Source organism: Lathyrus oleraceus, chromosome 4 (assembly GCF_024323335.1).
Source record: "Lathyrus oleraceus cultivar Zhongwan6 chromosome 4, CAAS_Psat_ZW6_1.0, whole genome shotgun sequence".
Lineage (NCBI taxonomy): Eukaryota > Viridiplantae > Streptophyta > Magnoliopsida > Fabales > Fabaceae > Lathyrus > Lathyrus oleraceus.
This window is the reverse complement of record NC_066582.1, coordinates 375,899,913-375,972,001: the sequence shown is the minus strand read 5'-3', so window position 1 is coordinate 375,972,001 and position 72,089 is coordinate 375,899,913. Positions and strand designations below refer to the sequence as shown.

At 36.7% G+C, this 72,089-nt stretch overlaps 1 protein-coding gene, 2 long non-coding RNA genes and 1 pseudogene across 38 annotated transcripts; 2 read left to right on the top strand and 2 right to left on the bottom strand.

Annotated features, from left to right (window-relative positions):
* The first annotated feature begins 13,657 nt into the window (after positions 1–13,657).
* LOC127075524 (uncharacterized) lies at positions 13,658–15,749 on the top strand. Of its 2 annotated transcripts, none has more exons than XR_007786558.1 (2): positions 13,658–14,068; positions 14,546–15,749. It is a non-coding gene; the product is annotated as an uncharacterized LOC127075524 (long non-coding RNA). The 2 variants fall into 2 exon arrangements; XR_007786559.1 differs by having other exon boundaries at positions 13,658–14,265.
* Positions 15,750–18,281: 2,532 nt separating this feature from the next.
* LOC127075523 (uncharacterized) lies at positions 18,282–25,065 on the bottom strand. Of its 35 annotated transcripts, none has more exons than XR_007786555.1 (8): positions 23,637–25,065; positions 22,690–23,555; positions 22,440–22,520; positions 19,855–22,292; positions 19,370–19,776; positions 19,168–19,282; positions 18,936–19,086; positions 18,282–18,769 (listed from the first exon to the last, which is right to left on the bottom strand). It is a non-coding gene; the product is annotated as an uncharacterized LOC127075523 (long non-coding RNA). The 35 variants fall into 35 exon arrangements; XR_007786553.1 differs by having other exon boundaries at positions 19,855–22,606; positions 22,690–22,796; positions 23,450–23,555; positions 23,637–25,064; XR_007786551.1 differs by having other exon boundaries at positions 19,855–22,606; positions 22,690–22,739; positions 23,450–23,555; positions 23,637–25,064.
* Positions 25,066–49,021: 23,956 nt separating this feature from the next.
* LOC127137596 (uncharacterized) lies at positions 49,022–53,473 on the bottom strand (annotated as a pseudogene).
* A 1,978-nt stretch (positions 53,474–55,451) lies between these two features.
* On the top strand, positions 55,452–56,485 carry LOC127075522 (transcription termination factor MTEF1, chloroplastic). Its single transcript, XM_051016982.1, has one exon. It carries the CDS (start codon positions 55,500–55,502, stop codon positions 56,424–56,426), a length of 927 nt encoding a protein of 308 aa, XP_050872939.1. The 5' UTR covers positions 55,452–55,499; the 3' UTR covers positions 56,427–56,485.
* The last annotated feature ends 15,604 nt before the right edge of the window (positions 56,486–72,089 follow it).

Genomic DNA, 72,089 nt, shown 5'->3' with positions numbered 1-72,089 from the left:
AGGCGGAGGAAGAGATTGCTTTGAAGGAGCAATGTTGTCTTGACCAGCTTCAGTGTGGACGTTAATGGTAGCCATGGGAGAGAGAGAGGGTAGCGATTCGAGGTGGTCGAGCTCGGGATCCTGAGAAATTTGCAAAGATTCTGAAGACTTCAGACAGGTTTCCTAAGAAACACTTCAATTCAGTTTAATTACTAAATAGAAGATTACAACTTATCACCACTCTGGAGAGTTTCTTAAAGATTTAATTTGTTCTTCTGTTTATTGTTTTTGGTTTTTCTGAGTTGGGTATGGATGCAACCGAAGTCACGAGAATTTGGTTTGATTCTTTGCAGGTTACTCAAACGGCAGCAGCAGAGACACAACAAAGTACAAAATAATGCCCAGCATGTCCAGCAACACTCAACATTTGGTATGACTTCACTTTGTTCGCATTGCAATGTACTAATCTCTTGGCAAGAAAAGCCGACTCTGAATTCTTTGATTGATCAATTAATTACCGTTTAGAGTACCATTGTTATCGTAAAACAGTTTGGATTTTCATGTATGTTGATGAAGCGTGTATGACATGAGAGTAGCTCTTCTCTTCCAATACCATCCATTACCAAAATATGTTTAAAGAATCACACCAAAACTTGTTTGATGAATCACATTAAAACTTGCCTGAGCTGTTCCGGATGATGTGAACGTGTTTGTGGTTTGCAGGTTATGGTTGGTGTGGAGGAAAGTTGCTGCGGATTGTTAGGAAACCGGTTTGGCCCTGAGATCCGTGGCTGGATTGGCAAAGAAAACATTCCAGGATTGCTGTCATGGATACAAGTACATGGTCGATGAAGATTGCGTGTCATAGGGCTTTTACAAACTCCAGTCGGTCTGGTGCGAATGGTCAAATAGAGTTCGGATAAAAGCTTGGAGTTTTATTGAAATCTGTCATTTTAAGTTCAAATATGCTCTAGCCATATGTAGCCTTCCAAACTTAGCGTACATAGTAATAAGATAATCAATCACAGGGAGCTTATTTGCAATCTCCATATGTGCATATGCTTCAACGCATAACCATGTATAGACCTGATTACTATAATGTCTCTCTTTGCAAATGTTATAATATGCTTGTCACCGTTAACACTAATGACTCTTGAGTAGCAAACTGGCTCACATGAATGATTAATTAAATGAGCGAGGACTAGGAACATGACAATAGAATGTGAATGATAACATAAGTGACGAACATCGAACAAAGGGGTGAATGGTGCAAATGTACTTGAAATGTTATTTGTAATTTGATTTTGAAATGTATATAAAATGGATTTTTTAGAAATAATCCAAGACTAATTTAAATATCAATTTAAATAATAATAAAAAATCAGTATAAAACCCAATTAAAATCAAATTAATCCAATAATTTGTTAAGATTACTTTTGACATCAATTCTAACATCTATTTGAAAATTAAAATCAATTAGAGTTTTGAATCATTAGTAAAGATAACAATTGAAATTAAATTGAAATTTGGCTTTAAACTTGATTTGAAATTAAAATCAAATATTGAAAAATTACAAAAGTCCAGTGATTAAAAACCATTTTATACTGATGAATGTATGCAAATGCAAAAATAAAAGAAAAAATGAAAAAAAAATTCAGGATCAAAATCGGGGTATGACAATATTCTTGACAGCTACCCAATGAGCATCACCAGGATCAGATCGGTACCTACTCGTTGCACTTAAAGCATACGAGACATCTGGTCGAGTACATAACATGGCATACATGATAGATCCTATTGCAGATGCATATGGAATCTTATTCATGCGATCCCTTTCTTCCTTAGTTGAAGGGGATTGTGTTTTTGATAGACACATGCCATGTTGCATAGGTATGAATCCTTTCTTGGAATCATGCATATTAAAGCGTCTCAGCACTTTGTCTATGTACGTACTCTGACTTAGGCCAAGTAGTTTTTATGATCTATCTCTATAGATTCTGATTCCTAATATATAGGTTGCTTCACCTAGGTCCTTCATAGAAAAGCATTTCCCCAACCAAGACTTTACTTGTTGTAGGGTAGGGACATTGTTTTCAATGATTAATATGTCATCTACATGTAATACCAGGAAAACGATCATGCTCCCACTAACTTTCTTGTAGACACAAGGCTCATCTTCGTTCTTGATGAATCCATATTGCTTTATTGTTTCATCAAAACGAAGATTCCAGCTTCTGGAAGCTTGCTTCAATCCATAGATTGATCTTTGTAACTTACATATCTTTTGGGCTTCTTTTGGTATGTCAAATCCTTCAGGTTGTTTCATGTACACATCCTCAAGAAGATTCCCATTAAGGAAAGCAATTTTGACATCCATCTGCCATATTTCATAATCATGATATGCAGCGATAACAAGTAAAATCCGAACAGATTTAAGCATTGTGGCTGGTGAAAAGGTTTCATCATAGTCAACCCCATGAATTTGTTTATATCCTTTTGCAACCAGTCTTTCCTTATAGGTATGTACCTTACCATCCATGTCAGTCTACTTTTTGAAGATCCACTTGCATCCTATAGGGTTAACTCCTACAGGAGGCTCAACCAAGGTCCAAACTTGGTTTGTGTACATGGAATCCATTTTCAGATTTCATGGCTTCTAGCCACTTCTCAGACTCGCGATCAGTTATGGCCTCTTGGTAGGTCACAGGATCATCTTGATCCATGAGTAATACATCACCTTGATCAGTTATGAGATATCCATATCTCTCAGGTAGGTGACGTATCCAGCTTGACCTACGCTGGTGTTGTTCTACTTGAGCAGGTTGCTCTTCCACAACTACTTGTGTTTCCTGCTCTAATTCCTCCATAGGTGTATCAATTCTTTGTGATTCTTGAATTTCTTCAAGCTCTACTTTCCTCCCACTGATTCCTTTGGAAATAAAATCCTTTTCTAGGAAAACTCCAGTTCGAGCGACAAACACTTTGCCCTCAGAAGGATCGTAGAAGTAATACCCTCTTGTTTCTTTAGGATACCCCACAAATAAGCATTTGTCAGATTTGGGCTCAAGCTTAGTTGAAATTTGTCGGTTCACATAAACTTCGCAACCCTAAATCTTTATGTAAGACATATGTGGTTTCTTACCACTCCATATCTCATATGGTGTCTTCTCAACCTTTTTGGATGGAACACAGGTAAATGTGTAAGCTGCTGTCAATAGTGCATGTCCCCAAAAGGAGTTTGGAAGATCGGCGTGAGTCATCATGGATCGGACCATGTCTAATAGGGTTCGATTTCTTCTCTCAGATACACCATTCCATTGGAGTGTTCCAGGAGGAGTAAGTTGGGATAGGATCCCACACTCTTTCAGATGGTCATCAAACTCTAGGCTTAAATACTCACCACCTTGATTTGATCGAAGAGCTTTAATATTCTTACCTAGTTGGTTTTGTACTTCATTCTTGAATTCCTTAAACTTTTCAAAGGACTCTGATTTGTGTTTCATTAAATACACATAATCATATCTACTGAAATCATCAGTAAATGTGATGAAGTACTAAAAACCTCCTCTGGCTGGCATGTTCAGTGGTCCACATACATCAGTATGTATGAGGGCCAAAAGATCATTAGCTCTTTCACCTTTTCCTATGAATGGAGACTTTGTCATCTTTCCAATTAAACAAGATCTGCATGTCTCATATGATTCATAATCAAAAGAGTCCAAGAGTCCATGTTTATGGAGTTTGGAAATGTGTTTCTCATTTATGTGGCATAATCGACAATGTCAAAGGTAAGTTGGGTTTAACTCATTAGGTTTCATTCTTTTAGTATTAATGTTATAAATAGGCATTTCAAGATCAAGGACATATAGTCCATTTTTCATTTGTGCAGTAGAATAGAATCTATCATTCAAATAAATTGAGCAACAATTGTTCTTTATTATAAATGAAAAACCAAACTTGTCCAAACAAGAAACGGAAATAATATTCCTGCTAATTGTAGGTACATAATAACAATTCTCTAACTAAATTATTAAATCACTAGGTAAAGTCAATACATAAGTTCCTACGGCTAAAGCAGCAACCTTTGCTCCATTGCCAACTCGTAGGTCAACTTCACCTTTTGCCAAATCTCTACTCCTTTTTAGCCCCTGCACATTGGTACAAATGTGAGAACTGCATCCAGTATTTAATACCCATGATGCAGAAGTAGATAAATTAATTTCAATAACAAAAATACCTGAAGTTGAAGTCTCTACTCCATTCTTCTTATCTTCCAGGTACTTTGGGCAGTTTCTCTTCCAGTGTCCGGTCTTACCGCAATGGAAGCAGGTGCCTTCCTTTATTATGCCTCCACTAGGCTTCAAAGCAACAACAGTGGGTTTGGATTTGGCAACTTCCTTGCCTTTCCCTTTATCACCCTGCTTGGTGGGTCTTTTGTTCTGTCTCTTTCCATTTCCGATCATCAGAATGGACTTCCTTTTTGACTTCAGATTCTGCTCAGTAGTTCTTAACATGGCTAGCAGTTCAGGAAGAGATTTGTCCATATCATTAATATTGAAATTTAGGAAAAATTGACTGAATCTATCTGGCAATGATTGCAAGATCAAATCAGTCGCAAGTTCCTTTCCGAGGGGAAAACCCAACCTCTCAAGGTTTTCCACATACCCAATCATCTTGAGCACATGGGGACCTACAGGGGCTCCCTCAGCTAACTTGCCTTGAAAAAGGACTTTTGAAACTTCAAACCTTTCATGCCTTGCTTGCTCTTGATAGAGCATCTTCAGGTGTTCGATCATATCGAACGCTGCCATGTTCTCATGTTGCTTTTGCAACTCTGAGTTCATGTTAGCTAGCATTAGAGAAGCCGTTTCATTGGCATCATCAACATGCTTCTTATAAGCATCTCTTTCTGCCTTAGGTGCAGAACTAGGAGGTTCCTCTTCAGGAATAGGTTTCTCCAAGACATACAACTTTCTATCATGTTTGAGGACAATCCTCAAATTTCGGTGCCAATCCAGAAAATTTGTCCCAAACAATTTTTCCTTGTCAAGGATTGATCGCGAAATGTTGTTAGAGGTGTTTGTTGTCATGGTAATCTACATGAAAATAATGAAAATATAAGTATCAATAACATATTTAATTAGGCCTTTAATTAAATATGCTTCCACTATTTTACTCAAAACAAATGACCCTCACCATTTGATTCGGAAAATCTCGTTGGAAGATTTTCTAGTGGGTCGAGATCCAAATTTCACTTTGTTTTAAGTCCGCGTAGGTGGATTACACAAAACTAGGTTATTTAGGTAGGAACTCCTTTCAATTATATCTAATACAACTCTCGAATATTTTAGTTGGGTGAATAACTCCTTATTCCAATCCACCACATGGATCATTTTCAACTCTTGCTTCTAAACATATATAATCTTATTATAATTTGTTTAGTTAAGTTTGACTCATTATTTTAGCAATTGGATATTACAATTATCCCATCACACCTTACTAATATAGAACATGCACCTCGCGTAGGCGAAACCTACATTATCCGATACTAGTCTTTATGAGTGCTAAAACTTGGAAAGCATAAACTTAATATTTAATTTGAGGAAATTTGCAATTATTCTGATCTCACCGGCTTATTTATCATATAAATAGTCTCTCACATGCATCAACATACATAATGAAACAGTTATGGCCCCTAGCGCAATTGTTCTCCCAAGCCAATGAGAGAACCTAAGTTAACCTAATAACGATCTAAGCTTCTCCAAGCAAGATCTTCAAGGTTGTCCTCCTTTGATATTGAATTCTTCTCTTTCTTCATAACATTACATTACATAAAAGAAACTCGTTTTACATACAAGGGAGTGAGATGAGAAAAGAAGTTACATTAAGAGATTAAAAGAGAGGCACGACACGCAAGTCGTATTTTAAAAACCCAAAATAAAATAAAGGAAAACTAAAGCCATAACCGATCACCACAAGACAATAATAATAAACACATTATTATTATTAATTTTAATTCTTTTAATTAATTAAAACCAAATTAAATTTCGGCGACCGATCACACTACGCAGAGTTAGCCAGGGGTCCGCTGCTGAAATTTTTAATGAACAATTCATTTGAAATCAACATTGTTTTTCGCATCAACACTTGATACTTTAAGCACAACTCTTGCGAAGTCACAACCCTAATCGCATAACTCTTTGACAACACAACCCTTGTACCGTCATTAACCCTAATGCACCAGTTTTAGACCGTCAAACACATCTCGATTGTTGATTCAGTATGATTGATCAACACGTCATTGCTTCACCATACTAATGTCGGATCAAGAAGCAAACGACCATTGATCGCTCAAAGGAAAACAACCATTAAGTGTTTGAATGAACGAAATAGAAATAATATATCATATATACCGTATTTTGCACCAGGATTACTTATATCATATATATAACTTGATCTATCTCAATTGCATAACCTAAGAACGATCGATGTATCGCTGCTTCACCATACTAATGTCGGATTCTGAAGCATAGTCAACATCAATCATCCAAATCGTACACATATGATGCTAAATTTAATTACTCATTTATTCTTTGATTCATTCTGTCTTTTAATCATATTAATACAGAAAATACAAAAATAAACAGCTATCAGATGCATGGTTTCGTAAGTGGCTCTGATAGCACTGAAGGAGAAGAGCGATCCAGAACACAGCGGAATTTAAAAAATTTCTCCTTTAGTGATCCTTACGAATAGGCATGATCAGTGATAGAATCGTTACCTCTTATGGCGATTGTAACCTTTGATACATATCTATGGAGCGATCACGAACGTTGGACGATGACAACGCCTCTACTCAGTTCACACGAACGAATTCCTTCAATCTCAGTGCTAGTTACTACAAATGAAGGCTTTGAGTGAGAGAGAGAGTGAGAGAAACGAAATTGCAACTGCACTAATGCTTCTACACAAGGGTTCTATTTATAGAACCACTTGTGTGGGCTGCAAGCTAAAAAGCCCACTCAAGTGTATGTGGCCCATATCTTATAATATGCCAAAATCACTTAAGCGTGTGGTATCTTACCATATTTCGTATTCTACTTAAGTACACCGTACCTTACGATGTTCTACAATTCACTTAAGGGCACCGTACATTACGATATTCCTTAGTTACTCTATCTCTCATCAATCCGTCCTTTTGTGTGTGACCCTGTAGGTTTTCGCGGTATTGACAATTATATTAAATCACGTATTTAACATAATAAATAGTGAGCGGTATCTAGCAACACATCACGGCTACCCAAGACACGAAAATGTCATGTGATCTGACAAATCCTTTTGTGATAATACTTATGTGTACAATTACCCTTTTGCCCCTATGTCTATATTGAACACAAGGCATAGACCGTGTCATCCTTGTCCAGTTCAATATTGGGCCCTTAGACATTTATCCTGTTACGCAGGATGGACAAATTCCATCTATGTCACTCATGTCCCTTAGCATGCTTCGTGGAGTACCCATCAGTTGTCTTTATGGTCATCCAGTTACGGATAACGTTTCATCAGCAATAAGACACTCGACTTTACATCTAGGGTCCATAGTGGTTTCAGGTCGAAGGGTGGTATACACCATTATCACCATGAGAATAACTTATGACACTTTGCATAACATTCTATATAGTATTCTCATAGCGGGTCAATCCAATATAAATATTACTCTTAATATTCATACCTATGTTTAAAACTTGATAACTCCTTATCCATGATCCATGAGATGTGATCATCAGTCTATATACATAATAGTCTTAATGCTCTAATGTTATCCCATTTTACAACAAAGCTCGACTACAGATACTTTAAGAATAGTGCCCTTGTGTTTAATGTGATCTCATGATTAAGTCACACTTGATACATTAAACAGACTAGCTATTCTAGGGACTTTATTAAACAAACATAATAAAGAAAAATCCTTTTATTATTAATAAATAATTTGATGCAAGTACCAAAAGTATTGGCCTCTAGGGCTTACACCAACAGACATCGCCTCTGCTCAGTCCACACGAACGGATTCCTTCAATCTCAGTGCTAGCTGCTACGAATGAAGGCTTTGAGAGAGAGAGAGAGAGAGAGAGATAGAAACGAAATTTCAACTGTCCAAATGCTTCTGCACAAGGGTTCTATTTATACAACCACTTGTGTGGGCTGCAAGCTAAAAAGCCCACTTAAATGTATGTGGCTCATATCTTATGATATGCTAAAATCACTTAAGCACGTGGTACCTTATCATATTTCGTATTCTACTTAAGTACACCATACCTTACGATGTTCTACAGTTCACTTAAGTGCACCGTACCTTAAGGTGTTCCTTATTTACTCTATCTCTCATCAATCCGTCCTTTTGTGTATGACCCTGTAGGTTTTCGTGACATTAACAATTATATTAAATCATGTTTTTAACATAATAAACAGTGAATGGTATCTAGCAACACATCACTGCTACCTAAGACACGAAAATGTCATGTAATCTGACAAATCCTTTTGGGATAATACTTATGTATACAATTACCCTTTTGCCCCTATGTTTATATTGAACACAAGGCATAAACCGAGTCATCCTTGTCCAGTTCAATATTGGGCCCTTAGACATTTATCCTGTTACGCAGGATGGGAAAATTCCATTTAGATCACTCATATCCCTTAACATGCTTCGTGGAGTACCCATCAGCTGTCTTTATGGTCATCCAGTTACGGATAACGTTTCATCAGCAATAAGACACTCGACTTTACATCTAGGGTCCATAGTGGTTTCAGGTCGAAGGGTGGTATACACCATTATCACCATGAGAATAACTTATGACACTTTGCATAACATTCTATATAGTATTCTCATAGCGGGTCAATCCAATATAAATATTGCTCTTAATATTCATACCTATGTTTAAAACTTGATAACTCCTTATCCATGATCCATGAGATGTGATCATCAGTCTATATACATAATAGTCTTAATGCTCTAACGTTATCCCATTTTACAACAAAGCTCGACTACAGATACTTTAAGAATAGTGTCCTTGTGTTTAATGTGATCTCATGATTAAGTCACACTTGATACATTAAACAGACTAGCTATTCTAGGGACTTTATTAAACAAACATAATAAAGAAAAATCCTTTTATTATTAATAAATAATTCAATGCAAGTACCAAAAGTATTGGCCTCTAGGGCTTACACCAACAGACATCGCCTCTACTCAGTCCACACGAACGGATTCCTTCAATCTCAGTGCTAGCTGCTATGAATGAAGGCTTTGAGAGAGAGAGAGAGAGAGAGAGAGAGAGAGAGAGACAGAAACGAAATTTCAACTGTCCAAATGCTTCTGCACAAGGGTTCTATTTATACAACCACTTGTGTGGGCTGCAAGCTAAAAAGCCCACTTAAATGTATGTGGCTCATATCTTATGATATGCTAAAATCACTTAAGCACGTGGTACCTTATCATATTTTGTATTCTACTTAAGTACACCATACTTTACGATGTTCTACAGTTCACTTAAGTGCACCGTACCTTAAGGTGTTCCTTATTTACTCTATCTCTCATCAATCCGTCCTTTTGTGTATGACCCTGTAGGTTTTCGTGACATTGGCAATTATATTAAATCATGTTTTTTAACATAATAAACAGTGAATGGTATCTAGCAACACATCACTGCTACCTAAGACACGAAAATGTCATGTCATCTAACAAATCCTTTTGTGATAATACGTATGTGTACAATTACCCTTTTGCCCCTATGTTTATATTGAACACAAGGCATAAACCGAGTCATCCTTGTCCAGTTCAATATTGGGCCCTTAGACATTTATCCTGTTACGCAGGATGGGAAAATTCCATTTAGATCACTCATATCCCTTAACATGCTTCGTGGAGTACCCATCAGCTGTCTTTATGGTCATCCAGTTACGGATAACGTTTCATCAGCAATAAGACACTTGACTCTACATCTAGGGTTCATAGTGGTTTTAGGTCGAAGGGTGGTATACCCCATTATCACCATGAGAATCACTTATGACACTTTGCATAACATTCTATATAGTATTCTCATAGCGGGTCAATCTAATATAAATATTACTCCTAATATTCATACCTATGTTTAAAACTTGATAACTCATTATCCATGATCCATGAGATGTGATCATCAGTCTATATACATAATAGTCTTAATGCTCTAATGTTATCCCATTTTACAACAAAGCTCGACTACAAATACTTTAAGAATAGTGTCCTTGTGTTTAATGGGATCTCATGATTAAGTCACACTTGATACATTAAACGGACTAGCTATTCAAGGGACTTTATTAAACAAACATAATAAAGAAAAATCCTTTTATTATTAATAAATAATTCAATACAAGTACCAAAAGTATTGGCCTCTAGGACTTACACCAACACTAGTGACGGGAGATGAAAATAATTGTGATCAAAGTATGGTCTAAACCAAAGAATAATGTTGTTTGAACTCCAACAATGGATGAAATCTGAACCCAAGAGTAAAACTGGTATGAACCAACAAGTGAGGGGCCTAAGGCATGGTATCACTGTTTGAAATAACCGAAAAAGAGGGAATTAAGTGTTTGGTTTCATAACACAAACAACTCTTGGTTCACAAGGAAATACAAGATGGAGCTCAAAGGGATAGTGTATTTGTCTCAGAGAATAGGGTATATCACATGAAGTGAATGAAGGTAGAGTACGAATGTATCATGGAAATAAACGGAGGGATACCCTAAGACAGGAAGAATAAATAAGTATGCTCGCGAAGGATTTGAACCCTTGTGCCTACGTATTCTCATCGTGCAATGAGAAAATCAGAGCAATCATAGTCCAACCTACTACGGCTGAAAACAAATGGATATTTGACAGGGTTACCCAGAGGTAAGATAGATTGCTTAACAAGCAAGCGTGTGGTACTAACCAATGATGGTAATCAACCACAAGGACAAATGATATATAGCCCGAGTCTGAACTCCACAGGGCAAGATAGATGAATGCCATAGTCTGAACTAAATACAAGGCAAGGAACATATTTCCAGAGTCTGAACTTAATAAGGGAAAAAGGAATATAGTACCAAAGTTTGAACTTCAAGACAATGTCAAAGGTTACCAGAGTTTGAACTCCATGGGCAAGATATATAAGCATTCCATAGTCTGAACTATATAAGGAAAAGGAACTTATCTGAATTCCAGAGTCTGAACTTCATAAGGGAAAAAGAGTATAATGCCAAAGTCTGAACTATAAGGCAATGAAAGAGGTAGCCTGAGACTGAACTCAATGGGCTGGATGAATGAATGTCAAAGTCTGAACTCTTTAGGCATAATGCCAAGGTATGTACCTTATAGGAAAATCAATGTGGCCAGAGTCTGAAATCAATGGGTCGGGATGCCAAGATTTTATCTTATAGGCAAGGAATAAATCCAGATTATGTAATCCATAAGCTAAAAGAAATTGCCAAGGTTTGTACCTTGTGGGCAAGAAGAAAAGCCAGAGTTTGTACTCCTAGGGCTGAATGCCAAGGTCTGTACCTTATAGGCAAAGAATAAAATATGCCATAGTCTGAACTGCATGGGTGAGATGCCAAGGTCTGTACCTCATAGGCAAAGAATAAAGCCAGAGTCTGTATTCTATGGGCTGAAGGAAGTTGCCAAGGTCTGCACCATGTAGGTAGGGGACAACGCCAGAGTTTGTACTCCATAGGCTAAAAGAAGTTGCCAAGGTATGCACCTTGAAGGCAAGCAACAAAGTATGTCATAGTATGAACTGGTAGGCAATGCATGAAACAATTTATTGATAAACGGGTATGTGACCCCAAGATAATGATCCCAAGAAATGTATGAACATCTAGGAGGAGAGTCTGATATTGAAGGGGGGTCGATGTGTAATGATGCTTCATTGTTGAAGTGTTGAATGATTGACGCTTGCTTGAAGAAGACTTGCCAAATGCATGATTCAAATCCCATTAAAGTCTATGAACAAGGACGAGTGCTTTGAATAGCTAGGGTCGGCCCGTACGGAAAGTCACTCTAGACAAGGTAGGAGAAACTCCATCTCATCATTCCTCATTACTTAAGGCCCATAGTGTGTGTCATACCCTAATTTTTAACCCTAAGATCCCACATATCATTTGCATCTTTTGCATACAAGCAAGGTCATATCTTTGTCCTCCCCCTATTCATCTTTGGGTTTGCTTTTGCAGGGATCACCAAGCACCACTTTGTTTACCTTTAGATGTATTTGATTCATTATTTATCTAACCACTAATCAAAATACCAAAAGATATGTCTTGTTTATCTTAAGTTTATTGTACAAGTTAGGGCTTCTCAAGTCAAATCATCTCAAAGTTTGGTGGCCTACTTCTCAAGAAGATCAAAGGTTCATGTGTTTATTTCCACACCTTCTTCAATAAGAAACTTCAAGCTTTGAGCAATCTAATAAATAGACAATCAAAACACTTTATTTTGAGCTCACATGATCATCCATATGCTTTGGAATGTAAGAAAATTCCAAGTTCACAAGCTTGTTCTAAGGGGTTTGACCTAAAAGTCAATATTTTGAGGTCAAAGTTCTAAGGATCACAACTCCTTCAATTATCAACATTTTTTAGTTCCCCTTTTTGAATATGACTCTTCTCAACATCCTATGAAACTTATCTTTACATGACAAGAGCCAATTATGCTTGGAGGATCATCAAAAGTTTGGAGACATTATAGGTCATTTGTGGACTTATTGAAATTTGACCTATTTTCAAGTGACTTTTTGCCAACTTTCAAAGATTATAACTTCTTCAATTTTCAATATATGAAGCTGATTCTTCTTTCGCAATGTCATTTGTGATACCATCTACAAGTTTTCTTCAAGGACCAAGGTCAAATTATGCTTGGAAGGCCATGGAATTCATTGAGACTCAAAATATGGTGCATCGAGGGATAACCTATCATTGATGCAAAATGTTGAAGATGATTCATGATCATCTATCTATATATTTGGATCAGAGAAGGTTGTATCAACCTCAAGTCCATCTATCAATGATTTGAAGTGTGGAATATTTTATCACCCAAGTAACCACACATTAAAAGTCAGATAAGATACAAGTTAAACATCAATTCAAATGGTTAGTGGTTAATGATCAATGAAAATAATGCAACACAAAGAAATCAGAAAGAAAAGCTCAAGTCAAACAAAAGGGTCTCATCTAAACATCAAGATATTCAAACATGATCAACTAAGGGCAATCTATCAACACCTCAAAGTATCAAGAATGATTCATTGGTCATTCATCAACATGTTTGAAGTGTTGAAGGTTCAAACATCCTCAGGATCAACCATCAATGTTTTTTTAGATTATTATCAACCAATTATCAATAATAAGGGAAAAATGGTCCAAACAAAAATGATAATAATAATAATAATAATAATAATAATAATAATAATAATAATAATAATAATAATAATAATAATAATAATAATATAGATGAAGTTTATTTAACAAAAATATTTGATTAAAAAAATAAATAGGAAAAATAAAATTGATTAAAAAATGGTGAAGGATATTAAATAAATAAAATAAAAGAATTAAAAAAAAGGAAATGGGACAAGGGGGTGTAAGAGAATATGTGCATGTATGGAAAGAAAGGACGCATGGGACCATTAGAGTCATGCTCATATGAAAACAAGGAGAAAAGAAAATTTGATGTTCTCCCTCCAAATTTCAAACATTTGAAAGAGTTCCTGCTCCGCCGCGCCGGAGCTCATCATCGGCGGCGGCGGAGCTCAAACCATGAGACTAGGCACACCAAACCCTTCCTCTCAAGCTTACGAACATGAAGAACAGCCTCACTAAACCTAATTTCTAAGCAGTCAGACGAATCGAAGAAGATGACGCAAGAACCCTAGAAATGAAAACAAAAATTAAATGCTGAAGAAAGTGAATCAAAGCCTCAAATTATAGGGCTTTGATTCCATGCGAGCTACTTTACACGGTGGCACCTCACACACAATAAACTGAAGAGTTTTAGCAACCGAAAAAGCGACAGGTAAGTGTTAGTTCTCTTCTTTCTCTCTCGTGTCTTGCTTATGCTTCTACTCTGAGGGTGTGTGAGAAAGATGCAGAGTTTTTTTTTAGTACGTTCAAACCCGAGATTATTCAACCCTCATTTTTCCTTCTGATTCCTTCCTTTTATAATGAAGCAATTAGGGTTTATGGAGCAAGAAATCAATGCAAATGGAATAGGTGAGATAGTAGATTTTCGTTCTGCAGGATTATTGGTCCAAACTTGTGTTTTGATTCTGAAAAGTGCATTGCACTTTGTACTTCTTGCTTGTGTGTTTTTGCCTGTTGTTGATTGTTATGTTTTTACCTTTACCTACTTGCCAACTGTACATTTTCCACTGTAGTAAAATGGTAATTTGTGAGTTGTGTGTGTGTGTGTGTAGTTTATTGTGGCATTTGATTGATTTGCTTTGTGGATTTTGATGCTAATTGTTTGGATTGTTTTGCTGGTGTGCTGCAGGTTTTGATGCATTGCAGGTTGCATTGATTTGGCAAGGCATTGGCAATGTGGTGATGGTTGCAGCATGTTTTTTCCCTGCAGGGATAACTGTGTATGCAATAATATGTTTGGCTTGGCCTTGCTGGATTGTTATGAGGTTGTAGGATTATGCATGGTTGAAGTGTTGCAGTTTGGATTAGCAGGTTTTATGGTCATGTGGTGCATTGCAGGCTAGGTCTGAATTTGTTAGGTTTTGTCATGGAATTGCAGGACTGGTGCATGGTTTGTTCATGTGATACCATGGCCTGTTGTAGCTTGGATTGATGGAGGTTTGGACTGTGCAGGTGTGCATTATTGTCTTGATTATTTGATGTGATGGACTGGTGAAGGAATGTTGCAGGGTGGTTTTAAAACATTGTGTTGTAGGTTTTGCCTTGGTATGGTTGGTAATGTTGTTGACTGATGTTGATGTTCATGGTAGTTTTTGCAGTATGGCATAACAAGGTTGTATGTGTTTGTTGCAATAAAAATGGTTTCTCATGAATTGCTTGTAGCTTGCTGCAGGTTGGTGTTTTCATTTCAGGATCCTTGTTTTGCAGGTCTGCTAGATGACTTTGCAAGGTTTGTTTGTTGTTGTTGTCTTGATTTCTAGTTGACTTGAATGGTATGCATGATGATTGTCAGTGGGTTATGTTTATAATTCTTATGGTTGCAGCTGACTTTGCAAGGTTTATGTTGTGTTTGACATGGCTGCAGCTGAGTTTTAGTGAGTTCCTCGAGTGCCAAGTAATGGCCCTGCTGCATTGTTGTCTTCAATTTTGTTATATGTTATTGTAGGATGTTGCTGCAGAATTATTCATGGCTTTGGTTCAGGTTAATGGTATGTTATGGTAAGCCCTTGGTCATATGGTTGGTTGCTAGCATTGTTTGACATGATGAACATGGTTGAAATCAAGGCATGACTTGCAAATGAAGAAATTATGTAAAGATTACCAAATTTAAGAACATGGAATCAACGGTGGATCATAGATGAATTATGGAAGAATGGATTAGGGTTTAGGATGCTCAAAGTTGGTTAGTTGACTTTGGTCAACTGGTTGACCAAAAATTCAATAGTTGACCAAAAGTCAACTTAGGTAGAAAAGTCAATTTTTTTTGTGTAATCTCTTTTGTATGGACATTTGTAATGAAATAAACATTTGGTGAATGAAAATGATATTTGGTATATATGAATTTGATTTTGAATTGTATAAGATGTATTGCATGGATTGAATTGAAATGAATTTGAATTGATATTGAATTGAATATGGACTTGAAATGAATGGAAACATGGACCAATGGAATGAAATTGACTTGTATGGAAATGAATTGTATGGACATCCAATGAAGATGAAATGACTTGATTGAATGGAAATCCAATGAACCAAGTGTATGACCTAACCATCTAATAACTTGAATGGGCAAGAAGGTGAATGAATAACATGATTTGAATGAACCAAAGATGACATGGAGGATAAAAATGAATGGGAATGAAGTGAAGAATTAGTGGACACATGGACAAACATGATTGAAACAAACAAGGACTAGAAATGACCAAATGAAATGATCATATGAAATGATCATGGATGGGATAAGTGGGGGTTATGATTCCATGAGAATAGGCTTTGGATCAAAAGGTACCATTAAGCAATAGATGAGCATGTAGTGACTTGAAATGAACATGATCCAACTAATTAAACTTCAAAATGAACCAAGAACCAATGGACTTGAATGAAGTTTGACCAAGCAAATGGTTCATTCACAAATGAATGATAATGAACTTGGTGAAATTAGGGTTAGGAGCACCCACAAGGGTTAGGAGCACCCACAGACAAATGGAACCCCAAACTAGGATTTTTCTTCACCAAAAAGGCACAGATGAATCCTCAATACCAAGCACACATACAAGAACGAAGAGTGCCTCCAATTAGGATTTTGGTTGACTGAGCAACCTCAACCTGTTGGAAAACCCCAGTTTCCACTAGGTACAAACAACAATGCTTTGAATTCAAGATACTTGTCCTCTTGTATTGAACAATGCTTATGTAAATGGTATGATTGGCCATTAAGACATGCACATGATTAGGGTTAATGATCTAGGTGAATATTGTGAAGGATAGGGTAAATTTTGGGTATGACAGCAACGAACGAATATGATGAAATAAAATTGGAGTGTCCAATTGATAGCCTCATCGCGAAGCACTGGTTGATTACCTTCCTCTATTGATTTCGATAGAGATCAAACTTTAGATCGAGAATGATCTACTTGTGGAATTTTACGGGAATTAGGAGTCAATTTGCACATACTCCCCAATGTTCTGTTCTGGTACTAGTATTAGGTGAATATCAATGGTGTCGAATACTGAATCGGTGGCGCAGGGTGGACCTACAAGGCTAACACTCCAACATGCAAGTTAGTTTGTAATTATAAATGAGTGTAATGAAAGTGGATATCGGAATAATGCACCTTTAGTATTTGGTATGAAAGCTCTTATATTTTTGATAATTTGGAGTGGATTGAGTTTTGACTGTTTAGGCCTTAAGCCGACCCATGACACTTTCAAAATTATTTTATGTCGGATCTTTCCAAATTTTGGTAGCATTTCTAATTCAACATGTTTCTTCTTTTGATTTCTTCGGGTAACATGCATTAAGCCTTAGGTATTTCTCCTTTTCTTCCTTTTTTAATTATGAGTTTTTACTAGCACCTGCACATGGAGAACCCAAGAAACCCATTCGTAGAAATTCTCTTAGTAAAGGCTATTGATGTTCTTTATTCCATTAAGTTTATATGATTTTATTTTGGAAAAGTCAAGCTGAATATACAAGGAAGATTATCTTTATGTTGAGGAACAAGGTTAAAGAAAAATCTTATAAAGTTTGTATGTGACTTCGAGTGTGAGGTGGAATTCGATACTGAGGGAGGTGTTCCATCAAAAATGAAACTCCAATACTCGTTTACTTCTTGAAGAAAGTAGTGAAGAAGAGAGAACAAATATTTTTGGTGATGAGTGATCCTACTATCTTCCTTTCTAATTTGTTGTTTCCTTATTAAGCTATTATCATTTATGTATTCTAATGTGTTTCATTTCTTTGCAGGCGGTATGAGTGACCTAGCAAGAATAATAACGACAATCAACGTTCGGGATAGAAAAAATGTTCTGATCCTTATCATCAAACAATCAGCCCAATAATCATTTTTCTTGAAAAAATGCATCTCATTCCCTAATTTGATTTCGATTTGTTCATCGTTTATAAATATAAAATATTTTAAGAGTCAAAATATAAAATAAATGGTTTCTTAAATAAAAGTCATCATAAGTCAAGAACTCTTAAAATTAAACAAACTCCATAACTCTTCACTATATTATGCAGATCTCCAATATTATGAGTTTGCGTTGAATCATACATGAGTTAAGTAAAACCTTGATCAAAAAAAACTTTATTATCACATTCGTAAAATCACTCAAATATATATTAAACTAGATAGAACAACATTGTTAGGTGGAAGAGAACTATAAGTTTGTGGAGGTGATTAAAATCCATATTGTGATTGATTAAGTGATAAGTCCATGCACAAAAAAAAAGATAGTGTGAAGCAAGACGTTATAAAGCCAAACACCATTTTTGAGAAATCTCACAAAGTGTGACGATTGAATTAGTAACACTTACGGATCATACAATTCATATGTGTTTATTCATATATTGATTAATGAACTAATGTTAACAATTACATTAATTAATGATAAATGTTGTATCTTTATGTGCCTTATTCACTTTATTACATTAATGAATCAGAATTAGAATGACCTTTCATTTTCCAACTGCATTAGAAACTTTGATTGAACAATTGCACAAACATGTTATGTTAACTTGAATAAAAACAAAAACTGAGAAAAGACACATTTTGCTGTACACAAATAGTCAAAAGCTACTAACACAACTAAAATCCCTCTATCTTGACTAGCTCAATACATTTAATTGTAGTTTTCTTAGCGAAAATTGCCTCCTTCACTATAGTTATTGAAAAGTCGTTCCCCTGTCGTTGCCGTCCATAGAACAATGCTACTCACTTTAGATTTCTCTACCTTTGTCTTCCGGATGCAATGCAGATATCTACAATGGTCTCTGCTTCGTCAAATCATGTGGATATATATCCTTGTTGATGTGCATTTCTCTTTGGAGAAGCATCATTTCTTCTCCTACCTATTTTAAGAAACATGTATTAGACATATAGAGCATGCTTTGGAAACAACACAACGAGTTTTATTAAAAAAATTAAACACAGCTAATGATACAAAATACATTCAATGAATATGTTGTAGGAGATAATTTATTGAAGCCAATTTAAGTTAACATCAACATGGGATACCTCTATCTTCCTTCATATTGGGAAATCTTGATTCATGTCAATGATCATTCTTCTTCTCTGCTCAATTGGTTCTTTGGTAAATTCCAATTTATTAACAGGATCATGAAGGACAATATTATGGTTGTAATTGTCTGCATCAGTTGCATTTTTCCTAGTAAATAAGCAGAGGTTAACAGTTTGAAGATATTCAAGGATTCAAGTGGCCTGGATGAATAGACAATAGTCAATGTACCTTGCTATTAAGACATGAGCCCTATCTTTCGCCACACAATCCATAAGGCCTATTTCTGACTGATGTTGCAGGCACTTTAATGGCGAGTGGTAAACCTTTGCAATTTTTTCAAAACCTGCATTTTAGTGCAAGTAAATATTGTTAGTAGTACATTAAGGGATAATGACTTAAGCAACGTACCTAATTCTTTGTAGTTTCATACCGCATACCCTAACTCGAACAACATACCGAAGAGAATTGCGAGCTCTGATTATAGTTGAAATTGAAACCCTTCATTTTGTTCATGGACTGTGATGCGTTTCATGGACTGAGATATATAAGAAATGAATATTAGAGCAGTGACTATGATCACAATACTACACAGATGCCAAGAAGTGTAATTTTGTGGATATAAAATATTTGCACCAACACCTTACTAATGTGATAGCAGCAAACAAGTACTATTAGGAGAGAAACAAGATAGCAACAAATCAGTGTTAGCGAGATAGCAGTGAACAATATCGTAAGTTGTTAAGTAGTTACCTAAATAATCTTGAACAGTGCAACATTACTAGAGAACAAAAAAAAAACAAGTTGTATCCTATATATACAAAATTCATCTTTGAATATCTGCATAGAAAGAGTAACCAACATTCATTCAAGCAGGGGAAAAAGGTGAAACCATCAAAGGGAATGAATCATATGTACCATCAGGATGCTGGTCTCCAAATTGTATGACTGCATCCAACCAAAACCAAATTAAAAATAGAAATATTAATTGCAAGATTAAGAGAATAAAATAAACTTATTAGGTTTGTTCTACAAGAACTACTGTTAGGAACAGGTGTGCTGACAGCAGGTAAAGTTGCATCCTAACAGACCTCATCTGCTTGAGTGTCAATCCAGACAAATTAATCTTTAACCTTTTCTTATTAACTGTTTTTTTTAAATTGTAAATTATTATTTTTATACATTGTTCTCACTCTAAAATCTTGCCAAAAAAAGCTGTAAGATGATATTCAACCAACCAAATGTGTTTGTTATAATATAAACCATTTTAAGTTGTAAATCAATATTAATGTATGCATAGTTGTCTGGTACTGAGTTACAGTCATGGAAAAATGAACATAAAGCCAACTTGAACATCATTTAATTTAATTTTAAAGTTGTGCATGTATGTCCTTAACATTGATCTAATGTCTATTTCAATCTATTTTGATGGTATAAATCATTTCACTATGTGTTGGAAGTTCCACAATTTTTCGCGAAACTTAGTTAAAGTGGGTTGTGTATTTCACTATGTGTTGGAAGTTCCACAATTTTTATGACCACTAGCCACTACATATATAAGTGTATTAACGGAGAGAAATTATGGTGGAAATAATGTTTCAAGTTTGTTTTATAATATATGACAGGCTTCTTACAAGACTTGATTCAACAACTCTTTAGAAACAAAGTTAACTTTATAATTCATAAATGAATCATATATCAATTAAAATTAAGTCTTTTACAAGTATAATAAAGAAAAGAGATAAGTGTACCCAAAGAAAAACAGCAAAGAAGAAAGAGCCATAATATATGTGTTTAAAAAAGCTATCACTAGTATATACAAAGTTTGTTATATAAACAACTAAATCAGAACCCATCTAGAATCTAACTAAATACTCGTTTAACCATGGGAAGCAATTTTGGTGAAATACATGAGACCTTAAATGATTTGAATGTTGCTCATGAATCTCAAGCCCTTCTTAATCTTACGGATGGAAAAGGGAAAGGTGCCTACAATAACAAATTGAACTTTCTGTGGAAGGAATCGTCATATGGCTGATGTGTGATTTCCTAAGCATAGATGATTCCGTGACTTATTGTGTTGAAACCCATGAATTAGACAACAAAACTTTTGTAGATTTTGACTCTGAAGAAAAACATGTCCCCTCTTTAAACAGTGAAGCGTACCTGACACTGAAGTCTTTCCTATGAGTATTCATTCAATTTCACACAATTTTTGAAGGAAATGAATACCTTGTGCTCTTCTAGTAGTTCATTGATAACACGAAGATGACGACGGTCTCCAAGGATGTGTAGTTGGTGACATCCAACACTTGAATAGATGGTGAGAGTTCTGGTAGAGACTAAATGCTCACGCATTTGCACAAGCCAAGAGATTCTAGCTGTGAAAGATGCTTGATGCTTATAGGAATGTTCTTCACGTTGATTCCGCTGAGTGATAAATAATTTAATAATGTTAACAGACTAATGTTGTGAGGTAGTTCAGTCAGATTACAACTGTTGTCCAGACAAAAGTATCCAAACGAACGCCGGCCATCAAATAAAAGATGTAGATTTGACATGTCGTCAAGTAGCATGCAATCAGAAAGTACCAGATGGCCAAGAGATTTCAAGCATGAGAACTCATTTGGAAGATATCTAAGGTGCCTATCATAGCTACTCAACTCCAAGTCCATAAGACTTCCAAGGTACTCAACTTATGGCTGCCGCAATTCATTGATAGCAATACATCATCTTAAATCAAACTGTCATTTTTGTAGATATCACAGAAAATTCCTTGAGACTTGAGCAGCCATAGAGCTCGAGAATTAGCATAGTTTGAAGGGGAATTGCTTATAAGACTCTTGAGCTTGTTGCACCAAACCCGGTTTAAATTGACAAGATTTTGGAGTGCTAAGTAGATGTATGAACATGACACAACCTTACACGTCTAGAGAGGTGAATGTATTGGAGATGTGATACCATGGAGAAATCAGGAAGCTCTATCAAGTGCTCACAACAGCTAAGGTCCATTTTCTTTAAATTAATTAGATCATGTAACAAACCAAAAAAACTTTGATCACATATAATACAATGTATAAATTAGTTTCATATATTTCAAGCCACAAACCTACACTACGTCCCATAATCTTTGAACACGGCTGTTTGGCATGCAAGGCTCAACAAGTTTCTCAGGAGAAAGAGCTGACGGTAGAAACTTCAAAGGATATGCACTACAATGTAGGTACCTTAGTTTATTAGACAAAGGCTCAAGACCAGCAGGAAGGGAAAACTTAGATCTGTCACCCAAACGAGAGTAGAATTTGAGTATGTTGCAAGAAGATGCAAGGACATGGAGAGTGTTTCAAAATCTGTTGCTGATGAGAAAAGGTCACAAAAGCTTCAAGGCATTAGCAATTAGCATTATAACAATTATAATGACTGTACAACCGAGAAACATACAATTAAGAGATGTTAAAACTATAAGAAGAAAAAAAATATAGAAAACAAGAAGTAAATAGTACATATATGACTTGAGATAGATCACAACCGTTACACCATGACTAATTCTTCTCCATTTTCAGAACTTAGACTCAATGATTCTTCTATTCATGCACAACAAACAATACAAATTTTTAACTTAAGGTATTTAGAACCATCCTGAACCCTTGAAGAGGGTGAAGAAGTATAGCTGGTACATAAAACAAATATGAAATGAAATCATAAGAAACAAAAAGCAAAGATAAATGAAATTAAATCATCTGTGTTGCATACCTTGGTTGGCCAGACTTGAGTTGATCTATGAAGCAGTTCACTTCTACCAACTTGAATTGAACGATATGAAATGTTTGCTCAAAATTAGTAGTTACTCATTATTTATACTGACATATAAAGAAGATGAAGCTTACAATTGGGCGGTAAATGTGATGAAGCATAATCTTCAACAATGAAAATTTCCACTCAATTCACCAAACAACTTAAATACACAATACGAAGGAATCAACAAAATAACATCACCAACAGTCACATTTCCAGTAAATATGTATTTGGATCACATCTAACTTGTTGGTTTCAAAGAAAAAACCCATCTAAATTTGACAGAAAGTTCAAATCCTGTTAAACTTGCAATCTTACTTGAATTTGATTTTGTTTTCTCAAATTCACTATGATTAGCCTAACCGAATAAATAATTGAGTTACTGTGGTAAAATTTAGTGGCGGAGGTTTCCAGATTATATATTAAGCTCGCAGCTACTGTGGTAAAATTAAGTGGCGGAGGATGCTTCAAAACTGCCGCAACTCTACCACAAGTTGCAGCTACAGAAAGTACTCTATAAGTCCAGGTATATTTCTAATAAATGATAGATAACAAGCTAAACAACATGCACCTAAACTTCATAGGACTAAACAACCACAATATACAAACACCGGGAATCAGACAAAATCACTTCAATCCAATTCTTGGTGTAACACATATTGACAAAGAAAAAGGAAGTGAAAGCAACAAACAATATTGTAAGTTCTTGAGTAGTTACCTAAATAATCTTGAACATTGCAACATTACCAGAAAACAAAAAACCATTAGTTGGGAAATGACAAACTTTTAACTTTTTATTTCAAACAAGTTGCATCTCTGAATATCTGCATAGAGAGAGTAACCAACATTCATTCAACCAAGGGAAAAAGGTGAATCCATCAAAATGAATGAAATATATATTTTACCTTTGAGTTCCATCTGAATGCCATACAACCTAACATACTCGTCACCTTGAGTACAAATCCAGACAATGTAATCTTCAACCTTTTCTTATCTTCATTGCTTCTCATATTTACCACAGAATCATAACTAGTAAGAATCATAAAAGCATGCTTACGTGACCCATAAGCTATAATCCATATTAAGATCCCACACCTTCTCCATTGTCACAAAATAGTTGTTAATTCCATAATCCATCCAACCAAACAAGCATATAACAATTGATAGAGACAAAACGAAACAAAGCCTAATAGACTAATATTTTAACATGAATATCTACCGTTATTCAGCATCTGTTCACAACTATAAAACTGGACATTTGCAAGGACAAAAGCATAGTTCTAAATATTCACAAACAACACATACATATACGGTGTAACACATATTGACACAAAGAATAAAAGAAAAGATAGACAAAAAAACAGGTTTGCACACAAAGACAGAGCACATATATGTTTTATGTAGAACCTATACTAACAAACAAAACTCCAACACACATGATGTATCATAGGTAACAGCAACCCAACAAAAACTTACCTCAGAGGGCTTGAAGGAATGTCCGGTAATCCAAGGGAATCAAACCTAAACATGGAAAATCATCAAACCAAAACATGGAAAATAACAAAAGAAAGGAAACATTTTTATAAATCAACAACACTCTATATATGAAAATTAAACATTGGCGCGACAAAGTGGACAAGTTTTCTTAATGTTGATCCATTTTTGAATGCAGTCGGTATGAAAATCATGAGAGCAGCGCAGCCGAATTGGCATGGAAGAACCATTAGACAAGTTAACAAGACAAATGCAACAAATGGATTGAGCATCTGTTGTTGATGTTGTGACATGTTGACAAGTATCTTGAGCACCAGAAGCTCTAGTATTTTGAACACCCATCACCGCCGGAGAAGCTCGAGTACCATTGTGGTGGTGGTGGTGGTTGTGGTGGGGATGACCCGTTTGATGATGAATCCTTGATCTTCTTGGAACATTGCCGATAGGAAAGTCATAGAGAACAGTTTCATCTACCACAGACACTGTTGGTGAAGTTAATCTTGATGAAACACTGTTGTGGTTGTGAGACATTAATCTTGTTGGAACATTGTTGGTGATACGAGAATCAAAGAGAAGAGGTTGATCGATCACAGACCCAGGTGGTGTTCTTGTTGGGTGGTGGTTGTGAGACATGGTACGAGAATCAAAGAGAACATACACAGGTAACATGTTGTGGCGGTGATGTTGTTGACCTAAATCAACGATAGCAACATCATCTACAATTGAAAGTGGTATCAACATTCTTGTAACCGCAAACAACACAAATTCACAGAATTGATCGCAGAGAGAGAGAGTGTTGAATTAGAGAGAGAGAGACAGTGGAGAGAGAGAGTGAATGAATGTTAGAGATAGCGGGAATGCTAATTTATATAGAAGCTATTGTCACTTTTTTGTGACCGTTTGGTTATTAGAAGAAACAGGATTTTTTACCAATATACCCCACTTTTTCAATTAATTTCCCAAAATAACTCAGTTTTCAAAAAAATTCCCAATATACCCCACTTTTAGAGGGAGACGCCAATTGGATCGGCGCCCCCTCTTAAAAATTGCAAGGAGGCGCCAATTGGATTGGCTAGGGCACCTGCCCTAGCCAATCCAATTGACGCCTATGTGTAATTTTTAAGAGGGGGCGTCAATCCAATTGGCGCCTCCCTTAAAAAAACCTCAAATGGAAAAACTTCCAACATGAAAGTTGTAGATCTTTTCAAGACAATGAATTTGGATATAAATTTTGCATCATTTGGATTTTTTTTGAGAAAGTTATGGGCAGTTGAAGTTGGACTTCTGAGTTTTTCAACTGCTATCTGACCTATAATGTTTTGTATAATTGTATGTGTTTCTTTTAGGAATATGTAATTTTGTCCAACATAACATTTGAAGTAGACATCTTAAATTTTCCAATGCACTTGGTCCCACCTCAAAATAATTAAAAATGAGTGAGTTAGGTCCCTGCGAACTTGACCCAAAATTAGGGTTTCTGTCAAAATGACCTATAATGTTTTGAAATTAATGATGAGCTTCCAAGTTTCAAATGGATTTTTGATGAACATGAAAGTTGTTCATATGGCGACTGTTGTTAAAACTTGAATGGAGGCGTCAATTGGATTGGCTAGGGCAGGTGCCCTAGCCTAGGGTAGGTGCCCTAGCCAATCCAATTGGCGCCTATGTGTATGTTTTAAAAGGAGGCGCCAACTCAATTGCCGAGTCCCTCATAAAATGCCTTTTTTGTCTTATAAATAGATGCGTAGTGTGACCTATTGTTCCACAATTCATATAATCATTTGGCTATCATGTTTGGTGTTCGTCGCCGATACGGTAAGGTGATTTATGCGAGAGACAAACCTCAATTGCTGATGCTGTTTTGGAACATCACCACGTTAGATCAACTGAAGAGGGAGCTGGTTCGCTGGTTAGACGGGAAAATACCAGAAGGGGAAAAAATCAGAAGTATTGAGAGACTTGACAGTATCTTTGGTTGGGTGCGAATGAGGACTGATAAGGATGCTAGGGAAATGATGTTCGGTCGAGACGACATTAATTTGATTGTTGTAATCAGTTAGAATTATTTATGTTTTCAGATGTTTTGTACTGATGTTGGTTATGAAACTCGTTGTAACAAGAACTTAATGATATATAATGATTGATTGTTACAGAAATACAATGTTACAAAAAGCATAAGATGTAGATACAATGTTACAAATAGCTTAAGATCTAGATATCATGTTACAATAAGCTTAAGATCTAGATGATGCTCCTTGATTGGGACAGTTGTTTTTGTTGTGTCCTGGTTGACGACAGATACTACATAATCTTATCATTTTATCTGTGGAATCCATCTCTGTTCTTATACGTGTGTTGTTTGGCCTTCCTTTCTTCTTTCTACGCATCTCTTCATTGTGCCAAACAATATCTCCTTCATATGGAGGCCAGTAATCCTCCATTGGTAGTACTGAAAAGCTTTGACTATATACATTCATGATGGTGCTGGCCTTGTACACATCAGATAAATGGGTGTAAGCGTCTTGACGAGTATAAGCGCATGCTGCAATGACATGGGAGCAAGGTATGCGGAAGGCCTGAAATTTTCCACAATCGCACCAACTTCTGTTTAGTCTAACAGCGTAGGCTAAATTTGGTCTCCCCTCGCTGTTGCCCATTGTTTCCTGGACGCTGAAATTTTGTCTATGACGGTCAAACACTGTTACAGCGTGTGTCGTAGCTTTGATGCTCTCCTCTTTCATGACCTTCATGCAACATTCACTGAATACTTGTCCGGACATTAACACTGCACTCCATCTTTCACCTCTGGTTGCGAACATAGAAGCCAACCTATAATAGGTTGATCTTACCAAGGCGGTTATCGGCAGGTTTCGAATTCCTTTAAAAACCCCGTTCATGCATTCCACAATGTTTGTTGTCATGTGGCCCCATCGACAACCACCGTCAAATGCTCTTGTCCACTGCTCTACTGGGATGTTATTTATCCATCTCCCCGCGTCTTCATTAGACAGTCGAATCTCATCACGATAATATTGAAAAGACGGTTGAGTTAAAGCATACCCAGCATTCACCACCTTCTTGCGAAGATTCTTATCTTTTATAGCACGCATGAAGTTTTGTGCAATGTGTCTGATACAGTAGACATGTGTAGAAGGAGGATCATGCCATCCGTTGTCATGGTTGTTGTAGGCACTTTCGATGGCAGCATGTCTATCAGAAATCAGACATAGATTGGCTTGTGGTGCGACATGCGTTCTGAGATGTCGAAGAAAGAAACCCCATCCAGCAGCCGTTTCACCTTCAACAAGAGCAAAGGCAACGGGAAATACATTGTTGTTACCGTCTTGTGCAACTGCCATGAGCAACGTACCCTTGTATTTTCCGTATAACCAAGTGCCATCAATTTGCAGGAGAGGTTTGCAGAATGCGAAACCTTTGATGCAAGGGTCAAATGCCCAAAAGAGACGGTGAAATATTCTATTACCTGTAGCACAGGTTCCGTCTGGCATCATTGCTGGCACTGTCTCCAGAATTGCCACAGTTCCTAGGACATAAGTTTTTAGTGCCCATAAAAACCGTGGTAATTCCTTGAATGAGTCCTCCCAGTTGCCGAAAACCTACTCAACAGCCTTTGTCCTCGCAATCCATGCTTTCTTGTAAGATGGAGTATAATTATATGTTGTCCGGATATGTGATATAATTATACTCACCTTCACTGATGGGTCTTTATTTACCAATGGCAGAATGTCTCGACATATCAATGTTGTGCTCAGTTTACGGTGATCTTGTTCAACGGTTGTTGCGACGCAACTGTGTGGTGGGTCTATTGAAGCGATCTCCCAAGAGTCATTTTTCTTCTTGTAAGATGCAGCCAAACGAAACTTACAAAGCATGTTACGACATTCGATAACATACCTTCTTGAATCAGTGCGTTTCACCGTAAAGTCAACAAAGTTGTTCATGTGGTATTTTTTGATTGCCAAGACACATTCCTCTTTGGTACGAAACATGTCTCCCACCTTTAATTCGCCTACTGGTCTCGGATACGGATTATAGAAGACACTGTCGGACATTTCATCGTCGTGAAGATCCATATTTGTCATATGTTAAGGAGGAATATAGGCATGAGTAGGAGGTATTGGTGGTGGTTGAGCCTCATCTTCATCGTCGTTATTCAGGATGTGATCAACCTGTATCTCAGTCTCCTCTTCTTCTTCATCAACAACGTCGACCTCTACTTCTGCTTCTGGGTTGAGTTCATCTGACCATTGTGCATCATCTACAGCATCTCCACCAGCTGGATCCTGATCTGTTAGTTGAGACTGTTGAGACGGTATACATGGTTGTAGAGTAATGTACAACTCGATACAATCCATGCCTGAATGTTCATGACTAAGAAACATGCTTTGTACATCTTCATCGTCTCGTATCTTTAGGGGGGAAAACTTGCATTGACCATTCTCAAAAAATATAGGATTCTGATATGTCATCTTTGACACAATACCTGATGCTATAAAGGATTGTATTCTTTTTTTGAAATGCAAAAAGGTTGCATTTCTCTTCATCGAAACTCTAATGGTATCAGTGTTTCTAAAACAAAAACCATGAAGCTCAGACTCAAAAGTTTCACCGTTGCAGTGAACGTTGATACTGTATAATGATGAAGATGACATTTTGGAGATGAAAAGTATTTTGCAAGTGCAAACGAATGTGAGTGAAGATGAAAAGTATTTTGGAGATGAAAAGTATTTTGCAAGTGCAGAGGAATGTGACTGAAGATGAAAAGTATTTTGGAGATGAAAAGTATTTTGCAAGTGCAGATGAATGTGATAGTAAGACACTTAAATAGATGGTATCAGTGTCTCACATTGAAGCTAGTCTGAGATACCGTGTCAAGAATGCAAGTAATTTCAGAGATGAGGTGTCTGTCATGCAATACAGTGTGACTTGATGTGTCAAGCATGCTAGGTAGTCAAGAGTTGATGTGTCTGTCATGCAAGACAGAAGTGAGTATTCAGCATGCAGGATAGTAGAGAGCCACGTGTCTGAGATGATGTGTCAATCCTGCAAGACAGTGTGAGTTGATGTGTCAGCCAGGCAAGCTATCAAGAAGGTAGTCATCAGCATACAGGAGACAAGACAGACATGTGTCGGACACCTAAGATGGTCAGAGATGACGTGTCAATCATGCAAGCCATCCATAAGTGATTTGTTCAGCATGCAGGAGACAACAATGCCACGTGTCAGACATGCAGAAGGTGGCGCCAATTGGTTTGGCGCCTACCTTTAAGGCTTGTACATGGTCGCCAATTTGAATGGCGCCTCCATGGAGTCAGTCCTCGAAACCATGCATTCAGAACTAGCCTTGCATGCATGTACCCTATGGTGTCGCCAATTTGAATGGCGCCCCCTCCTTAAAATTGTACATGGTCGCCAAATGAGGTGGAGACACCATGCAAACACATTTTTCATGCACTCCTCCATTTGCCTATAAATTGATCCACTCCTTCAACAATTCTTCCACACCAACATTCTCACTACCTCATCTACATTTCTCACTACTTCATCTACATTACTTCTTTTACAATTTCATCTTCAACAAAATCTTCCATTTTCATCTACACCAACTCCCCAACAATATGTCTTTACTCACAATGGGCGAAGCACACAGAGGAACAGTTGCAAACATCGCGACATACGTAAGTTTTTTCTTATACTTCTTTTTTATGTTTCATCTCCACCAACCCCATTTTATTTTGAAATACCGACTTAGTCAAGTGTTACATTATTTCTATTATAGGATGTCTCAAGGTTTCGCACTCGAGTCCACGAATTTGTCCCAATGGACCCGATGATTCAACCTTATGTTGAACTCGCCGGTTTTGGTCACCTTAGCAAAATTATGTCTTGGTCTATAGATAACAAATTCATTCTAGCCTTATGCGAAAGATGGAGGCCAGAGACACACACATTTTGGTTTCCAACCGGTGAGTGTACCGTGACGTTAGAAGACGTCTACATGCTTTTAGGACTACGAATTGAAGGCAAAGCTGTTAATGGTAAGGCCAACTTTCCAAATTCAATTTGCATGGAGCTTTTAAACGTTGATTTGTTAGATGATAATGCTAGGGGACAAGGTATACTACTATCACGCCTAAAGTCATATTATAATAGTTTTTATTTAGATGAGCATTCTACCGAAGATGCTCGAATCATCAAAACTAGGTGTTACATTATGTTGTTACTAGGATCCTTTTTATTTCCCGAAGGTAGTGGTTCTAGCATGCATATTATGTACTTACCTTTACTTAGACATATAGATAGAATAGGTAGTTATAGTTGGGGATCCACATGTCTAGCCTATCTCTATAGTTCTTTGTGCAAAAACTGCCACAAAGATACTTCTACATTTTCTGGATGTGCTGTTTTGCTACAAGCATGGGGATGGTCAAGACTACCGTCTCTAGCACCGGTCAATAGCAACCCCTTCACTTTTCCATATGCAAAAAAGTAAGTTGTTTAAATTGCTATATCTTTACTTCCTTCCTTACAGTTTATTACCCATAACTAATTTATTTTAACTTTTTGGTGTAGATGGTCGGCACGCGGTATGAATTACAGCAGATGTCCGAGACACTGTATTACTCAATATCGCAACCTGTTGGATCACCTTCGACCGGCAGACGTAAGCAAAATAATTACATTATTTCTTCATATTATGTTGACTTTTTCTACATTCATTTAAATCCTATTGTCTTTAACATTTCAGTTCATTTGGCGTCCATACCTTAATATGGATCATGAGCATCAGATCAACCCTGAAGACGCAGCCGTATGGACAACATGCACACCGATAATACGGTTCACAACAGTGGAGCTGCACAACACCGATCGTGTGAAGCTGCAGTTTGGTATGGTCCAGAATATCCCAAGGAAAAACAATTTATATAGAAGCTATTGTCACTTTTTTGTGACCGTTTGGTTATTAGAAGAAACAAATCCTCAAGGAAAAACAATTTTTTAAAGGATTTTTCATTAATGAAAAAGATATTTAAGGATATTATCATTAATGAAGCAAATAAGATATTTAAGGATATTATCATTAATGAAGCAAATAAGATATTTAAGGATATTATCATTAACTAGCGTTCAGACGGGCACTCCCGTGCCCGTCTGCCCGCTTTTTTTAATACGCACAGCGTAGAGGAAAATAAATATTTGTTTTCTTTTTATGAGGTTTTTACTGTAGGTCGCATTAAAAATAATATTAATATATTTTGAAAACGGTAAATAAAGATATTCAAAATTATATCGAAACATGCAAAGTAATATTGATACTGTGTAATCAATGACGTTCTTTAAGAGGAATGCCGAACATGAAATCTCTATTCGAAGTATTTTATTTTTCCTTGCAATTTTTTTCCGTAGTAAAGAAAAAATGTAAGACTCTTAAATTAGACTTTTTTTAAAGAAAAAGATAGTAAAAATAATAGTAAGTAGTGTAATATAGCTTTTACGAATTTTTTTTTTAAATATCCAGGTTTTTAAAAAAAATTCAAAAATAAACAATTTTTCAAAAGAATTACAAAATTGGGCAATTTTTGCCCTAATTTTGTACATAGGCGCCACCCTAGTTGGCGCCTACCCTTAAAGGGTAGGGCAAGTCGCCACTAGGAGTGGCGCCTACACTCTACCCACTTTTTTTTTTTTTTTTTTTTTTTGTTAATATTTTTTATTTTTAAATTTTTTTAATTTATTAATTTAGATTTATTATAAATGATATAAATTTATATTAATACATATATATAAATAAAATTATTTACAAGATAAATATATATATATATATATATATATATATATATATATATATATATATATATATATATATATATATATATATATATATATATATATATATATTAAGTTATATATATATTAATTAAATTTAGAAGTAATTAATATTATTAATAAATTTTTGGGAAAATTAGGGTTAATCATGTTAAGGTTAATTTATCAAGTGCGACACTAATTAGGGTTAAGTAGACTGGTGTACAACCCAGATCTTTTCCTATAAATAAAGTGTTATTTCCTTGCATTTTCTTCACCACTGTTTCCTATCACTTTCTGTATCAAATTGAGTTCATGGCATCCCCAAGACCGTCGTCATGGCAGCGAACATCATCAAGGCGCCCGGATCCTGAACCAGTAATCTTAAAAAGGGATGGGCATGTTATTTTCTCGCCTTTGAAACCCCCAATGGAGATGAAATTTTGGAACATCCGTTCGTTGGACCAACTAAAAAGGTCCTTGATGTCTTGGTTAGAGGGAGATTACCAACCTGGTGAAGTCATCAGAAGGATTCAGAGGCTTAGAACAAGGTTCTCATTTGAAACTGGAGAAACGATACGTTGGTGGGTTGAAGTTGAAAGCGACATTGATTGCATCCAAATGATGCATGGATCAGACGACATAGTGTTAACTGTTGTAATTTCTTAGATTTTAATGGTTGTTTGTCATGTTGTTGTTGTATTTGTTATTGTTCTAGTACTTGTTCTTGTTTTAGTACTTGTTTTTGTTCCAGTATTTGTTTTTGTTGTATTTGTTATTGGTGTTGTAATGTTAGATGTTTGTGTTTGTTGTTCAAGTGTCATCTTCTATTTGGAATAAAAAGTAAACTTAAATTTAAAATGATTTTGGTACACAGATTTATGAATATGAAAACTAAGTTGTGGAACTAGATCCACGATATGGACATTTGTTCTTATTATGCCCTAGTTGTCTACATATGCTACACTTCCTCTGCATTTTCTCTGCGACGTCCATTTCAGTTCTAATGCGCCTGCTATTTGGGCGACCACTTTTATTCCGCCGCATCGATTCGTTGTGCCAAACAATTTCCCCGTCATACTCTGGCCAATACGCCTCCAATGCTACCACCGGAAAGGGATTGTCGTATACATTGAGCAATGTTGCAACTTTGTAGATTGGAGACACTAGCGATAATGCATCGAAGTGGCTGTGTGAACACGCTGCAATGACATGGGAACAAGGCATACGATAGGCCTGAAATTGACCACAGTCGCACCAACGGTCTGGTATTAGGACCCTATACTCTTGCCTGGGCAGCCCTTGGTTGTGGTCAATTGTTTCCTTGACACTAAAAGTGTGGCCATGGCGGTCGAATTCCATAACCCGATGGCTGCTGGCTTTGGCAGATTCCTGCCTCATAAACTTCATGCAGGCATCACTATATACTTGACTCGTCTGCAACACTTCATTCCAGCGCCTGCCTCTTGTTACGAACAACGTTGCCATCCGAAAATAGGTCGCACTCACCAATGCGGTTACCGGGAGGTTACGTATGCCCTTAAAGACGCCGTTCATTGATTCCACAAGATTTGTTGTCATGTGGCCCCACCTCACCCCATCGTCGTATGATCTAGTCCACTTCGCTCTGTCGATATTATCGATCCACCTCCCTGCATCAGAGTTTGCCAACACTATTTCCCGGCGGTAGTATTGGAATCCAGGTTGGTTTAATGCATACCCCGCGTTTATCAAATGTTGCTTCAAGAAGTTATCCTTGAACTCCCGCATAAAATTTTGAGCAATATGCCTGATGCAGTAAACATGGGTAGACGGGGGGTCATGCCAACCATTTGCTGGATTATTGTATGCACTGTCTATTGAAGCGTGCCTGTCAGAAATCACACAGATGCCAGCTTGTGGAGTCACGTGCGTTCGAAGATTCTTAAGGAAGAAACTCCAAGCAGCAGCCGTTTCTCCTTCTACCAATGCAAAAGCTATTGGGAAAATATTAGAATTGCCATTTTGTGCGACCGCCATCAGTAACGATCCTTTGTATTTCCCATACAGCCAAGTTCCATCGACTTGAACAAGTGGTTTGCAGAATGTGAACCCGATGATGCAGGGACGGAATGCCCAGAAAAGTCTATGGAAAATTCCATTACCTTCTAGACGAGTTCCGTCAGGGGATTGTGCCGGCAAGGTCTCCATTATAGAAACCGTCCCAGGTGAATACAATCGTAGTGCAGCCAGGTAGCGTGGTAGTTGTTTGTATGATTCCTCCCAGTTACCGTATACAAGTTCAATTGCCTTGGTTTTCGCTAACCAAGCCTTTCTGTATGACGGTGTATATTTGAAAACAGCCACACAATGGGAGATAATTGTTTTGACCTTCAGTGACGGGTCAGCCTCAACTAGAGGTAATATGGAATGGCAGATCATATCATGGCTAAGTTTGCGATGATCCTGTGCCATGTTGGTGTTGACGCAAATGTGAGCTTGAGATATGGACCCTATCACCCACGCATTATGTTTCTTCTTGTACGATGCCATCAACCTATACCCACACTCCGGATTTTTGCATACAATAACGTATCTTTCCGGATTTGATTTGATAACATCGTAGTCAACACAATTTTTCAAGTGCCAGTTCTTTATTGCTAACAGACACTCTTCCTTGGTCCGAAATTGGTCACCCTTCTTTAAGTCCTCATCAGACCTCATATATGGGTTGTAGAACATATCTGATGAGGGCTCATCCTCGCCCAAGTTAAGTGTTGTGAAGTGCGCAGGCGGTGAGTAGCGTTGCGCTATAGGTATTTGAGCTTGGTCTTCGTCTTCAGACTGACGGTTCACCAAGTCATCAACCACGTCTTCAGCATCATCAACCACATCGTCTTCAACGTGGTGCTCAACATCTTGTTCGTCATCAATCACAGGATCAATAACCTGTGATTGAATATTTTGAGTTGGTTGAGGTTGTTCCAACACAATGTACAACACTATGTATTCGTAACCAGAGTACTCATGGTTACGAAGCATGTATTGTGTCTCCATGTCATTTTGTATCAATGACTTATAAAACTTGACAGAGTTATTTTCTGAAAAAAAAGGTTGTTGATAAAAAATTTGGGACACGGGTTGTCTTAGTTTGGACTCAATCTTCCTTTTCAGATAAGAGAAGTCAGCTCCTCTATTTAGACAAAACCGAGTGCATTCGGTGTTTCTAAATAGGAAGCCAGACATATCACATTCATAAGTCTCACCGTTGACGTGAGCTTTGACTTTGTATTGTGAAGAAGATGACATGTTTTGTGAAGGTTTTGTGAAGATTGCTGTGAAGATATTGTGAATGTTTTGTGAAGATTGCTGTGAAGATATTGTGAATGTTTTGTGAAGATTGATGTGAATATATTGTGAATGTTTTGTGAGGATTGCTGTGAAGATATTGTGAAAATGTGTGAATATTTATACTGCAAGATTCCCACACATCTTTGCATGCATGTCTTCAACCAAGTCTTCCCCAAGAGCAACGCATGCAAAACTTGGACACGTGTAAAGCATGCAAGAATCTTGCAGGCTAGGTGGAGCTGCATGCATGTAATAATTTTGCCACGTCTACTGCCTATCCATGAAATGTATTCTCCACCTAGTCTGAACTTAGTCTGCAAGATTCCCATGCATGCCAACACTACCACCTAGTCTGCACGTATTCTGCAAGATTCCCACGCATGCCTTCCACTTGTCACACCTTTGCATCATCAGATTCCACCAAGTCTTCCCCAAGACAAGACAACTCCCACCTAGTCTGCACCAATGCATGCCAACACTACCACCTAGCCTGCACCTATTCTGCAAGATTCCCACGCATGCCTTCCACGTGTCACATTGTTGCATGATCAGATTCCCACGTAGTCTGAACTTAGTCTCAGCTTTAGCTTTGCTTTGCTTGCACCAAAAACTTAAACTTCTTGAACTTCCAATACTGAATATCACACTTCCAATACTAAACCTAGTCTGCACCTATTCTGCAAGATTCCCACGCATGCCTTCCACGTGTCCAAGTTTTGCATCATCAGATTCCACCAAGTCTTCCCCAAGACAAGACAACTCCCACCTAGTCTGCACCAATGCATGCCAACACTACCACCTAACCTGCACCTATTCTGCAAGATTCCCACGCATGCCTTCCACTTGTCACATTTTTGCATCATCAGATTCCACCAAGGCTTCCCCAAGACAAGACAACTCCCACCTAGTCTGCACCAATGCATGCCAACACTACCACCTAGCCTGCACCTATTCTGCAAGATTCCCACGCATGCCTTCCACTTGTCACATTTTTGCATCATCAGATTCCACCAAGGCTTCCCCAAGACAAGACAACTCCCACCTAGTCTGCACCAATGCATGCCAACACTACCACCTAGCCTGCACCTATTCTGCAAGATTCCCACGCATGCCTTCCACGTGTCCAAGTTTTGCATCATCATATTCCACCAAGGCTTCCCCAAGACAAGACAACTCCCACCTAGTCTGCACCAATGCATGCCAACACTACCAATGCATGCCAACACTAGCAATGCATGTTGTCGCATCCTGCGAAAAATCAACCGGCGAGCCTAAAAAATAAAAACACAGAGCCGCCACTGCGCGTTATTTATCCCAAGATAGGGAAAGGAAACGCTCAGAAAAACCTGGAAAGACGTGGTCTCGCGACCAAAGAGAAAGGGTTCGGGAGTCGGTTACGCGAGGGGAAGGTATTAGCACCCCTCACGTCCTAGGTACTCCTAGGGATCCACGTTCTAAGATAAAGAATAGGTTGCTAAACATCACACACACACACAGGGAACGCAGGTGGGGTTAAGAGGAAAGGGCTCGATAAGGCATCGCACCTTATGCCTACATATCTCGTCTGAAACGAGAATCAGAGCCACTGTAGTTCGGCTTACGCACGCCAAACAACACAAAACACACAAACAGATGGCAAACGTGGAGCCCGACAGCCAATCACTGGGCTTACGTCGGCATCCGAGCCAAAACGCACTCAAAATGGCAAACGTGGAGCCCGACAGCCAATCACTGGGCTTACGTCGGCATCCGAACCAAAACACAATAAAAAATGGCAAACGTGGAGCCCGATAGCCAATCACTGGGCTTACGTCGGCATCCGAGCCAAAACAATCAATCAGATAACAAGTTAACACACACAAAAAAAGAAAAAGGCGCCCGGAGCGGTCTCGCACGACCACCTGCCTACATACCTCGTCTGGAACGAGGATCAGGGCGATGTAGTTCCCCTTAACAGGGGAGAAACTCTCCTAACCAGAAACAGAGGGGAAAACACGACACTAGGGAGCTGAGACTCGAGCCTAATGTTGTCATGCAAAGTCACCCTAAGTTCAGGTTTCTACCTACTTGCATCAGTGCAATCTAATCCTATCCAGGAAAGAAGAAAGCATACAAGCATACATCATCAATCATTTCAAGCAAGCATGTCAGACTAACATTCACAAAGCACCCACTATAACCAAACAAGAGGCTCAATCAATGGGTTTGACCGCCGAAGCGAGTCGTCTGTACAGGCTGGGTTTGCTCTTAACCTTGCCATTACGAGGCTAAGGTGAAGCAGATGAAGAGGTGAAGTGAGGATCAGACCTCACAGCTCATATCCCTAACCAGGGAGAGCGTCTGACAAATGAGCATGGGTCCAGAATGGGGGGACCCTTCTATACTCGGAGACTCTGACTCAATGTGCACTGCACAGGATCTTGGGTTAGGATCTCGATGCTTCAACCATGTAATGGGAGCAAGGAGAAGACTCAACTGAAGAGTGGGGGGTAGACTGCATACCCCTACCTTCCACCAATTGCCTTATTTAAAGGACTTTCACCTGCTTGGGCTTAAAAATAAACAACCACAATCATTGCCTCTTAAGGAGGACTTCAGACAATTTGCCCGGCCCGGTAACAGCCGGGTCTCCAGACTACATGAAGTTTAGAAAGTTATACCTCTAGGCAAGTTGCTTAAGCAAAGCAAAGCAAAAGTTCACAAGGAACTGAGCAACTAAAGGTACCTGGAAACAATCAAACCCAGTTAGTAATCAGACAGACAAACCATAAACAGCAAGTTCAATCAATCAGTCTATACAACTCAATGCACAACACAAGGCAAGCTCAAAGCTTAAGCCCAAGCTTCACAACCTACAAAACCAAGTTATGTTAGTATACAAACATCAACAACATCAATTAAAATTGATTTGCACCATTCTCCACAAGCATTGCTTTTTGATCCTGAAAAATCAAGCAAACATTAGCAACTAGACCACTAGGCTAAGCCTAGGGTCCAAAAGCAAGAAAAAATATTAAACAGCAAGGCATTCACAAACCAATCTCAAATTAAAGTCAAACAAGAGCAAACATCATTGGTCTCATGTTTATATCATTCATTATGCTCATGTTATGCACAAAACAAGGCAAACTAGTTCAAATGAAGCACCAAGCATACAAACAGAACTATTGCATTCAAATCCACATCAAAACAAATCTAAAAATTCTCAAATAATTTACACCTAAACAGGGGGTATTCAAGGTCTACCATACCAAATTTGAGCTCAATTGGGCAAATGGAACTATGTCTATGAAAATCAACAAAAACAGACACAATTACATGCCTCAAATCACAACATCAATACATACATCCACTTCAAAAATTCATATCTCAATGAAAACAAAAAAGAAATGGATGGGACCAAAACAGGGATGTCACATTATGTGTCTACAACATTCATACCAAATTTCATGACCATACAATACCATATGAGCATTTCCCAACCAATCTACCAACCTATGTCACACAAGCTTGCACAATTGGTCAACAGAAATGAAAAATCACAATCAAATTGAAAATGCCATGGAAAATTCCACAAAAATTCATACATCATCTTGACATGCCAACCAATCATCATGCAAAATTTCACTCAATTCTAACAAGTATAGGTCATGTAAAAAATTCCAGCAAATTGGCATCAAGAGGTGTGACACAAATTGTCACACCTAAGTTACAAAAATCATATCTCAATGGCCAGGCATAAAAAATTCATGAAATTTATATGGAAATAAACCTCATCCAGTCAACATTCATCACAAAAATTGGCAAGAATTTATTTTACATCATGTGCATTTCATGAATCAATTGGCAAAGTGTAGCAAAATATAGCACATGTGAGAAAACCCTAGGGCAAATGATTTTTCTACCAAGCACAACTTTGACCAATAGGTCAAAAAAGTCCTAAAGTCAACAAGGAAGTCATAGAAAAAATCTCCATATTTTTCTGATTTTTTTACTATTTTTTATGAATTTTTTAATGTGTTTGTAATTTTTTAAGAATTAATTAAATTAATTGGAATTTGATAATGGCATAATGGTAATTAACTCATGGCGCCAGCGGGAAACACCTTTTTTCGAATTTTCAAACCGTTTTCAAGATCTGGCTCATGTTCTTCATCATCTCCAACCAAACTTTTTCCAGAATTTCGAAAAAATGAAGAACAACAAATTTTCATGGAAATGGACAAGGCTATAGTCATTCGAACCGTCTCAACTCCTACAATCCAAATATCAACTTATCTAAACCTAATTGTTCCTAAATCGAACGGATCGAAGAGATTAGGGTTTGTGTTCATAACTTCAAACTTAGATTTCTCCTCCTATGGTTCATCATTTGCTAAGCTACAACTATCACTGTGCTCTACATTGAACGCACTATAGAATACACATAATAATTTAGCCTAGCTTGAGATTCGAAAATTGAATGTACCTGGTATGGCAGTAGAGTTTGCGATGTTCTTCGTGCTCGATTCAGCAAAACAGAAGCAGCATGGACTAGAGGAAGTAGGATACGAAGCTCAGGTTTGCTCAATTTTGCTCCTATTGCTCGAATGCACGATTCACCATTGGAGGAGCTTCTTTGCACAGTCACGTTTCAAGCCTTTTCCACCTTCGAATTCCAAAAACAGTTGATGTTGATGATGATATGAGTTCAGATCAAAAGGAATTTTGAAGTTTGGTTGAGGAATGATGAAGAAATGTCGATTTCAAGTTCAATGTTCTTGATGAAATCTTGGAGAATTGGAATGGTTTTGAGATCCAACTTTGGTAATTGTGAAATTCTGTTAGGTTTTGAGTGTGATTAGGAATATATATGTACACTTAATCATCCACTAATCATGTTAATTAGCCAAATGCAATTGTTAATGAAATGGCTAATTTCCAAATGAGGGTAAAAATGGAATTTCCTCATGACAGCACATGCCACCTGTTTTGACAGCTCATGCAACCTCCAAATACCATATGTGAACCATTGCAACTTGTTTCAACTTCATTGGTTGTGTATTTCTCAAATTCACATGTGTATGGCAAAATGTCCAATTTTAACCATTGCACTTTTCAAGCCAAATCTCAATTTACAAGGCCTATGCATGAAATGATGATTCCAACACACTCCAAATTCCATTTATGAGGTGTAGCAAAAAGTCTCATCTCAAAATTCCAATTATTTTGAAAGTTGGACAATTTTGCCCCTAGCCCAATTTAACTGTCCAGTTGAAAAATGACTTTTTGCCTTGGCCACTTTTGGACAAATCCAATGATGCACCCTTGAAGTACATGTCAAATGGAGTTTGTGCATATAAAGAACTTGCAATTTGGACAAAGTATGTGGAAATTATGGCCTCCTGATTACAGGTCATTTTTGAATTTCACTGAGCCCTAATTTTCAAACCATACATTGGATTTTCAAGTTCTTGGACTTTTTGGAAAGGTGAGAACAAGATCTACAACTTTCATGTTGAACAAATTTTCATTTGAAGCTTCCTTGGACATTTTATTTTGAGGTCAAAAACTTTCCATTTTTGGAAACTTCAATTACAAGTCACTTTCTATTTTTGGCAGTTTTTGTTCTGACTTGATTTTCTTCACTTTTAGGCTTTGAGATGTCATTCAACACTTGTTCCAACATGAATGAAGTGTGTTCAACTCATTTCCACCTCCAAATCCATCAGATCATGTACAGTTGACCACAGTTGACTTTTCAACTGACAGATGAATCAGACAATGCATTGATCAATTTAAACTCCAATCTTCAACTGAAATGGCTCAAGGGTGAAACCCTAGCCCCAATAAGCACAATATGACCAAAGAATGAACCCCATATCCTTCAGAAACCCCATCTCCTGATTATGCCCTGAGTGGCCCAAAACAACTGATTAGGGTTGACCAGTGGTCAAAACCCTAATCTCAAGGAATCTTCTTCAATCTTCAGATGACATCCAACCATGATGATGATGATGTATCATTGCAATCAAGATGAAGACCAATATCCATTGAGAATCATGAAACCCTAATTTCACAGCCCAATCCTCAGATGGCCAATGATCAGTCAATAAAACCCTAGGCTTGCACTTTGACTTCCTCATCTTCTGATCAAGACTTGGGAGTATAGCTTGCACAATGTAACCACATGAGATGCAATATGCAATGCCTAATGACCTAAAAAATAATATGTAATATGTTAATGCTAGTCCCAAGAGAGGAGGGCAAATTTTGAGGTGTTACAGCTGCCCCTATTCAATCCACTGTGAACTCGTCGATATGAATAGCCTCGGCTTTCAGATGATCAGGATGAAGAGTGATTGAATACCAAGAACAGACGAACAATTTGCACTCTGATGGGATAATAATTAACAGCGCCTGTCAGAGTCGGCGAAGAAACAAACTTGAAACCGTCGACCTGGATACCAAAATAAGTGGTAACGCAGGGATAACCATGGTCTGAAACCCACACATCCACTCAGGATTATTACTTCTTTCTTTTTCTTTTTCTTGGACCCCGAAAAATTTCTTCGCAAACGATCCTCGGACCTCTGCATTTGAACCCCAGAAAATGCCTCAGCACTCCTTCTTTGCCAAAATAATGAACCCCATCTCCAGTTTGAACCCCAGTCGCCTGACGATAACTCTCGATCGCCAGAATGAACCCCGTTCTCCAGAAAATGTCGCAACATCCCCCTTTCTCCGTTTGAACCCCGTCTCCAGAAAATGTATCCACATTTCCTTTTCTCCATTTGAACCCCAGAAAATGCCTCAGCATCTCCTTTTCTCCAATCTCTCGTGATAATTCCGCTGGCAACGTCGGAAATAACACCCAACCACTCTGAGGGCGATATGTCAGAGGGTAAACCTTCACAAAGGAAGGTAGCATGTGTATCTCTTCCTCAGAAGACACCTATAACGACCTCCATTGGCCTCAGCCTGAGTCTAAGGCGACACATGAACAGAAGATAATCCTGCGGACCTCATCCTGGATACAATCTTCAACTCCATCTCCATTTGAACCCCAGAAAATGCCGCAACACTTCCTTTTCTCCAGTTGAACCCCGAAATCGCGCTGACCGCGTAACGTCCTCTGATTTTATTTCCATCTCCGCCCGATGAAAACCTTTCCTCCAATACCGCACTATTGGGGAACATTGCTGACCCGACGTTGTGATGCTAAACTCCTCAGAGCAACATCTTCACCATCTGTCTCGCAAGAACCACTTCTCAAACGGTAACCACGGCTTGAGACTAGCTTATGCTTGCAATGATGCATGATTGATTTTTTCTGCGTAATGCTCCATAATTATGGAAATGCTACGCGATTATTATTTTTCTATGCAATATGCCATGCTATTTTTTCCATGATGAATGCATAAAAAGAAATATCCCCCTCGAGGGACTCTTCTGGGGAACACGAGACGCTCTGCTGAGGAACTCGTCACCGCTCCAATTCCACCCTGCTGGGGGATAGTACTGCTGTTGGGAATAAGGCAACCCTTGTTGGGGAAAGCCTCCTTTGCACCCCATCCACTCGAGAAACCGCTGGGGATAATCACCACCAACACTCTGTGGGGAATACAACAATCTTTGACTTGCTGAGGATATCAATCTTGACTCCGCTTCGGGAAAACCCTCACAGATACCTGTTGACTTCACTGGGGAAACACTCACAAATACTCTGCTAGGAGAATAGCAATCTCCAGACTCATCTGGGGAAATATCACTTCTATCACCTGCTGGAGATAACCACCTTGACCCTGCTAGGGAACTGCATACTACTCCGCTGGGGACAACCCATGCAATCCATAGGTAGAATCAGCTCAGCTGGGGATGCAGAAATCCGTCCGCTACGGGAACTTGTTCAATCCACTGGTAGGATGAACACTGCTGGAGATATATTTCATTGAAAACCCGCTCCACTCGGGGAGTAGCAATCTTCTGGCCTGGCTGCTGAGGAAACACCATTGTAAACCTGCCTTGGAGAACCTTCCTGACTCGGCTGGGGAAAGTTACAGATCTGGAATCTGCTAGGGAATTGGTCCTCTTAACTCTGCTTGGGGACCTAGCTGGGAAATGAGAAAAGTTGGTACAGAACACCCGTCGACTCGTCGAACCACAGTATCCACCTCCCAATCTCGCATCGGCCTTCCACTTTGGAGAATTCCCAGACTCGTCTGGACCTTTTCTGCTCCATCATCTTGTATTCCAGGTCGTGCCGTGCTCGACGAGAAACGTACTCCTGGGATTATACAGAAATTTCAATCTTTCGACTTTGAAGAGTCTTCTTGGTTAATTTCAAGGGTCGTCGGACGTCTCGACGTCTCTCATCACTTTTCTACCCATTCATCTGTCCCTGATCGAACTCTGCGGGGAATTACACACTTTCAAGTCTTTCAACTTTGAAGAGTCTTCTTGATTACCATCAAGGATCGTCGTACGCCGCAACGTCTTCGCCGTCCTGTCATACATTCGTTCCTGAGCGAACTCTCTGGGGATCTTGTGACAAAGCTTCCACACCACAACCTGCACGTGAGTGAAAATATCCAACCGTTCCTGCAAAACAGATCATTAGATAAAACCGTGCCCCAGGCGTGTCGAGATTTCAACACTTGGGTCACTCAACCTTCCAAATAAGATTTCAAGCTTTCAATCTTATAAACACGCATTGGAAGGAAACCTGTATGTTTTAAAATGCAAAGATTCTTTATCAAAATAATCGGATGTTTTTGCAATCAAAGCGGCAATGAAAAACAAAAACAAAATTATTTGACTGAATATGCATTTTATTGATTGGAAAAGTGTGGCTCAAATGAGCAATACAAAAGGAAGCAATTCCTGAAAAGAGGTAATTGCGCTCAAAAGGAAAAATCTATCCTAATGGCAACGTGAAACCCGTGACCTCATCGAGTTCCAACTCGGTTACACCCCATATGTCCTCAGACTCTCCATGCTTTCTGCATTCTGAACAAGACGATTCCAATTGATCCCTACCGGGTATTATCCATGATGCTTTAACCAAAGCGCAAACGATCATGCTGGACGCAGTTGTTCGTTTCAATCCCTCTTTTGCCTGGACCGCCCTTTCGGGTTTTCAGTCCACCGGGATACCCCTTTTTGCCCAAGTCGCCTTTTCAGGTTTTCGACTTGCCGGGTGTACATTTTCCATCCTTATCCCTAATTTTTGCCCGAACCTTTTTTCTGTTTTTTGGTTCGCCGGGATGCCCATTTTTGCCTGGACTATTTTATTCTTTTCGTCCAGCGGGTCAATTTATACGAAGTATTTTTTAACTGCGTCCGCATTCACAGGGGATGGAAAATCCTCACCATCCATGGTCGTTAACAACAAGGCTCCGCCAGAGAAAACCTTCTTGACCACGAATGGACCTTCATAATTCGGCGTCCATTTGCCCCTTCGATCGTTTTGAGGAGGAAGGATCCTTTTCAGCACCATATCACCCACGTGATATACCCGAGGTCGCACCTTCTTGTCAAAAGCACGCTTCATCCTTTGCTGGTACAACTGCCCATGACAGATGATCGCCCGCCTCTTCTCTTCAATCAAGCTCTCTGAGTGAGAAAGGCGCTTGCCCCAGTAGATGTGCGTACCACGGTACAGTACCCAGGACACCAGCTACGTACTCAACCACTCCATTAGTGCATTCAAACGTTATCCGGGCCACAAAAGGAACATGGGATCCTTTTGGCATAACCATAACAGCACTAACTCCTTCACATTAACCCCATCAGACATCAGAATCCGTTCGGATTTGGGGTCAGGCCCCTCCTCCGGGATCGGTTACTCTCAATCTTTCGATTAGAGCACCTCGAGATGTCCTCATCAGGGAACTCAAACTTCATCGGTTGACAATCCTCAATGGGTTGTTGGGCGATGTAATCAGACAATACACTCCTTGATTGCTTTCTGAGAGTATTACGAACTGATCAACATTTTTCCCTTCTCACAACCCGTCCGGTCAATGTTGGCTTCTCAAACCCATACTGGATCGGATCCATCTCGGAAATCCACAAAGTGGTATGAACCAGCATATACTGTCTCAGTCGGCGAGCAGCCTATGCCAAAGTACAGCAAGTTTTCTCGAACAGTGAATGTATTGTTTCACCGTCGGTAAACTCTTTGCTAAGGTAAATTGCATGCTCTTTTCGACAAGACGCGTCATGCTGACCCAATACACCCTATAGACCCTTCGAAGGCCATCAAGTACCAGATTAATAGTCTCTCTCCCTAGGGAGACGACAGAATCAGAGGTTCCCGCAATTTATTCTTTTTACTTTTTCAATGCCCCTTGGCAATCATTATTTCGCCTGACCGTTTGATCTTTTTTCATCTGAATATAGGTTCACACGTGGCCGTTAGATGAGATATGAACCGTGAAAGGTAGTTCAATCCTTCTAAGAAACCACGAACCTCTTTTTTTTCTCGGTTCAGGCGCTTCTCTTTTTTTTACTTGCTTTTTTTTTTTTTTTTTTTTTTTTTTTGCAGGATGAACCTCGATTCCTCCCTTATAATGAACCCCAACAGCTTACCGGCTCGCACTCTGATAGTGCACTTATCTGAATTCAACCTCAGTTTGAATCGCCTCCACCAGATGCCCCACTCCTGTTTGGGGACTTTGCTATCATGTTATAGCATTCGATTTCATGATGGGCCAAGAACACAGAGGCACTAGGGCAAACATTGCCTCATTCGTAAGTTTTTCTTGAACATTGCCTCTTTCATATGTTTGTAATTAGTTTTTTAAAAGTCCAATCTAATGATTGTTTATATTGTTTGTTTTTAAAGGATCCCAAGAAATTTCGTCAACGTTCACACCCAATGCCTTATCCAGACCCATGGTGCGTACCTTACATACAACGTGCGGGTTTCGGTCATGTTATGCATGTCGTAAATGCCACAATTGATGTCAAATTCATTTTGGCTCTGTGTGAACGTTGGAGACCTGAGACACACACTTTTCACCTACCAACTGGTGAATGTACCGTCACATTAGAGGACGTGTACATGCTTTTGGGTCTTAGAATAGATGGTAAGCCTGTCACCGGAAATGTTCAACAGCCTAACCAAATATGTGTTCAAATGTTGGGGGTAGATCTGGTCGAGGGTGAGGGGTCTGCCAAAGCAAGGGGTCAGGGTATTAAATTATCTAGCCTACAATTGTACCACGACTCCATAACTTTGACTGAGGAATCCTCCGAACAAGAAAAAGTCATAAAAACCCGGGTTTACATTATGCTATTGTTTGGGAACTTGCTATTTCCCGAAGGGACGGGAAATAGCGTAAACTTTATGTACTTGAGTTTGCTCGGGGACATTGATAGAATAAGCACATATAGTTGGGGTTCTGCAGTATTAGCATTCCTATATAGCTCTTTGTGTAAAAATGCACAAAATGAGCACTGTACATTTTCTGGATGTGCTTTCTTGCTCCAAACATGGGGGTGATGGAGATTGCCGAGGCTAGCCCCAGAAAATCCTAATGTCTACTCCTTCCCCTACGCAACTAGGTAAATTTATGATGTTATTTCATTTTGTATATTTATTCTATAAATATTTGTAACTAATATTATTTATCTTTTTTTGTTTAGGTTCATTACAACCGGACTGGATTACAGTCTTACCCCCAAAAATAAAATTATATTTTATCGTCAACTCTTGGATCGTCTCCGAGCACAAGATGTATTACCACTAAATCACTCAGCTTCTAACTGATTTATTAATATCATGCATTCTCGATAAATAACATATTTACTTTTTTCTTTGCAGTTTATTTGGAGGCCATATTTGGGATTGGAACATCAACCCAACCCCGAAGATGCAGCTGTTTGGACAGCAAAAACGGCCATAATGCGGTTCACCACTGTGGAGATGCACCAAAGTGACCGTGTCAAGCTTCAATTCGGAATGCATCAAGAAATCCCAGGCCCCCCAATGTCTATGGAACCTTGGCATCTAAAAAAAGTCAGCCACCAGTGGTATGCCCAAAATTGGAAGGAATTTGCTAAGGAGTTTCGTAAAATGTGGAAAGACCGTGCCCACTATGTTCTACAATTTCCGGTGGCGCCCAACGAAATGAAGCCGACAAGGGAATATGTGGATTGGTATAGAGCAAATACAAATCCAGAAATGATTGTGTCTGACCCGTTCTATTTGGACGATCCCCGGATGCAACAGCCATATTTCCAACAACAACAACCACCACAGTATTCCCAACAACAACAACCACCACAGTATTCCCAACAACAACAACCACCACCTTATTACCAACAACAACCACCACCACCATTTTACCAACAACAACCACCACCACCTTATTACCAACAACAACCACCACCACTATATTACCAACAACAACCACCACAACACATGTCCACCCCCCAACCAAATCAACAATACATACCACAAACTCAACCCCAATACCATGAAGACTACCAACAACAAACTCAACATTCCCACCACCATCAACAGTCCCAACACCTACCACAATATCAATCCCCCCACTTCCACCAATCCCAACACTTCCATCACGACAATGTTCCGAGCTCTTCCAGTCCTCCACCTAGCCCCGACACGGGTATACAAGAGGACTACCAACAAGACTACTACACACCACAACAAACACTGCACTTTGGCCAACCCGATTCAACCCTAAACTACCAAAGACCACAATTCGAGGGCGCACCCAGCAGTAGTCAGTTTGTCCCACCGAGACAAAGCTTTGAGGGCGCAGAGGGGACCCGTCTTTCCTACAGCACTGAAGGGACTTCGACCCAACCACAATGGCAAACGACAAGGGGACGCGTTAGGGCAAGGGGTGGTAATAGGGAAGCACCACCACCACGTGAACCGTCTAGGCGAGTAATTAGACCTCCCCCGTGCGGATCGTACCAAGGACCGCATCATATGTGATTAATCATATCTTTGTAATATTTGTCTTGTCTATTATTTAAATAAAAATATTTTCTGTTTATTATCTTTATATCTTTATCTTTATCTTTAAAAATATTGTCTATCATATCTTTATATATATATATATATATATATATATATATATATATATATATATATATTAATTTACATGTGTATAAATATTTATTTACACGTATATAAATTAATTTTTTTTCCATAAATTTACAAATATTATTAATTACTTATAAATTAAATTAATATATATATATATATATATATATATATATATATATATATATATAAATTAATATATATATATATATATATATAAATTAATATATATATATATATATCTTGTAAAAAAATTTATTTATATATATGTGTTAATATAAACTAATATAATTAATAAAAAATATAAATTTATAAATTAAAAAAAATTAAAAAAACAAAAAAAATAACATTTATAAAAAAAAAAATTAAAAAAAATTAAAAAAAAATTGGATTGGGCATAGGCGCCACTCCTAGTGGCGACTTGCCCTACCCATTAAGGGTAGGCGCCACTTAGGGTGGCGCCTAAGTGTAAAAATTGGCCAAAAATGGCCATTTGTGTAATTTTTTTGAAAAATTGTTTATTTTTGAATTTTTTTTAAAAAACCTGGATATTTAAAAAAAAATTCTAGCTTTTGCTTACCTTATAAAGATTCGAATCAATTCTTCGTACATCTCTTTATCAATGCGCTCTTGAGATTTAAAAAACTACAAATACATGATGAAATGTCATATTATAAAAGAAATACATTCAAAACACTTGACTCGTTTGAATATAATATGGTTTATTGCGACTCAAATAATACCTGGAGAATGGAGATACTTTATTTTAGTCTAGATTTCGTAGAACAATTATGACTTGTTTCTGAATTACCTGAATTTCTGGTAAATAAGGAAAACAATGGACTTAGTAAATATACATGGTTTTATTTATATAAACCACAAATAGCAGTTAAATTCATGCATTCAAAAATAATCTAGAGTAAATATATTCTTAAATGAATTAAATAAAAACCTCTCCATCCTTTGAGATATTATTTCTCTTTTCACAATTTTCCAAAGTTGTGTTTTATCTGTTATCACCGTGGAGCTCCAACCGATGGAGTAAATTTTCAAACGTTTGACCTGTTTCAATGAGGATGATAAAAATGTTAGTGAAAGAGTGATGAAAGTGCAAGAATTTTTTTTATACGTATTACGGAAAAGATAAATACACCTTATTGTCGAGTTTGCCGATGGATGAAATACTTTGTTCATCCTTCCACGTGTTCCATTTATCTTCAAAGTCTGTTATCTAAAATTTATTGTATAAGAATAGTGAGAATAACTATCACCCCATTTATATCTAACATAAAATCATAAAATAAATGATTAAGTATAACTTACTTTCATGTCGAAGCAAGTTTCAACATTCTTTCGTCTCAACTCCCTACATAATTGGAAGATTTCATCGTGTTCTAGTTTGGATGTATATTAAAGCAAAAGAAAATTATATTTAGTTATTATCTATCTATGATATAAATAATACAATATAAGCTTGGTATGTCGTGTAACCAAAATGGGAATCAACGTGTGAGCAATTTTTTCAATGTACTTAATAAATACCTGCGTGTGCGATAAAAGAATTTGTTTGTAGACTACATTTTTTGTGTAGTCACCATCTTCTCCTTTCAATTTTCCTTCCCTGGTTAAAACTCTTGTTGTAGTCTGTGAAACACCCCTGGATAAAGCCACATATAACTGTCCATGACTAAAAACATGTCGTGGAAGATATATTCCAACATTTGGAATGGTTTGTTCTTGTGATTTATTTATTGTAATCGCAAAACTTAGTCGCACAGGAAACTGCTTTCTACTAAGGACAAAAGGCAGTCCATCACTTGCAGATGTTTTTATTTTAATTCTAGGCAAAAAAGCACGTTTTCCTGCGTTGCTTCCTGTCATGATTTCCACATCCAACATATTCATAAATAAACCACGACATAATAACCGGGTCCCATTACACAATCCATATCTAGGATCTAGATTTCGTAACAACATCAATGGTGCATCCTTTTTTATCTTTAGAATATGAGGTGGCAAACTACCTTGTGCAATTGAGTTTAAGAATTCTTGCTGGTATAAATTATGATTATCTCCTTCAACCTCGTCAAACGATAACAAATTATGTTCTTCTCCTGGAAACTGATCGATAATCATATCATTCAATTTCTGGACATCATCATTTGTTGGTGTCAAAATAGCTCTTTGTACCATATATGGGGCATCCCAACCATGCAATTCTAGATCAGGAAAAATATGTTGGATAAGTACTTGTATGGAATGTTCACCTTCCCATGGGATTGCAATATGTAAAGGTAACCTCACCATGTCATCTGGTTTGGTAGGTTCGACACCATCACCAATGCGAATAAGAAATTCTGCAAACTCTTGATCATGCAATGATCGCATATTTTGACGCAAATGCAAAATCTTGGTATGATTCCATAAATGAGACTGAACAATACACGTTGAAATCATTTGTGCCTTAGTACCTTTTCTTACAACAGGAAGGACTTGACGAAAATCCCCCCCCCCCCCCCCCCATGATCAGAACTTTTCCACCAAATGGAGCACTGTTGCTACAAATGTCTTGTAATGATCGATCTAAGGCTTCCAAACAATTTTTGTTTGTCATTGGTGCTTCATCCCAAATTATTGCGGCAACAACTCTAATGAGATTTGCAAGATCCTTTTGCTTTTCAATACCACAAATGGAACTCGGTTGAATATCAATAGGTATCTTAAATCGAGAGTGTGTAGTCCTACCATCGGGTAACAATGTTGCAGCTATACCAGATGATGCAGTTGCTAAGACAATTTCTCCTCTACTTCTTAAACTTGCCATTAATGTTCTATAAAGGAATGTTTTACCTGTTCCTCCTGGACCATCAACAAAAAATACTCCACTGTGTTTTTGAACAATTACATTCATAATGGTGTTGAATGCAATCATTTGATCATTATTTAACATAGCAATAGATTTAATATCTTCATTGGGGATATCGATCGCTAACTCCTCTTGTATGATACTTGGAACTGCACCTCTGTCTATTGTATTAGGGGGTAAAGATGGGAGATCATAATCATCAATCTTTTTACCGTGCAGGTTTAAGAGTTCATTCAAGTCCTTCAACAACATATTAGTTAAGTTTGATTCCACAACATTGTTAGCTGTTTGATAATCCTCTACCATATATGTAAAAAACTCATTCCAAAGGGCTCTAACATCAGTAGGTTCACAAAATATTAAAATCGTCACGAATAACCTTCGTAAAGCATATGGCATTCGGAGACTCGTAGCCTCAACCAAACAATCACGAATACTATGAACAGTCTCTAGAAATCCCCTATCCTCGGCTGATTTTTTGAATGTACTGAAAGTCATGCCATTATTTGTAAGAAGATACTCCAAGCTGGTTGGACCTGTGACATGCGATAACAACAGTCGCAAGTAAAACTTATCTCCCTCTGAAGGTGATACCGTATAGATTCTCCCGATAACTTTTCTTGTTGATCGCCTACGATGCCATTCCATATCCCGCTTGTTCCAACAATAATGCTCTGGAATCTCTCTATACAGATACTTTCTTGCTTGTGGATCTCGTAGATTCAATGCAAAGAATTGTGTGAGCATTGTTTTGGAGTTGCGTTCATTATTTAACACATCTGCAATTCGCTGATGATCATAAAAGCGCACTTGTGGAATTTGTTTATCTGTACTCTGTTGAAAAATCATTCTCAACATTCAAATCTCAAATTTCCCTCTAAACTTTCATTTTTCTACAATAATGCTTCTCTCCAAAATTAAAATTAAAGGTGGGATGGTTTTAAATTTCAAGTCATAGTCTTACTTGATTTTGTATTTTGAGTTTTGTTATGTCATAGGACTTTCAGGATATTAGTTGGCTTTGACTTTTGGATTCTGAAATCCTGCTAGGGCATTCTAGCTACTCATCTAAAACATGTCGGTGCCGAAACAAAAATGTTTGGATTGTTGATCCTAAGTTCATGGTCATGCAAATATAATATTGTCGTATCATGAGTAAAACTAAACCCTTTAAAATGAATAAAATGTTTTGATCTGATCAATTTATTTTGTCGTCTGATTGTTTTCTGTATTATTTTATTTATTCTGTTTGGCGTGAAGGGTCACCTACTCGCACTTCAGAACTTCAATTCTCTTCAATTGAACCATGGCTTGATGGAGGCAGGTTATGTTGACCATCCATCTATTTCTGGTTTGGAATCATCCGACAATGAACATAACTTATCAGTTTCAATGACAACAACAATAGATGCAGCAGGAAATCTTCTTATCGGTAAGCTTCTCTCTTATGCCTATTATATATACCATAAATTTGGAAGCTTATATTCCAAAATTTAAGAGAGGCGATTCTGTATGTTGTTATAGGTTTTGACTATTTTTTGCATTATTATTATGTTTTCTTTTAAAAGAAAATATGTAGTGGCAGTCATTTGATCTCTTGTTTTCCTTTACATTTTTCATAAAATATAACAACCAATATGATTCTAGAAGCTGTGGACATGACAATCCACTAAATCAATTAAATATAATTAATTAAATTAATTAAAGAGTGATTATCCATTAACTAACTACCCTTCAAACATGGTGGCTAACCAATTCGAGGTTAAATGTTTCCAAAGCTATATATTTCATTAAGAATTCCTTTCTTATAAATTGATAAAGATTCAAGAATTAACATGTGAAACTAACCACATAGAGTGAATTTTCAATGCGGTCAACGCGAAGCACTTCCCCAAGATTTTCTGCACTATCTTGTATTTTTTTGGGTGCAGGATAAGGAAGTGAATAATATGAGTATGGGAGCTGGGTCTTTATTGATGTTAATTTGTTTACTTTCACTTTCAAAACATCTCCCTGCAACAGATAAATATTGAGCAAGTCAGTTAAGGGCATAAGAAATAGACCTACAATGAATCCTTATAATTATAATCAGATCAAGATTATGACAAAAAGATATCACATTTTACACAATCCATGACATTTTTTTGCAACAAAATATCCATAGTATAACTTCAGTCCTTATAAAAAGCTACATGAATATTCAATTGATTTCTGCGTCTTTCACAATTACCATTAATTAAGTCAAAAATTCAACAATGGAAGTTGATCTGATGACATATCCTTCATATTTAGAAATACATCACCGTGTTTCACCTTAGACAATAAGAACAACTATCTCTAACCTCACACATCTTAATATAACACCCATCACTCAATCCATCCATTCAAACAGACACTGCAATCCGTTTTAGGCCAAATTAAGTAAGTGATAAAACACAGAAAAAGAGTAATAGAAATCAAAACCTAAACCACATAATCCTCCATATATCAAAAAGTTAAATCAATGAACAATTTTCGTATTCATTTCAAACACACTCGTACCTCTTATTTCAAAATGAATTTGAGAAAATGATTTGGTTATGGAAGAGAGATATATAGTAAAAGAGGAAGGAGGCAAATGTGGGGTTGGTATGATTATGAATTTTTCTCCTAACTTTGGCGTGGAGAGAGAAAGAAAAAAATGTTTTTATTTTTGAAATATGCAGTTATCATATATAGTGGTGTTGGAGGAAGTTATTTAGTATAGTTGATGTGTTGGAGGAAGTTATTTGATGTGTTCATGGAGGTTACATATTTAATAAATGAGTTTTTTTTTGTATTTTTTTTAATTTAATAATTGATAGTAATTGTAACAATTGTTAAAGGATAAAATTGGAAGAAAAAAAAAGGTCATACCAAAATCACTTATCCCCTTTATATATAGTTATAGATGAATGGTAAAATTAGAATTTTTCTCCCTACATATGCTAAAGTAATATCAACAAATTTCTAGATGAAATATGACTTCAAAACGCATCAATACACTGAGATTTAAGATCGGACGTCTCGAATAATTTTGAGATTATGTAATGCGATAATATTTAAAATAGATTTTCAATTTAAAAATGCATTTTTTAATAATATCTTTTATTTAAATTATAAATAAAATCAATAATATAAAAAAAATATTTTCTTATAAATAACATAAAAAAATATATATTTAATTAATTACATTAAAATACAACTTTAAAATAATAGTATTATCAATATTTTAGCTACATAAAAAACAATTATCTTTCAAACACTTTTTAAAATAAATTCATCAATCAAGTTTTCATAATCCACTAAGAAAAACCAAGTCTTAATAATGTATTTTCTCTAACAAATCATGCTTAATTTCTATCAATGTTAAACATATTCAAAATCATTGAGTATAATTCTTTTGTTTTTGAAATTGAGTTATTCTGTTAACGAAGAGTTTCGGTTTTGAAATTGAGTTAATTAATTAATTCTTTAACTTTTAATACACTTCTGTTATTCAAAATCAGACTTTTTAATTTATGAGACGACTAAGGAGAAATGAAAAAGAATAAAAAAGGAATTGAACCTAAAATATCTCTTAATTTCTTTTATCAAATATATAGAATTGAATTTAAATAAATATGAAATATTAAAGTTAAATCCAAAATAAAATTAAGAGATTATTAAAAATAGAATTACAAATTAAAAAAACTAAAAAATTAATAAACAAATTTTTTAAATATTAAAGTTAATTATTTTTTTAATTATTTTTACGCTGACAGTGTAATTAAATTAGAGAAAAAAGACTATGCCCTGACAGTGTAAAATATTTTTACGCTGTCAACCAATGAGAGACGTGCATCCTGCCAAATCACACATTTAGTTTTAAAATACTGGTATGACATGGCAGAATGTTATAATTCTATTGGATGATGGTGTAAAACAAGTTTTCATTGACAGTGCACTGCCTTTAATCTCATTAAATCATGGTATATTTATTAGAATCTCCGACATATTTAATTAAAAAAATACTTTTTTTTAAAGAAAAGCTTGACAAAAACAAGCTTATTGTAATGGACTAAACAATTCAAGCCCAATAAACGACATAATTTCAGAAAAACAAAACGATTGTCATTTTTGATTTGCTCGAATATAGGAGGAGCCATCAACATCGTCTTCTTCAACCACATGGCGATAATTGAACTATATCCCAAATTCTTCTTCTCCCAAAACCCAATTCCCAAACCCTTCATAAGCCCTAATTTCAATCCCAAAAACACCTTATCCCATCAAATCCTCAAACCAATTGCTCAATTTTCTCACCAACCAATAACCACCACTCCAAACCGTGGCATAATCTTCCGGGAAAAAGTTCTATACCTCCTGAAACTCAAAGTAAACCCAGAAAAAGCCTTCAAACTAAACCCTACACTCCGAACTTGTCCTCTACGAACCCTAAAATCGGTTGAACAATGTCTTTCATCAATTGGCATACACAGAAGCGAAATGGGTCGAATCCTCGACATGCTTCCTTCACTTCTCACGTGCGAACCACACAACGACATTTACCCCCTTCTCGATTTTCTTCTCAACGAGGTTAACATTCCTTACCATGATGTTCAAAAATCAATCTTGCGGTGTCCTAGGTTGTTGGTGAGTTGCATAGAGACTCGATTAAGACCTGCACTTTATTTTTTGAGGGAATTAGGGTTTGTTGGGCCTCACTCTCTCACGTGTCAAACCACATTGCTTTTGGTTTCGAGTGTTGAGGATACCCTTTTGCCTAAAGTTGAGTTTTTGATGGGTTTGGGGTTCACACGTGTGGAGGTTTCGAATATGATTGTTAGGTCTCCTGGGTTGTTGACTCTTAGTGTAAATAACAATTTGATTCCTAAAGTTGATTTTTTCTTGAATGAGATGAATGGTGATGTTGCTGAGTTGAAGAGGTTTCCTCAGTATTTCAGTTTTAGCTTGGAAAAGAGGATTAAGCCGCGGCACGCAGAGCTAGTTCGGCTTGGATTGTCGCTTCCTCTGCAAGAGATGTTGCGGGTTAGTGATGGCGCGTTTGATTCTATGTTGTTTGAATTGCGGTTAAGGGAACCTGAGGGAATATAAGGGTAATTGTAGTTGTTTTTTTGTAGGATGAGTGAAATGTAATAGTCACTGTTTTGTTAGATTATAACAAATGGTATGTGCATAGCTAGTAAGTTGTGTTAGAGAAAGAACTGAATAACCATGAATATGTGATGTTTACTGAATCATGTATAATGGATTCCCTTATGTGATAAGGCTTGCTTGACTACGCTGCAAGTTAATTCAGTAAATGTATTGCCTTGCAGTCATATTGATAGTATATGTGGATTTATTAGTTCAAATTTGTTATATTAAGAGAGATAAATTTGATTCATTAGGCAAGGGAAACACATAGATGTACGTTAAAATACAGTAAAGCAAATAAATTACTAGTATTTTCCAATTTAAAGAAATCAAATTTAACACCAAATGAAATACAAATTACTAGTTTTTTCCAATTTAAAGAAATCAAATTTAACACCAAATGAAATGTAAAGGAAAAATTATATGGGCCAACACCACAAACACAAGAAACAAAATAAATTCAATAAAAGAGGTTAGCACAAATATTGAACAGAAGATTTAGGCATATTTTGATTTTCAACTTGGTTGTATTGAGTTTTTACACGTGTTTGTTTTGAATTGAAACTTTCTTTTTACAAGATACTGTTTGGATTTTAATTGGTTTGTATATAGCTTTCCGATTAGGCTCCGACTCGGCTCAAAAGTTGTTTAGCTTCTTAAGGTTTTGGTCTCATTCTACATTGTTTTATTTTTTAATATGGTTTGAAACAGGATGTGGTCTATATTACTAAGAAATTTTTGGGTTTGAAACACGTTGTGCTTTGTGATTTGAAACAAATTTTGGTTATGATTTTATTTGTTTTGACAGGTTGCTGTTTTAATTTTAATTGATTCTTGAGTTTTATAGAGGTGGTTTTTATGTCATACTTGATATTGTTTCAAATTTCAATAGTGGGTTATAGTTTAGTCAAGTTTTGGTATTATACTATTTTCTTTTAGATTTTTAATATGATTCAGTGTTGTCCCGACTCAGTGCGATCTAGGTGGTAGTTTTGTTCAAAAAATATGTCTATGATTTTACCTAATTTGTTTTTAAATTCTTATCCTAATTTCTCCCTTTTTTACTTTACAACAGTCACACAATATAATTCATAATATAAGACACCAAAAGCAAACAAATTTCACTTATACTGACTCAGTTTATGATTATTTGCAGGAATTATATGAAAACTTACATGTATAAGCAGTATATGAGCAAACAAGTAAATTGGAGAGAGCATTCAGAAACTTACCAAATGGAATTCGAGATTCTGAAGAACTGGGTTAGGTAAACACTACCCATTTTAGTTGTTTTCTGCTCCTCTTTGCTTTTCTTCGAATCGCTTCATAAGTTTCTTTTCCACTACAACAAGGTGTGAATGCCGGTGACAAAGCTTCCGCGGAGAGGCTTAGAATTGTATGAAAATTGTTCTCGGGTTGAAAAAAAAATCTCCTTGTGTTTGGGATTTTCTTATTCTTCTGCCATAGTTGTAAAACTTTATGATATTTTTGTCGTCTTTTTCTCCCTTTTACTGCACAGCTTGTAACTCATTTTATACTGGAATTTTGAGATAACATTATATTAAAGTTTTGATTTTTTCTAGTTAATGCATACAATTCTTTTTCCATTTTTTGTGTGAGACAAATTCAATGAATTTAAAAGTTGGTTGTATAAGGTTTTGTCTGATTGTTGTCTATTCTTTGTTTTGGAAAGAAATAATTTTGTCCCTCGACTTTGAATCACATGTTGAAGAGAGATTTGAATGTTATGGGACTTTGGAAATCTCTGATGATGGAGTGAGGAATAATACGTCAAAAATCTCTTGATTTTTTTCCTTAAATAATAATAATATTCTAATATTAAAGTGATAATAATTACAGTAAATTAATACTAATAAAAAGAAGCGACAAAAAATGATAAAAATAAACTTAAGAAAGTCATGACAATAAAAGATTTTGAATTTTTTTCTTTAACTTTATTTTGATTGATTTTTATTTTTTAGATTAAAAATATATATTAAAATAAATAATATAATAATGATAAATTAAATAAAATTTAAAAAATTAAAAATAACAAATAATAATATTTTATTTTAGTTTTAGAAAAAATATATTAAAAAGAAATAATTAAAAAAAGTAAAAAAAGTTGATTTTAAGATGATAGGATTGAAAGTAAAACATGAAAAGGAGAAAAATTGTAAAAGTGACCATTGAGATTGAAACTCAAGACCTCCCCCTTACAACTCTTAGATACACTACTCTACCAAATGGATCATTGTGTTCATTCAAAATAAGATTGACTCCGAAGAATAATATGTTAATTAAATATGATTTTTATTTTTGACTATGTTTACAAATGATATTAATACCATCTATTTTTTGTTTTCTCTTGTTTTTTTTCTTTTTATAAATGCATAAAATAATATTTAATTAAAAGAATTTATTTAAAAAAAATACAATTTATTTATTATTATTATTATTATTATTTTTGTGTAAATAAAACAAAAAAGTAAAAAAATGAGAATGTACTAAAACAAAACAAAAGTCGGGACTCAAACTCGGGATCATATGATCACTCTCCCTGCCCATGCCCTCTTACCAATTGTGCCATTTCATTTATTTGAAATAAGGTGGTACTAGAAAACATATGAACGGTGTTCAAAATTTGGGATACGACACTCTTCCTACAAGAATAAGGGTTACTCCATCTATTTATAGATTTAGGTTAGCTTACTCCATAAGACAAAGTCCAAAACTATTAAAACCCAAAATAGTTAACACGACTAAAACATGCCTCAGTCGAAATCCTGTGTGAAGTAACATGCTTCGACACTTCGACATACTAATACAACTCGACACATCCTTATTCTGTCGAGCAACTTGCTTCAATACAAGGAATTACAATTCAACACGCCACCTAATTCATTGTGTCTAAGTTATCTACATTCATCATAGCTCTTAGTCTTCTGAACACTTCGACCTGCACGCCCTTCGTCATGATGTCTGCAATCTGATTCTCAGTTTTGCAGTGTTCCATGTAAAGTTACATGTATAAGCAGTATATGAGCAAACAAGTAAATTGGAGCGAGCATTCGGAAACTTACCAAATGGAATTGGAGATTCCGGAGATCTTGGTTAGGTAAACGCTACTCTTTTGAGTTGCTTTCTGCTCCTCTTTGCTTTCCTTTGAATCGCTTCCTAAGTTTCGTTTCCGCTATATCAAGGTGTGAATGCCGGTGACAAAGCTTCCGGAGAGAGGCTTAGGATTGTATGAGAATTATTCTCGGTGTGAAACAAATTTTGGTTATGATTTTATTTGTTTTGACAAGTTGTTTTTTCAATTTTAATTGATTCCTGAGTTTTACAGAGGTGGTTTTTATGTCAAACTTGATATTGTTTCAGATTTTAGTAGTGGGTTATAGTTTGGTCAAGTTTTGGTATTATACTATTTTTTAAAGATTTTTAATATGATTCGGTGTTGTCCCAACTCAGTGCGATCCGGGTGGTAGTTTTGTTCAGCAAATATGTCTATGATTTTACCTAATTTGTTTTAAAATTATTATCGTAATCTCTCCCTTTTTACTTTACAACAGTCACACAATATAATTCACAATATAAGACACCAAAAGCAAACAAATTTCACTTATACGGACTCAGTTTATGATTATTTGCATGAATTATATGGAAAGTTACATGTATAAGCAGTATATGAGCAAACAAGTAAATTAGAGTGAGCATTCAGAAACTTACCAAATAGAATTCGAGATTTCGGAGAACATGGTTAGGTAAACACAACTCTTTTGAGTTGTTTTCTGCTCCTCTTTGCTTTCCTTTGAATCGCTTTCTAAGTTTCTTTTCCGTTACAGCAAGGTGTGAATGTCAGTGACAAAGCTTCCGAAGAGAGACTTAGGATTGTATGAGAATTGTTCTCGGTGTGAAACAAATTTTGGTTATGATTTTATTTGCTTTGACAGGTTGCTATTTCAATTTTAATTGATTCCTGATGTTTTACAGAGGTGGTTTTTATGTAAAACTTGATATTGTTTCAGATTTCAGTAGTGGGTTATAGTTTAGTCAAGTTTTGGTATTATACTATTTTTTTAGATTTCTAATATGATTCAGTGTTGTCCCGACTCAGTGCGATCCGGGTGGTAGTTTTGTTCAGCAAATATGTCTATGATTTTACCTAATTTGTTTTAAAATTATTGTCCTAATCTCTCTCTTTTTTACTTTACAACAGTCACACAATATAATTCACAATATAAGACACCAAAAGCAAACAAATTTCACTTATACTGACTCAGTTTATGATTATTTGCAGGAATTATATGGAAACTTACATGTATAAGCAGTATATGAGCAAACAAGTAAATTGGAGCGAGCATTCAGAAACTTACCAAATGGAATTCGAGATTCTGAAGAACTGGGTTAGGTAAACACTACCCTTTTGAGTTGTTTTCTGCTCCTTTTGCTTTTCTTCGAATCGCTTCATAAGTTTCTTTTCCACTACAACAAGGTGTGAATGCCGGTGACAAAGCTTCCGCGGAGAGGCTTAGAATTGTATGAAAATTGTCCCTTGACTTTGAATCACATGTTGAAGAGAGATTTGAATGTTATGGGACTTTGGAAATCTCTGATGATGGAGTGAGGAATAATACGTCAAAAATCTCTTGATTTTTTTTCCTTAAATAATAATAATATTCTAATATTAAAGTGATATTAATTATAGTAAATTAATACTAATAAAAAAAAGCGACAAAAAATGATAAAAATAAACTTAAGAAAGTCATGACAATAAAATATTTTGAATTTTTTTCTTTAACTTTATTTTGATTGATTTTTATTTTTTAGATTAAAAATATATATTAAAATAAATAATATAATAATGATAAATTAAATAAAATTCAAAAAATTAAAAATAACAAATAATAAAATTTTATTTTAGTTTTAGAAAAAATATATTAAAAAGAAATAATTAAAAAAAAAAGTAAAAAAAGTTTATTTTAAGATGATAGGATTGAAAGTAAAACATGAAAAGGAGAAAAATTGTAAAAGTGACAACACTGAGATTGAGACTCAAGACCTCCCCCTTACAACTCTTAGATATACTACTCTACCAAAAGTCGACTCCTTCTTTCTAAAGAAATCCTTTCGCCATAAATCTCGCCTTGTGTTGAGTCACCCCTCCTTTGGGATTCAACTTCACCTTGTATACACTTCCCATCGATTACCTTCTTGTCTTGGTAAAATTCGACAAGTCACCAAGTGTTGTTGACTTCGATTGACTTCAGTTCTCCATTCATTACTTTCACCCACTTCGAATCTTTCAATGTCTCAGCTGCATTGATTGGTTCGACATCTACGTAGAAAGCATAGTGTACCAATTCACCTTATTCATTGACCACATCATCTGATGTAATCACACATTCTTGCAACCTTACAGGCATGTGTCTCGTTCTTTGAGGTCTGATTGGGCCTACTTCACCTATGACTTCTTGTCGAACTTCTCTTTCGACTTCACTAACTGGTGTTGGTGTAAGCCCTATAGGCCAATACTTTTGGTACTTGTATCGAATTATTTATTAATAATAAAAGGCTTTTTCTTTATTATGTTTGTTTAATAAAGTCCCTAGAATAGCTAGTCCGTTTAATGTATCAAGTGTGACTTAATCATGAGATCCCATTAAACATAAGGACACTATTCTTAAAGTATCTGTAGTCCGGCGTTGTTGTGAAGTGGGATAACATTAAAGGATTAAGACTATTATGTATATAGACTGATGATCACATCTCATTGATCATGGATAAGGAGTTATCAAGTCTTAAACATAAGTATGAATATTGAGAGTGATATTTATACTGGATTGACCCGCTATGACAATACTATATAGAATGTTATGCTAAGTGTCATAAGTTATTCACATGGTGATAATGGTGTATACCACCTTTTGACCTGAAACCACTATGTACCCTAGATGTAGAGTCGAGTTCCTTATTGTTGATCAAACATTGTTCGTAACTGGATGACAATAAAGACAGTTGATGGGTACTCCATGAAGCATGATGAGAGACATGAGTGACCTAGATGGAATTTGCCCATCCTGCGTAATAGGATAAATGTCTACGGGCCCAATATTGAACTGGACAAGGATGACACGATCTACGCCTTGTATTCAATATAGACATAAGGGCAAAAGGGTAATTGTACACATAAGTATTATCACAAAAGGATTTGTCAGATCACATGACATTTTCGTGTCTTGGATAGCAGTGGTGTGTTGCTAGATACCACTCACTATTTATTATGTTAAATACGTGATTTAATATAATTGCTAATGCCGCGAAAACCTACAGGGCCACACACAAAAGGACGGATTGATGAGAGATAGAGTAACTAAGGAACACCGTAAGGTACGGTGCACTTAAGTGAATTCTAGAACATCGTAAGGTACGGTGTACTTAAGTAGAATACGAAATATGGTAAGGTACCATGCTCTTAAGTGATATTGGCATATTATAAGATATGGGCCACATACACTTAAGTGGGCTTTTTAGCTTGCAGCCCACACAAGTGGTTCTATAAATAGAACCCTTGTGCAGAAGCATTTGTGTAGTTACAATTTCGTTTCTCTCTCTCTCTCTCTCTCTCTCTCTCTCTCTCTCTCTCTCTCACTCAAAGCCTTCATTCGTAGCAGCTAGCACTGATATTGAAGGAATTCGTTCGTGTGAACTGAGTAGAGGCATTGTCACCATTCAACGTTTGTGATCGCTCAGTATATCTGCATCAAAGGTTTCAATCGCCACAAAAGGTAACGATTCTATCACTGATCATGCCCATTCGTAAGGATCACTAAAGGAGATTTTTTTTTAAATTCCGATGTGTTTTGGATCGCTCTTCTCCTTCAGTGGTATCAGAGCCTCTTACAAAACCATGCATCTGATAGCTGTTTATTTTCTGTATTAATACAATTAAAAGAAAAAATGAATCAAAGAATAAACGAGTAATTAAATTTGGCATCATGTGTGTATGATTTGGATGATTGATGTTCACTATTCTTCGGAATCCGATGTTAGTATGGTGAAGCAGCGATACATCAATCGTCCATAGGTTACGCAATTGAGATCGATCAAGTCATATGTATGATATAAGTAATCCTGATGAAAAATACAGTATATATGATATATTGTTTCTGTTTCGTTCATTCAAACACTTAATGGTTGTTTTCCTTTGAGCGATCAATGGTCATTTGCTTCTTGATCCGACATTAGTATGGTGAAGCAATGACGTGTTGACCAATCATACTGAATTAACAATCGAGGTGTGTTTGACGGTCTGAAATTAGTGCATTAGGGTTCATGACGGCACAAGGGTTGTGCTGTCAAAGAGTTATGCGATTAGGGTTGTGACTGTGCAAGAGTTGTGCTTTAAAGTATCAAGTGTTGATGCGAAAAATGATGTCGAAATTTAATCTGGTTTTAATTAATTAACAGAATTTAAATTAATAATAATGTGTTTATTATTATTGTCTTGTGGTGATCGGTTATGGCCTTAGTTTTCCTTTATTTTGTTTTGGGATTTTAAAATACGACTTGCGTGTCGTGCCTCTCTTTTAATCTCTTAATGTAACTTATTTTCTCATCTCACTCCCTCGTATGTAAAACGAGTTTCTTTTATGTAATGTAATGTTATGAAGAAAGAGAAGAATACAATATCAAAGGAGGACAACCTTGAAGATCTTGCTTGGAGAAGCTTAGATCGTTATTAGGTTAGCTTAGGTTCTCTCATTGGCTTGGGAGAACAATTGCGCTAGGGGCCATAAGTGTTTCATTATGTATGTTGATGCATGTGAGAGACGACTTATATGATAATTAAGCCAGTGAGATCAGAATAATTGCAAATTCCCTCAAATTAAATATTAAGTTTATGCTTTCCAAGTTTTAGCACTCATCAAGACTAGTATCGAATAATGTAGGTTTCGCCTACGCGAGGTGCATATTCTATATTAGTAAGGTGCGATGGGATAATTGTAATATCCAATTGCTAAAACAATGGGTCAAACTTAACTAAACAAATTATAATAAGATTATATATGTTTAGAAACAAGAGTTGGAATGATCCATGTGATGGATTAGAATAAGGAGTTATTCACCCAACTAAAATATTCGAGAGTTGTATTAGATACAATTGAAAGGAGTTCCTACCTAAATAACCTAGTTTTGTGTAATCCGCCTACGCGGACTTAAAAGAAATTGAAATGTGGATCTCGACCCACTAGAAAATCTTCCAACGGGATTTTCCGAATCAAATGGTGAGGGTCATTTGTTTTGAGTAAAATAGTGGGAGCATATTTAATTAAAGGCCTAATTAAATATGTTATTGATACTTATATTTTCATTATTTTCATGTAGATTACCATGACAACAAACACCTTTAACAACATTTTGCGATCAATCCTTGATAAGGAAAAATTGTCTGGGATAAATTTTCTGGATTGACACCGAAATCTGAGGATTGTTCTCAAACATGATAGAAAGTTGTATGTCTTGGAGAAACCTATTCTTGAAGAGGAACCTCCTAGTTCTGCTCCTAAGGCAGAAAGAGATGCTTATAAGAAGCATGTCGATGATGCCAATGAAACTGCTTGCCTCATGCTAGCTACTATGAACTCAAAGTTGCAAAAGCAACATGAGAACATGGCAGCGTTCGATATGATCGAACACCTGAAGATGCTTTATCAAGAGCAAGCAAGGCATGAAAGGTTTGAAGTTTCAAAATCCCTTTTTCAAGGCAAGTTAGCTGAGGGAGCCCCTGTAGGTCCCCATGTGCTCAAGATGATTGGGTATGTGGAGAACCTTGAGAGGTTGGGTTTTCCCCTCGGAAAGGAACTTGCGACTGATTTGATCTTGCAATCGTTGCTAGATAGATTCAGTCAATTTGTCCTTAATTTCAATATGAATGATATGGACAAATCTCTTCCTGAACTGCTAGCCATGTTAAGAACTACTGAGTAGAATCTGAAGTCAAAAGGAAAGTCCATTCTGATGATCGGAAATGGAAAGAGATCGAACAAAAGACCTACTAAGCAGGATGATAAAGGGAAAGACAAGGAAGTTGCCAAACCCAAACCCATTGCTCCTGCTTTGAAGCCTAGTGGAGGCATAACAAAGAAAGTCACCTGCTTCCATTGCGATAAGACCAGACACTGGAAGAGAAACTGCCCAAAGTACCTGGAAGATAAGAAGAATGTGGTAGAGACTTCAACTTCAGGTATTTTTGTTATTGAAATTAAGTTATCTACTCCTACATCATGGGTATTAGATACTGGATGCGATTCTCACATTTGTACCAATGTGCAGGGGCTAAAAAGGAGTAGAGATTTGGCAAAAGGTGAAGTTGACCTACGAGTTGGCAATGGAGCAAAGGTTGTTGCTTTAGCCATAGGAACTTATGTATTGACTTTACCTAGTGGTTTAATAATTCAATTAGAGAATTGTTATTATGTACTTGCAATTAGCAGGAATATTATTTCCGTTTCTTGTTTAGACAAGTTTGGTTTTTCATTTATAATAAAGAACAATTGTTGCTCCATTTATTTGAATGATATATTCTATGCTACTGCACAAATGAACAATGGACTATATGTCCTTGATCTTGAAATTCCTATTTATAACATTAATACTAAAATGATGAAACCAATTAGTTAAATCCAACTTACCTTTGGCATTGTCGATTAGGCCACATAAATGAGAAACGTATTTCCAAACTCCATAAAGATGGACTCTTGGACTCTTTTGATTATGAATCATATGAGACATGCAAATCTTGTTTAATTGGAAAGATGACAAAGTCTCCATTCACAGGAAAAGGTGAAAGAGCTAATGATCTTTTGGCCCTCATACACACTGATGTATGTGGACCACTGAAGATACCAGCCAGAGGAGGTTTTTAGTACTTCATCACATTTACTGATGATTTCAGTAGATATGGTTATGTGTATTTAATGAAACACAAATCAGAGTCCTTTGAAAAGTTCAAGGAATTCAAGAATGAAGTACAAAACCAACTACGTAAGAATATTAAAACTCTTCAATCAGATCGAGGTGGTGAGTATTTAAGCCTAGAGTTTGACGACCATATGAAAGAGTGTGGGATCCTATCCCAACTTACTCCTCCTAGAACACCCCAATGGAACGGTGTATCTGAGAGAAGAAATCGAACCTTGTTAGACATGGTCCGGTCCATGATGAGTCACGCCGATCTTCCAAACTCCTCTTAGGGACATGCACTGTTGACAGTAGCTTACACACTTAACCGTGTTCCATCCAAAAAGGTTAAGAAGACACCATATGAGATATGGAGTGGTAAGAAACCACATATGTCTTACATGAAGATTTGGGGTTGCGAAGTTTATGTGAAACGACAAATTTCAACTAAGCTTGAGCCCAAATTTGACAAATGCTTATTTGTGGGGTATCCTAAAGAAACAATAGGGTATTACTTCTACAATCCTTCTAAGGGCAAAGTGTTTGTCGCTCGAACTGGAGTTTTCCTAGAAAAGGATTTTATTTCCAAAGGAATCAGTGGGAGGAAAGTAGAGCTTGAAGAAATTCAAGAATCACAAAGCATTGATACACCTATGGAGGAATTATAGCAGGAAACACAAGTAGTTATGGAAGAGCAACCTGCTCAAGTAGAACAAGACCATCGTAGGTCAAACAGGATACATCACCTACAAGAGATATATGGATATCTCATAAATGATCAAAGTGGTATATTACTCATGGATCAAGATGAGCCTGTGACCTACCAAAAGGCTATAACTGGTCCCGAGTCTGAGAAATGGCTAGAAGCCATGAAATCTGAAATGGATTCCATGTACACAAACCATGTTTGGACCTTGGAAGAGCCTCCTGTAGGAGTTAACCCTATAGGATGCAAGTGGGTCTTCAAAAAGAAGTCTGACATGGATGGTAAGGTACATACCTATAAATCAAGACTAATTGCAAAAGGATATAAACGGATTCATGGGGTTGACTATGATGAAACCTTTTCACCAGTTGCAATGCTTAAATCTGTTTGGATTTTACTTGCTATCGCTGCATATCATGATTATGAAATATGGCAGATGGATGTCAAAACTGCTTTCCTTAATGGGAATCTTCTTGAGGATGTGTGCATGACACAACCTGAAGGATTTGACATACCAGAAGAAGCCTAAAAGATATGTAAGTTACAAAGATCAATATATGGATTGAAGCAAGCTTCTAGAAGCTGGAATCTTCGTTTTGATGAAACAGTAAAACAATATGGATTCATCAAGAACAAAGACGAGCCTTGTGTCTACAAGAAGGTTAGTGGGAGCAAGATCGTTTTCCTGGTATTATATGTAGATGACATATTACTCATTGGAAACGATGTCCCTACCCTAAAACAAGTAAAGTCTTGGTTGGGGAAATGATTTTCTATGAAGGACCTAGGTGAAGCAACCTATATATTAGGAATCAGGATCTATAGAGATAGATCATAAAAACTGCTTGGCCTAAGTCAGAGTACATACATAGACAAAGTGTTAAGACGCTTTAATATGCATGATTCCAAGAAAGGATTCTGTTGATTCTAAGTGTTGGCAGCAATTTTGGTAAAACAAAGAGTGTTCATAAGATGTCATGTGTGATGTCTTAACATGAGATATCCTATGTACCTGCTGGAGTTAAAGAACATATGCAAGCAAGATTGTTTCAAAATGCCACATACAATGACAAGGCTTCTGATACTGGTTGTACCTACTGGAGCTTAAATGGAAGACATGTTCATGCAGGATTGTTTCAGATGACATACACAATGTCATGGTATCTGATATGGTTGTACCTGCTATAAAAGGAAACTGGATTATGCAGGATTTTTCCAGATGTCAGACCCGATGTCATGACATCCTGTACACAGAACATTCAGTATGAATGTCTGGTGTTTTGTGATTGCACAATTAATGGCAATCTTTGGATGATTGAAGATATGGCTAGCTGGCGTATTCAATCATGGATTACAACCAGATTTACTTATTTTCCAAGGAGATCTTGAAGACTCAATCAGAAGTTTTGGTATGGAGATCTTTTAGGAAATAAAAGATTGAAGACCTTGATTGTAGCAGAAGAATTCTGCCAGCTTTGTAACAGCAAAGGAGAAGCTTGCTGCGATTTCTGAAGGCCCAAATCCAGTTGGGTGGTTAGGTTATAAATAGCAGATTGTAACCTAGGTTTTGTAAGCCTCAAACAATGTAAAAATTAGGGGTATGTGTGAGGTAAACCTCCCAACCTGTGGGAAGGTTACCAAGTGTTTCTCAATGCTTGAAAGCATGAGATTATTTGTAACTCAAAGCCTGTAGGCAAGAGTTGTTATGTTCTTGAACAAAGCTGTGAAGCGTGTTCAAGTTGTCTAAACATTACATGGTAATTGTAGTGATAGGAATGGAAACTGGAGGTTTCTATCTAGGAGTGCCTAGGTATAGATTGCATTGGGTAGGGATTAAGTGAAGAGTTGTAAACAGGGGAGTTTAACTCTGAATTAATACTACTAATAATGGATCTTCTTCCTGGCTTGGTATGCCCCCAGAGTAGGTAATGTTGTACCGAACTGGGTTAACAATTACTGGTGTTTTTACCTTCTGCACACTATATTTTGTCTGTTATAACTCAGTCTGTTTCTAGTCTGTTTATGAAGAGAATAATAGACTTGACACATAGCCTGCAGTCTGATTGCAAAACAGAATGTTATGACATTCATTATTGACTGCTGTTACTGATAGACTGGTTGGTCTGTTACAGTTCATCCTTCCGTAATGTTGGAACAGGTGATGTTAAAATCAATGTTGAGACATCATGCTGATAACTGGGCAGGATCAATAAACATAAGTGCCATATTTGATCTCTACTGTGTCTTTGTACTAGATGGACAAAACTGGATGTTCTTCTGTCCATGGTGGTAGAGTAGCAGATGTCGTGACATCTGGGACTGTGTGCATATGAGTACTGGGGTTTATTTTTTTCTAACTGTCTTGCTGTATTAGTAACAATGTTGGATCAGATGTCATGACTTCGTGTAGAACATCTAAACTCTGACTATACCAGAATTTCAGATTCATACATATGGAACATGGCTTGTGTCTATCAAAAACATAATCCCCATTGTAACACCTCAAAATTTGCCCTCCTCTCTTGGGACTAGCTTAACATATTGCATTTTATTTTGTAGGACATTAGTAATTGCATCTTTGCATATCATGTGGCAACTATAAGCAAGTCATCCTCCTAAGTCTTGTTCAGAAGATAAAAAGGTTAATAGATTCAAGCCTAAGGGTTTCATGAATTGATCACTAGCCATCTGAGGGTTTATGCTTCAATTAGGGTTTCTTGGTTCCTCAAGGAGATTGGGTATTATCTTGGTTGAAATGATACATCATCATCATGGTCTTATCATCACCAAGAGATTCATTATTCCTGATCAGATTCCTTGGGATTAGGGTTTTGACCTCTGGTCAACCCTAATCAGTTGAATTGTGCCTATCAGGGTTTTTCAAGGAGATGAGGTCTTTAATGAGATGGGGGTCATCATATGGTTTTAATGAGCTTGTGTAAGCTAAGGTTTCATTTTGGAGCCATTTCATCAGGAGATTGAGGCTCAAATTCATCTGTGCATGGCCAGGTCATCTATCAACTAACAAAAGTCAACCAAAAGTCAACTGTTGGATTTGGAGGGGGGAAGTGGTTAGAAATACTTCATTCATGTTCAAATAAGTCTCATTTGACATTTCAAACATCAACATTGAAGAATTTGAGGTCAGATGAAAACTTTCCAAAAATAGTAAGTGACCTGTAATTTGAAATTGCCAAAAATGGAAAGGTTTTCTCCTCAAGTTTACATGACCAAGCAAGCTTCAAATAAAATTTTGTCCAACATGAAAGTTGAAGATCTTGTTCTCCCCTTTCTAAAAAGTCCAAGAACATGAATTTCTCATGTATGGTTGAAAAGATATGGATCAATCATGGTCAAGCAAATTTGAACTTCACAAGTGCATAACTTTCACACCAAGAGGCCAAATGAAGTGGTTCTTTTTGCTACATTCTTGTTTTGACATGTACTATCCAATTCATGCATCATAGGCCATGCATTTTGATCATAAAAATTTTGGACTTTTCATTTGAATTTTGGAGGGAAAGTGGTAATTTGAAAATTATGCATTGCATTCACCTTTTACCAATTACACTTGGCTCCAAACAGCATTTGAAATGATTCCAAGGGCAAATTCGAGCACTGTTCCATTGGCATGCATTACATGAGGGTGAATTGACAAATTGGCATTACACTTCAATTTCACTAATCCATTTGCATTTGGCTTAATTGTGATTAGCAACATGGTTAAGGCATCATATATAGCATAATCATAACAGAAACTGGATTAACAGCTCATAATTTCCAGATCTGAAACTTTTCTCCACTTTGCTCTCAAACTTTTTCTTCAATTTTCTTCATACACATTGCTATTTCCTTGATTGAGTCATCATCCACAAGCATAATTGAGCTGGATTGAAGTAAGATCTAGAGGTTTTCATGCAGAATTGAGGACTGTTAAAGCATATACTCATCAATGGCAGTTGGAGATTCAAGCAAGATCGTGCATGATTAACACTCAAACTTCCCTCCATTCATTCATCCAAGAGCTAAGGAGCATCTGTTTCTGCCTTACCAAGCCTGAAAGCATCGATTCCACTTCTGCACATCCTTGAAGGTCAGATTTTGAATGCTTTAATTCATGAAATTGATAGATGCATGTTGTAGATCTTTCATTGGTGATTAATCTGCACTTTAGATCATTGATTTTCATGGAGAAATGAGGTAGATATGGTAGATCTAAGTTTGGCACCTGAAAATGTTTGGCTTCGAATCTTTGAACATAGGATGAATTAGCACTAACCAAGCCTTGATCCATGATGTATGATGAAAGATGAGTGCAATGGTGTATTCATTTTTAATTTCTGGACAGTTGTGTTCTTGAGCATATGAACACGATGAACATTGATGAAGAACCTAGGGTTTTCTGTCCAGAAACCTGTTTGATCTTCTCACCGCGTGCTTTGCATGCGTTTTCATGTTAGCCTTCATGCATTGGCCCAACTGTAGGTGGCGTGGCAAATTGATTGGTCCAAAACGCTTCCCGCTGCCACATGTACTTAGTGAAACGGTGCGTTTCACATAAAACGCGCCTCATTTGAATTCATGGCCGGTTCGATTCCCATCCATGACATTTCCAAAAGGCCTTTGCATTTTCTTCCATACCATTTCATGCTATGTGCTTCATACATTTTTATTTTTTTCATCCACTTAAAAAATTCATAACTCATTGATGGATGATCCAAATAACATGAGACTTTTTGCAACATGATCCTTATCATTTCTAGTTTTTTAAGACTATTTTTCCACAATTTGTGCCTGGTTGGAATTTAATTTGGCTAAGGGATTGTGTATGTGTGTGTTTTCTTGACCTATCTTGCCATATGCTTTGTGAAATGATGAGATTTTATCCAATGCTCTTGAAACTTTGCATGCTTAAACTAGACATCCTAATTGACATTTTGGTGTAGAGTTTG

Coding starts and splice junctions, on each gene's coding strand:
- LOC127075522 (XM_051016982.1), top strand. CDS start 55,500: ATGGCGATAATTGAACTATATCCCAAATTCTTCTTCTCCCAAAACCCA.